General features: G+C 41.4%; 2 protein-coding genes and 1 long non-coding RNA gene across 6 annotated transcripts; 1 reads left to right on the forward strand and 2 right to left on the reverse strand.

Moving 5' to 3' along the window:
• Positions 1–36,483: 36,483 nt before the first annotated feature.
• On the reverse strand, positions 36,484–46,587 carry LOC143377868 (uncharacterized). The gene is made up of 2 exons (XM_076829653.1): positions 45,954–46,587; positions 36,484–40,815 (listed from the first exon to the last, which is right to left on the reverse strand). The coding sequence occupies exons 1-2, from the start codon at positions 46,076–46,078 to the stop codon at positions 38,100–38,102; spliced, it is 2,841 nt and encodes a 946-aa protein (XP_076685768.1). The 5' UTR covers positions 46,079–46,587; the 3' UTR covers positions 36,484–38,099.
• A 22,509-nt stretch (positions 46,588–69,096) lies between these two features.
• LOC143377609 (uncharacterized) lies at positions 69,097–71,309 on the forward strand. Of its 4 annotated transcripts, XR_013087371.1 has the most exons (5): positions 69,097–69,250; positions 69,350–70,086; positions 70,158–70,343; positions 70,808–70,977; positions 71,057–71,309. It is a non-coding gene; the product is annotated as an uncharacterized LOC143377609 (long non-coding RNA). The 4 variants fall into 4 exon arrangements; XR_013087370.1 differs by having other exon boundaries at positions 69,350–70,343; XR_013087372.1 differs by lacking the exon at positions 70,158–70,343.
• LOC143377608 (uncharacterized) lies at positions 69,776–70,585 on the reverse strand. Its single transcript, XM_076829084.1, has 2 exons — positions 70,153–70,585; positions 69,776–70,059 (listed from the first exon to the last, which is right to left on the reverse strand). Exons 1-2 carry the CDS (start codon positions 70,352–70,354, stop codon positions 69,776–69,778), a joined length of 486 nt encoding a protein of 161 aa, XP_076685199.1. The 5' UTR covers positions 70,355–70,585.
• Positions 71,310–72,089: the final 780 nt, after the last annotated feature.

Genomic DNA, 72,089 nt, shown 5'->3' on the forward strand with positions numbered 1-72,089 from the left:
CGTATTCGAATCGTAACCTTAAATGCCCTGGAATGCTCGCGCTGCGCATCGTGCGCCTCCTTTTATACCCGAAATTTGATAGCTGGCGCATGCGCAGTGAGTCGCTTATTTATTATTTTGCTTTTTACTCGCTTAATACATTATATTTTATCTTGCGCTTTTGTCAGTATTTACATTAAATTATTCCTAACATCTCTATAACATTTGTTTCTTTAGTATTCGTTTGAATCATTAATTAATTATAATTCATGTATAGAATAATTTTGTATGGTAACGTAGGACGATTTCGCGATAATGGAGATCGGTTTACTTTACCGGCGGTCGGTAATTATCGGTTTGGATTCCGCGTGGGACGTTACACCTCCCCCCCCCCCTGGGGGATCTCTCGTCCTCGAGAGATTGGAATGGAGGTGGGGAACGCAATGGAAGATTCGTATATATATATGGTTATTTATTAATATGTACATTTTTTTTTATTTATTTTCCTTCTCTTCCTTTCTCATGGGCCTGTAGGGATGTGTGCCGCCCCGGTGCCAAACAGTCCCAAGAGACGCCAGATTCTTTTCCTTGGGTCTGTTTTTGGTAATGCCCTATACGTTTCCCAGTCAGGATCCGGAATATTAATCTTTATCAGGGCTGGCCATTTTTGTGGGGGCACCTCTGGGATTCTGAATTCCGGAGCCCTCGGGAGTTGGAAATCCGGGGTCATTGGAAACTCCGGAGTTGTCGGGAGCGTGTCCGGTGGAGTATGAGGTGGTGTCTTGAGGTTTTAATAGATTTGTTAATTTGGAAAAGGAGACGGAATGTTTATTAGTACGTTACCATTTGTCGAGGAGATCCCGGGAGTGGTGTGATTATTGGAGGGATTGGTACCATCTCCGAAAATATCTTATTTAATTATTTTTTTATTTTCAGCTCCTTGGAGTGTCGCGTACCTGATCACTTGGGCATTTTTGTAGTGTATGAAGTAAGGCGCAAGCACGAGTTTGAATGAGTGGTTACAGTTGGCGCTAGTGTCATTTATCCAAAATGATTTTCGATGATCGGTAAATTGCAGACAGAGTAGTGCCCTCTGACGGGTGTTTATAAAAATGTCTATGTTTGCAACTTCGTTCTACGCAACAATGTTCCTTATACTACTTTTATGCTATTTAGGTTATATGGTAGGTTATTAAGTTACAATTTTTCCGCATTTTTAAGAAAAAATAAATGTTTTTATTATAAAAAAGTCTTAAAGAATAGGTGTAAGTATTTATTACATCCCCTGATAGCCATCTGCCTGCAGTCTGCCGGCAGATTGACAGCAGGGTCTGCCGGCAGATCGACGGCAGATCGACGGCAGGTCCTGCTGCTCGCCTGACACATCCAACAGCGCCATCTGAAGGCCACAATTGCCAAAGAATTTCCTACGTGTGACGTCACATGGACTTATTTCAAAAAGTATTTATTCTTTCTTTAATAATATACAGGATCAGTGATTACAATTGTTACAAAATAATATAAGCGCATATAAATCCAAAGAGGGACTTTCAACATTTACATTTACAAATCCACGTCCCGTAACCACTGGTACCTAGTAGGGGCGATATCAGGAAATTTCATTCAGTATTTTCGACTTCTTTTTTGTGTAGAATCATCATGTTCCGCGTTGTGTTAGCGCTGAAAACAAATACAATATTAGCATAAAATTAAACGTAACGTATGAATAAACAGAATACATGCGATACTTACTTCAGCTCCATCTCCACACAGTACACAGTCTAGGCGATCATGCATGCTCCTGCGAACATTAAAATTTATAAGAAAATATGTCTTAAATTATTATCTACTAAACAAGACTCTGAACATTCGCACTTCGCGCATAACCCTACTTTTCTGTTTTCTAGATAATGCGAATCTCGATGTCCGCGACGTAGATAATTAGAAATTATTCAATTCCATAATTACGTTTGCCTTCTGGATACGCCGAGATGATTTGTTTGAATATTGATGGATGAGATTACTTAGAATATTCTTTGAGCGTACGTCTTCAAGCACAACGGGCAACGGGTGCCACTTCCAGTTTTCGAGGTCTGAGGTGGCAGTCACTGGCGGTGGCAGTCAGTGCCGGCAAAATCGAAGAATATTCCAAGTAATTTCATCCATCAACATCCAGACAAAGCATCTCGTCGTATCCAGAAGGCAAACGTAATTATGGAATTGAATAATTTCTAATTATCTACGTCGCGGACATCGAGATTCGCATTATCTAGAAGACAGAAAAGTAGGGTTATGCGCGAAGTGCGAATGTTCAGCGTCTTGTTTAGTAGATAATAATTTAAGATATATTTTCTTATAAATTTTAATGTTCGCAGGAGCATGTATGATCGCCTAGACTGTGTACTGTGTGGAGATGGAGCTGAAGTAAGTATCGCATGTATTCTGTTTATTCATACGTTACGTTTAATTTTATGCTAATATTGTATTTGTTTTCAGCGCTAACACAACGCGGAACATGATGATTCTACACAAAAAAGAAGTCGAAAATACTGAATGAAATTTCCTGATATCGCCCCTACTAGGTACCAGTGGTTACGGGACGTGGATTTGTAAATGTAAATGTTGAAAGTCCCTCTTTGGATTTATATGCGCTTATATTATTTTGTAACAATTGTAATCACTGATCCTGTATATTATTAAAGAAAGAATAAATACTTTTTGAAATAAGTCCATGTGACGTCACACGTAGGAAATTCTTTGGCAATTGTGGCCTTCAGATGGCGCTGTTGGATGTGTCATGTTGGCTTGGCCAAATCTCCTAGGGCTAACTGCCCCACTTATCAAACGGAGAGAAGGACGTGTTCAGGATCGGATAGTGAATAGCCAACTTATTAAACTCGATATGAAATGTATATAATTGTACTCTGCGAGAGAGCTGGAACTCCAGCCCTACTCTGGTGGATCCTTACAGACAATGGCGCCATGACACCATGGCGCCGAAACCACCGTTCTCTTCCACTCCCCACTCAACATCCCGAGGTGGGGGAACCGACTAGAGGGAGCCGCACGACGCGTTCCCCACAGCACTCCCCTCCAAGAATATTAGATAGAAAATATAAAACTTCGCGCGACGGAGATATTGTATCACAAGAAGAGAAGAAGGAAAACAAAAAATAATGCAGTAAAGCTAATGGTGCGACAAAACATTATCACTTACGCAACGCATCCATTGCAAACGCAGGTTACAAAATAATTCGCGCGCTAACATTAATCAGTCTTAAAATTACTAGTTTGGTTTGTCTTTGGCATCGGTGCAAATGTTATTCTCTTGCGCTCATACGTTCTCAGAACGGTAGGGGCACGCGAGGCAACGGACGGGCCATCGACGTTCCCGCCGTCGGGTAACCCGACATCGACAAGGTCATCGGCTATTAGATGCGCTGGTTTAAGTAACTCGACCGATACGCACTTCGCCTCACCCTTCACCTCGATTCTGAAAACCCGCTCAGAAACGCGTTGGAGAACCTTATGCGGACCGGTATACGGTCGTTCGAGGGACCTCTTCACCATATTCCGCAAAAATACGTGGGAACACGAGTGCAACTCCTTAAATACAAAGGCGCGCTTTTTGTACTTGTGCGCGACTGGTACCGGTCGTACCAGACGCATATACTCCCGAAACTCGTTAACAAATATATTAGGATCCGGAACGAAATCATCCGGCAGGAAGAATTCCCCAGGCAGTCGCAACGTCGTCCCAAACAGGAACTCGGCAGGGGACGCACCAACGTCGGATCGCACGTGAGATCGCAGTCCCAGCAGGACAGTCGGCAGCGAGCGAGGCCAGTTTGCGTCAGCATGGCACATGATTGCGGCCTTGAACACACGATGCCAGCGCTCGATCATCCCGTTAGACGCGGGGTGATAAGCCGTGGTGCGAATGCGCTCGCAACCAATCAACGACAGCAGAGCTGTAAACAGTCTCGACTCGAATTGAGCACCCTGATCCGTTGTCAGTATCTTCGGAGCACCGTATCGCGAGACCCACGAATCGAAAAATGCCTCGGCAACGGCCTGAGCAGAAATCTCTCGCAGGGGTACCGCTTCAACCCATCGCGAGAATCTGTCTATCATCGTGAGACAGTGGCTAAGCCCGTTCTGCGCCGGAAGCGGACCGACAATGTCAATGTGAACGTGGTCAAACCTACCGTCGGGTGCCACAAATCGCCCCGGAACCTGGCTCACGTGACGCGATACTTTGGATTGCTGACAGTCCGTGCAAGTCTTGCACCATTTCGCGATATCGCGATGCATCTCCGGCCAGACATAGCGCTGGCGGATCAAACGATCGGTGATCCTCGCACTCGGATGCGCCGGGCGATGAAACAACCCGAAAACCAACTCCCGCAAGCTTGCTGGAATGTAGGGACGGATTGCCTCGCCCGTGATATCGCAAAAAACCGTTGTATGGGTAGGACCCCATTGAATCGCTTTCATTTTCAACGGATAATCCTTCGCTTCACGAATCAGCTTTAGCTGCTCATCGCACTCTTGCTGCTCTGCAAGCTGAACCAGCTCGACCTCGACCGGTAAACGCAACGCATCGACGCGTGAAAGCGCGTCCGCCACCACATTGTCGGCTCCGGCAATGTGCTCAATCCGAGTGGAGAACTGGGCAATGAAGGACAATTGACGCACCTGCCTCGGAGACGCTTTATCGGACCTCTGAAGAAACGCATAAATGAGGGGCTTGTGATCCGAGACTATACCGAAATCCCGACCCTCCACGAGAGGGCGAAAATACTTCACAGCCTCGTAAATCGCCGTAAGCTCCCTGTCATAGGTGCTATAATTCACCTGCGCGGACGAAAACTTCCTCGAAAAGAACGACAACGGCTCCCACCCCGACGAAGGGGACCGCTGCTCAAGAACCGCGCCGATAGCCGAATCCGACGCGTCGGTCACCAAACGAATGTCCGCGCCGTAACGCGGATGAACAAGGAGGGCGGCGTTGGCGAGGTCAGCCTTGACCTGGTCAAACGCTTTCTCCGCCTCAGCAGTCCAAACAATCTCCCGCTTGTCATTTTTGCGCGAATCGCGAAGGTACGCGTTCAAAGGCGCCTGAGTGGACGCGCAGTGGGCCAAATTCCTACGATAAAAATTCGCCATACCAAGAAATCGGCGAAGTTGCACAATATTAGTGGGCTTAGGGAACTGCATAATCGCGGCGACCTTATCAGCAGTGGGACTAATTCCCCTGCCATCGACCGTGTGGCCCAGAAATTCTAACTCGGGGACACCGAAGACACATTTGTCCACATTCAGACGAAGGTGGAACTTCCTCAGTCTAGAAAATACTTCCCGAAGATGGGCAGCATGCTCCTCAGGAGAGGATGACGCTATTAAAATATCGTCGATATAAACGAACGCGAAGTCCAGATCGCCCAGCGCGCGGTTGATGTAGCGCTGGAATGACTGGCCAGCATTACGAAGACCGTACGTCATGACGCAAAATTCAAATAATCCGAAGGGTGTGCATACCGCGGTCTTCTGTATGTCCTCGGGCGCCATCGGTATTTGATTGTACGCCCGATGGAGGTCGAGGGAAGTGAAAATGCTTTTGCCCTGCAAATTGACGGTGCAGTCGTAGAGGTGGGGAGTCGGATAACGGTCGGGCGTGGTGACCGCGTTCAATTGGCGGTAATCGCCGCAGACTCTCCACGTCCCGTCTTTTTTTAAGACCAAATGAATGGGACTGGCCCATGGACTGCTGGATGGGCGGCAAATGCCAGCCGCGACCAAGGCTCTGAACTCGGCCTTCGCCGCTTTGAGCTTCTCGAGCGACAAGCGCCGCGGACGCTGAGCGACCGGCGGACCCGTCGTCATGATATAATGCAAAACGCCCTCATCCCCCGGGGACGCGACCCGAGAAGATCCCGTGATCTCCGGAAATTCCGCGAGCAACCCGGCGAAATCCGAGCCAGGAACGACTGAACTGACCGCCTGGAAGGGAACGACCTTAGCGACTGCCAGAGTATACAACTTTGTCTCGGAGTCAATGAGCCTACGTCTCCCCAAATCAACGAGCAGACCGTAATGCTTTAATAAGTCGGCCCCGATTATCGCGTGCGGCACTGCCGCGATACAAAAATTCCAGCGGAACGGACGTCTCAGACCCAAATTCAACTCGCGGAGGGACTCGCCGAACGTATCTATCCGCGTCTCGTTCGCAGCGAAGAGCTTACGACCCGAAGGCTTAACGTCAATCCTTGGATTCGCCGGAAGCAAGGAGATGTCGGCGCCAGTGTCAATTAAAAAAAACTGGCCTGTTACGCGGTCGCGCACATGGAGACGGTTCTGTAAATCGATTCCTTCACTGGACGCCTCCGAGCAGGAAGGAACGTCTAGTTTTTTTCCTTCCAACTCGAGAAATGCGTGCACCATTCGCGACATGATGTCGGGTTGTTCGGAAACTTCCGATGCGCGTAACAAATCCCGGACTTGTGCCGAGACTGGGAGCGCTGTCGACCTGCACCGCCTGCGCGCGACTTGGAACGAGACTGTTGACGCGACCTACTCGAGTTCGACGACTTCGACAACCGTTCCACTTTTTTTGATAATTCTGCTATACAAGATGCCAATCGCACCACCTCGTCCTCCAATGATGGGTGAGACGAAGCCTTAGAGGTAGACGCAATTTGCACGTCACCGGTGCCCGCATTATCAGCGATTTTATCTGCGATTGCAGCTAGTCTGTCCAGGTCTTCCGTGCCTGTTGCCGCGAGTATTGCCCGGTGGTTCGCAGGTAATTGTTCTATGAATATTGATTTAATCACTGCGTCGTCACACTGACCACCGTTAAGGTTTCGGAGGCGACTCAGTACCAGCGACGGCTTGCCGTCAGTAAGTACTTGGCCTTTGAGCAATTTGCGCAGGTTGCTCTCCGCGGAAGCCGCGAACGTCCCGATAATGCGAGCCTTAACTCGTTGGTAAATGTCCGTCGGCGATGGAGACATTAAAATGATGTCTTTAACACAAGCAACAACCTCAGCATCCAACGCGGCAAGCACCACGTCCGCCATGGTGCTCTCTACGTTAATCCGCGAATTACGCAACGACGCTTCTACCTGAACGAACCACAGTGCGGGATCGGATCGGAAAAAGTTCGGAATTTTCGGTACGCGATACGCATCGATGCGGGGCACCCCGAGCGATAAGCGCTCGGCGGCACGTTCAGCCTCCATCACGGCCAAACGTTGTTGCGCTTCACGTAACTGAGCCTCAACCCCGGTTATCGAATTCGCGGTATCCCGGTCAGTCATAATGGCGGAGGCGCCCGCGAAACCGCGACAAAATTCCCAACACGAGCGGAGGAAAACGCGAATCCTCTCGAAAATCCCGTCGCACAGGGGGCGCCACACGATCAAAAATGGCGGCACTTAACGAACCACGCAGTTCGAGAGACCGGAGACACGTGCTGAATATAAAATGGCGGCACCTCAGATGAAACGCAATTTAGGGCTACGCACCACGCAAATACCTCACGGAAACGCTACCGGGAGAGCACCCAATGGAAACGGCCGCACATCACGGCGCCGGACGGCGATAGCGCTGCGTCGTAGGCGGCGACGATGTCGATGTCCTCGGCGACAGAGCTCCCAGGAAATGTGAAGGCGCCGGTGTCGATGGCTTCACGCAATTCGGCAATCGAAGACCCCTTGTAGATACGGACGGGCCCCGATGTCGGTGATTGGCTCGGTGCGCTGTGTACCACACAGCGAAAGCACGTGGTTTCTTACCAGCAACGAACTTCGTGAATTGAAGCTCGACCAGGGCGCCAGAAGGTCCGTCAGAATATCCAGCGGATGTTCTAGTAAAATTCTTGCCGCAGATCGGCACCACGTCCACGAAACTCGTGGATGTCGACAGAGATACTCTCCAGAAGGTGATGAACTTATCACCAAAGTACGTAATCACGTCGGGGTCACCAATGTTGGCTTGGCCAAATCTCCTAGGGCTAACTGCCCCACTTATCAAACGGAGAGAAGGACGTGTTCAGGATCGGATAGTGAATAGCCAACTTATTAAACTCGATATGAAATGTATATAATTGTACTCTGCGAGAGAGCTGGAACTCCAGCCCTACTCTGGTGGATCCTTACAGACAATGGCGCCATGACACCATGGCGCCGAAACCACCGTTCTCTTCCACTCCCCACTCAACATCCCGAGGTGGGGGAACCGACTAGAGGGAGCCGCACGACGCGTTCCCCACAGTCAGGCGAGCAGCAGGACCTGCCGTCGATCTGCCGTCGATCTGCCGTCGATCTGCCGGCAGACCCTACCGGCAGAACCGTAGCTGAATGCGGACGTAGGCTGCATCGCAGCTGCCGGCAGATCCTGCTGCCTGATCTGGTTATCAGGGTCGTGTGTGCGTGCGTGTGTGTGTGTGTGTGTGTGTGTGTGTGTGTAACTGTAGTGTGTAAAAGAGAAAAAAAAACTGCATCAATATGTACATGAAAGATTATTGTTTCTTAGGATATCGTTCCTCGTTAACATATGTATGCGCTTTGACTTGTTGCAGGATTGCTTTTTTTTAATAGTTTTAGAGATTTTTTAAAATTCGTTCCCGAATACCGGGATAAACGTATCCTAATTCCATATTATTTATGGATGATATTGGTGTTATTTGATATGATAGTAAAGTGCATAAAGCACAAGTAGTTGCTTGCTTTTTTATATATAGAATTCGTCGACAAATAAAACATTGTCTATCTTTTCGTGTTGTGGCTAATGTAAGAAGATGCTCGGATGCTGGGTGTCCGTAGTCTCTCCCTATTCTTTGCGCACAGTATTCGCAAAGAATGTGGTTTTCTTCATAATAATATATATATTTTTTTTTAATTTTTTTCAGACATATAAATTTGTCCATTTTGTTGCGCTTGCTTATTCGTTTGAATACGTTGTTGCACGTATGGATGCGTGTGCTAGAGTGAAGGAATCTTGCGTCTGCTCCTCTTTTATATTGACTCCCACGCAGGGTTGCCACTTTTTTTTTTATTTATTATTATTTTTTTTTTTTAAGGTAAATAAGCTTTTTTTATTCTGTTCATATGAACGTTTCGCATTTGTTTAGGGTTTATTGCTATTTTCAGGTTGCTGTTCTCCATGACTTCGGTAATCCGGTAGGGTCCGCTATATTCCGGTCCTAATTTTTCTCTTCGTGGATTTAGTAACCATACCCAATCTCCTATTTTATACGTTTGAGATTGAATCTTCCGGTCGTAATAATGTTTCTGTCGAATTTTTTATTCTTCTAGATTTTTTCGCGCCATTTGTCGAATGTGGTATAGTTTGTCCATTAATTTATCGACGTAGTCCGGATATGTTTTAATATGGTCAGTTGGAGGAATGCTTGACGGAAGACGTGCTTTTCTACCAAAAACAAGTTCGTGAGGCGTAAATTTCGTGCCTTCGTGAGTACTTGTTAATACAATGAAAACATTGCTTGAGGTAACCATTGATCCCATTGTTTTTCTTTTGATACGTAATGTCGTAGGTACTCAACAAGGACGTGGTGGCTTCTCTCTAAGGATCCATTGGATTGAGGATGAAATGCAGAGGTTCGGTATTGTTTAATGTGAAACGCTCTTGCGAATTTTTTCATAAGGGAACTAATGAAGTTTGGTCCCTGATCAGTGAGGATTGCTTTAGGACTTGCAGCAAATTTACAGATGAAGTGTTCTGTGAATGCCTCGGCTATGTCCTCTGAAGTAATGTTTGCCAATGGTATAGCGAGAGAATATTTTGTTAAATTGTCCTGAATAGTGAGTATATAACTATTCCCAGTATTTGTGAAGGGTAGTGGTCCTACTATATCCATAGAAATCTTATCAAAAGCGTCAACAGGTGTATCTGTCAGTATCATGGGTTCCTTATTTTTTACTCGTACTAATTTAGTTTTTTGACAATCTAAGCAAGTTTTAATAAATTGTGTTATTTCATATTTCATATTCTTCCAATAATATTTGCTTCTTATGCGATGGTATGTCTTTGTAATTCCTTTGTGTCCGCCTATAGGTGATTGGTGATTCTCCTGGATGATCTGCTGTCTATCTTGTACAGGAGGAGTTAGAAGAGTGCCCTTGCAGAATACAAATTGGATGTCTTCTTGTAGGAATATTATATTTATTAATTCTTGTAATTTATATAATGAGATTTTATTTCTTTCTGCTGATATGTATATTTTTGTTGTATTTTTAGGTATTTGTGCGTGGAGTGTTTTAAGTGCTTTATATAAGTCTTCTTCTGATGGATGGTTCGTTGTGATGAGTCCAATTATTGTATGTTTTCCTTCTTTGAGCTTTACGAACTCCCCAACTTCTAATGGCTGGTAAAGTTTGTGAGGTTTTATATTTTTTTCTTTATATAATTTTTCTCCTGCTGGTCCTATTGGACTGCCTTGTGTGTTTATGAATGTTGCTACATATCCTTTTCCCATCCATAGGTGATCTTTTACCTCTGTGTGTTGTTGTCTGATTGGAATATTTGAAACTATTCTTGGCTTGGTTGATGTTTGTTTATGCCGTGGAGAGAGAGAGAAGATGATGGAGGAGGAGTAAGTATTTTCTTCTTCCTTATTTTTATAGGAGTTATAGGAGTTATAGGAGTTATAGGAGTTATATGGATTTTAATTTTTGCTTTTTCTTTTTAGGTGTATGGTGAGTGCTTTTGTCTGAACTTGTTTCTGCACTAATTTTGGGAGGATCTTTATAATTGTGTTTTGGTACTATGGTTGCTTCGTCTATTTCTTCTATTAGGTCTTCTTGAGGTTTCTTGATGTGAGGTGCTTTCCTTGTGGTGTCTTGTATTATGTCTTGAGCGGGTGTATGTATTGTTAGGGGTTCTGTGACTTGAGGGGGCGCATGTACTTCAACGGGTACCGAGATTTGGGGGCGTGTATATATTTCCGTTTTTTGGGAGGGTATGAATATTTCCGCACGGCGAGGTGGTGTATGTGTTTCCGATGGTTCAATATTTGGTTTTTTAGCTTCCGGATGAGAGGAGGAGGTGTTCGATTTTTGTTTTTTTTTCGCTTTATATTTATCGAGTCGCTTTCGTCGTACGATGAAGAATCAGAATCCGAAGAGCTAATTCTGGGTTGTTTGTATGGAGCTGGGTTTTCTGACGTTGAGGCAGTAGTCTCCCGTTGCCGCGTTTTGAATTGATGAAATTGTTTGTGTTTTTTATTTTCATGAGAACTTGTTTCCGAATGTGCTCGTTTCGCGTTTAACGGTAATGAAATTGGATTTCCAGATAAGACATCCGCGTTCGTATTGTAGTTTCCTGGTTTATATAGTATTTTATAATCGTACTCTGCGAGTTTAATTTTCCATCGTACTAAACGTGAGGTCGGATTAGATAGATTTTGATGCCATTCTAAAGGTTTATGATCTGTTATGAGATAAAATTTTCTGCCATAAATATAAGGTCGAAAATGGAATACCGCGTATATTATTGCTAGTAATTCTCTTTCCGTAGGTGAATATCGCGTCTCTGCATCGTTTAAAACACGGGATGCGTAAGCTACTGGTAAATCTTTCCCTATTTCCCCTTGACTAAGAACTGCGCCAACAGCAATGCCTGAAGCGTCTGTCGTAATGTTAAATGTTTTTTCGAAATCTGGAAATTGCAGAATAGGTTCTTTGCAGAGTGCTTCTCGTAGAGTTTCGAATGCTTTTTGTTGTTTATACGTCCATTCGAATTGATAATCCTTTTTAGTGAGATTTGATAGTGGTCTTGCAATTCTTGAAAAATCCTTTATAAATCTTCTATAATATCCACTCAGTCCTAAGAACTGTTTTACATTCTTGACTGTTGTAGGAGTTGGGAATTCTTTTACAGCTATTATTTTCTTTGGGTCTGGCTTAACTCCTTCTTCTCCTATTATATGTCCTAGGTACGATACTTCTTTCTTTAAAAATTCACATTTATCCGGTTGAAGGTAGAGATTTGCGTCTCTTAATCTATTCATTAGTCTTTTAAATTTTGTTGCATGTTCTTTCATTGAGCTGGCATATATCACGATGTCATCTAAATATACAAAAAGTTCTATCCCCTGAAGTCCTGTCAAGACTTGATCCATGAGTCTCTGGAACGTAGCTGGTGCATTCTTAAGTCCAAATGGCATTCTATTAAATTCATAGTGTCCGTATATTGTAGAGAAAGCTGTCTTGTGTCGATGATCTGGATGCATAGGAATTTGGTGAAAGCCAGATGCAAGATCAAAGACAGAGAAATATTTCGCACTTCCTAACTGATCTAGTATGTCAGTTATATTTGGTAGGGGGTAGGCGTCTCCAATTATTTTCTCATTTAATTTCCTGAAGTCTATTACAATCCTGGCTCTTCCTTTTTAGGTACAATCCATATGGGTGAATTGTATGGCGATGATGAGGGCTGTATGATTCCTTTTTCAAGTAATTCTTTAGTTTGTCTTTTTACTTCTTCTTTATATGCTTGAGGGTATCTATATTGTTTTGTGAAAACAGGAACGTCGTTTTCCGTTATTATTTTATGATAGGCTTTATTTGTTGCTTCTAGTTTTTCTCCTGGAAGGTAGAATCTATCCGCGTGTTCTTTAATTAATTCTTCAACACTGGCTCGTTCTTCTGAATTTAAATGTTCTAATCGTAATTGTTGTAGTAGTTGGTGTATTCTGTTAGTTTTTCTGTATTTGTCTGACGTTTCATCTTTTATAGGTACTTCGTCGAAAGGTTCTAATTCGACTGATGGTACGGGGATTTTAATGTCTTTTGAAGATGTGTTTATTGCGAAGAGATATGCTATGCCGTTATTATTTGAAACTACTGCATTTCCCATATGTATATTTGGGTGAATTTTAATTCTTGGAATATATCCTGTGGTAGATCGTGTGTTAAGGACCCGTACATATATTTGACTTCTTGTTCTGGCTGGTATTGTGACCATTTCTGGATCAATGAATGGAATAGTTTCCATTCCAATAGTTATCGCTGATTTCATGTAGTCGATGGTTGCGCCGTTAGTTTGAAAGAATTCTGTTCCCAATATTCCATCCTGTTTGATAGGGAGGTCTTCTACAACATGGATGATGATTTCTGTATTTAATGTTCTGATCTTGATGTATCCTATGGTGCTGAGTAGGCCGTCCGTAATACCATTAAGGTCGAACAAGGTGTCCGTGAAGATTGGTATATTGGGTGAAACAGCACTCCTTTTAATTACATTCAAATCGGATCCGGTATCAATCATTAACGTTGCTTCTTCTCCATTGAATCCTAGATCAGAGAGAAGGATGCTAGGGGGTTTCCTAATTTGCTCTGTTTTTAATCCGAGTATAGCCTGCCTACGTACCATACGAGGTTGTTCTTCTCTTTCTTTCCTGTCGAAGTACATCTTCTTTCTACATTGCTCTACTGTATGGCCTCTGAATTTGCAATATTCGCAGAATATTTCTGGTTTCTGCATCCGATTTGCATAATTTTTACTTCTACATTCCTGTATTGTGTGACCTGGTCGTCGACAATGATCACAATATGAGTTGGATTGAGGAGCTTTGGTCGTGTAATTTTGGCTTCTGCAATCTTGTGTCATGTGACCTGTTCTTCGACGTTACGTTACCTTACAGTATACGTTAGATTGAGGGGCTCTGCTCGTGTAACTCCGGCTTGTACAATCTTGCGTCATGTGACCTGATCTTCGGCAAAAATCACAGAATGTGTTGTTTGTTGGTACCAACTGGTTCGTGAAATTTGACTGCTGCAGGCGGTGGCAATATGGCCGTATCCAAGGCAGTTTGTACATCGATTAGTTTGTGTTATTCCTGCTGCTTCCCTTGCTCGTATCTGATTTTCATTACATTCTGCTTCTGCTTTAATGGCGATATTGATAGCGCGATCAAGGCTGCTGAAGGCGTGTTGTTAGAAAGGCTTTAATGGCGTTTTGTTCCGCGGTTATATTAAATTGCACTACGTGTGTAGGTACTTCTATCGCATTGCAATGTTTAATCTGAAGAAGGAGATTGGATACACGACTGCTATAATCTACCGTTGTTTCGTTAGGTAATTGTGCAATTTTTGATAATTCCCCATATAATTGTATGGAAGTATGTAATGGTGCAAATCGTGATTCTAGTACTGAAATGAGGTCATCGATTGAATTATAATCCCCGTTCAAAACTACTCTAGAAGCTTGTCCGAAAAGCTTATTTTTAATGAGTTGAACTAATCCATACTCTGCATTCGGATTAACCATGCGTCGTGCGTGTCGACAACTTTTAATAAATTGATGTATTGGTATATTTCTACCATCGAAAGAGGGGACTAATGTGTGGTAAGTGAGGATATACATTCGTAGCTGTATTCATATTAACTTGTGGATTTGAAGTTCCTGGAGTGTTTGTATCTCCTGAAATAATTTCTGGAGTTTCTGTAGTCCCCTGTGTTTCTGTATTGATTGCTAGGTTAGCCATTGCTTCTCCCAGTGTGTCAGGTTCATGTTGTGAAGTTTTTTTTTTTTTTTAAGCCTCTGTAGAATTTAGAGAAGAAAAAATTTCTGGAAAATGCTCACTTCTGGAGTGGTTTCACTTTAAGAGAAATATCCCCTTTAATCGAAATTATCCTACTAAACGAAATTATCCCACCGCTGTCACCAAAAAATATCCGACCTGTAACGTTCGGCTGTCCGAAAACAACTGAAGCTAGTAGGTCCTCGAGAGGAGAGCGGCGTCCCCTCGAGTATAGGATAGGTGGGAGTTCGTTATTACAACTAAGGATTAAAATCCACGACTTAAAAACTTAACAATGACTTTATTTGACAATACTTATTCTAATATTGCTTACAGTCTACGATTATATATTCTGTTTTTTGGGTTTTCTATAGTTTTTTATATTTATGCTAATTAATGTTACGTGAATATTTATTAAATATTCGGCCGCTACCGTTTCCGGAGCGAGCTCGATGACTCTTGGCAATGTCTGTAGTAAGAACGGCCGCTACCGTCTTCGGAGCGAGCTCGTTTCTTTTGACAGAGTTTTTATTTTATGCTCTTCGAGGCCTTGCTTTTACCAAGAACATCGGCCGCTAAAGCGAGGTTCTATAACTTCAAAATACAAAGACCAAAAAGGAGCACCAGTAACTTTTATACACTGGAGATCCGCCACTGGTTGAAACTTAAGCTGCCTCTAGGTTTAAGTATTCGTCAGTTGAGAGAGCGTATTCGAATCGTAACCTTAAATGCCCTGGAATGCTCGCGCTGCGCATCGTGCGCCTCCTTTTATACCCGAAATTTGATAGCTGGCGCATGCGCAGTGAGTCGCTTATTTATTATTTTGCTTTTAATCACTTTGGTATCCTAGGAAAAATCGGCTCTAAACCTAGCAGGTCACTTTGGTGGGGTCTTAAATCTAAATTTGGATCTACTTAAATCTAACCTACGCTAATTTAAACTAAATATATTTACATGACTATTTACAAAGGTCTTAGGCCTATCTCTTTTTAAGTACGCCGTAGTTATCTGTTAACATCCTGTCTATGCACCTGACTGAGGATTCTATTTTTTAACTCCATTATATAAGTACAGTTTGTGTTTAGCCTCCAATATTTGTTGCTAAGTCTTGCAGGGTTGAAATAGTCAATTGGAGATAATCTAATAGAATATTTAAAGTCCTCTGGCGTGTTAGAAGGGTTCGTGAGAGGATCGTACATAATGTTTTTGTTCGCTTCCAATCGTCGCGGCCAATGATAAATTGTCGGGATGTTTAATTCGTTTTGGATATAACCTTTCTTATCTAAATAGGTGAATACTTGGGGAGGGGGGGTATACATCCGGAAGTCAGGGAATCCCTGGCATAAACATCGTTTATCTTTAAAATGTCCTTAATAATTTCGTTATCGTCAATGGACACGGATGTCACATAATAATCTCTAACCAACTGTAAAACGAAATTGTCTATTCGAGTAATATTAGACTCCTTATATAGGACAATATTGCTAACATATTTGGTGTAGTTTGAAGAAGCCGATCGGTGTTTAAAAATACAGTGTCTGAGTATTTGTCGTTCCAACTTTCTAAGCTTCTCCATTGTTGCTGCGTTAACATTAAACCAAGTGGGGGCTGCGTATGTCATAATTGGTCTGATTAAAAGCATATAGCAGATTATCTTCGCCCTATCGCTCAAATTTCTGGAGTAGAATAGCCTGCCACAGCTATAAAATGCCTTGCGGGCCTTGTTTAGCTGAATGTCCCCATGCTTGGACATCCTCGCCAGATTATCCATCTGTATGCCTAGATATCTGACTAATACCTTGTGCGGAATTTTTATTCTTTCATTAGACGGGCTATCTGCGATATCAATACTGAATAGTCTTAAATCCCTTTTCTGAAATTTGCTGAAGAATCTAGTCGGCTTTCTAGACAGAATTGTCTCACATGTTAACGGGTTTATTCTTAATTTCCAGGTTTTGTAGTAAGTATCTATATGGTTTACAGTAGTTTGGAGATCTGCTTGAATCAGTGATGGCTTTTTCCCTTCCACGCATATATAATCAGATCGTCTGCATACGCGCAGGCTCAGCATAAGTTGAAGTCCACTTCAGGGCCTATTGGGAATGTAGCTCTATTGTCTTCAGTGAATTGTATGATATGTTTTTGATGTATTCTAAAATGATTTAGCTCATCTTTACCCCTTGTGCTCTCCGCCTCTATTAAGTTATGTAGCCGATTACTGATGTCACTAGGTGAGGGGGTATTAACGGCTTAGTAGTGTTTGCCCAAGACATTCGCTATATTTACAGGTCCTGCTACTGTGAATAAGTTTCCATCATGTATGATGTGATCATCAGGGATGTTAAGTTCGGCAATCCAACCGTGTTTCCCTACATCAAGTTGTATTTTTTTCTATCGAATTGTGAGGTTTGCTGCGGAATAATCTTTAATTTTGGGAAAGAAATTGTCCGTTCTCTGATGATCTATTTCTTTCTCCTTGTTCTCCCAGTAACTGATGATATTTCTCTTCATTTCCACCTCTATGGAGCTTCTAATGGATTTTGAAAGCTCTTTAAGGAAGGTGGTTTGCTGAGTTGTATATCCACGTTTGTATGTTCTATGTATTTGCGAGACGACATATGATATATATTTAATAAGTTTCTTTATTTTGTTATTGGTGTATATGTTGGTATAATCCCTTCTTTTAACTTTTGGTGTGGACAAGGTTAGAGCTGAACGGATGCTGAGTTCCAGGGTTGTAAGATTCTCATCAATTTCGAGGTTCGTAAGATTTCTGTCCTCCGGGATTGGGGTTGGATTGCTTCTATTGATCTTCTGTCTGAATTATTTCCAGTTGCATTTCTTGTATGCAAAATGTGTCTTGGGGTCGGTGTTGTTGATAGGTATCTCCAAGTCATTAACTAATGAGATTTCTGCTATTATTGCTCTGTGGTCGCTGTCGTAGTGATGTGTTTTTAACTTATCGTTCATTGTATTTTTGAAGGTGAGTCGAATGTCTGCGATGCAAATGTCCAGGAATGAATTTGCTGAAGGAAAGGTAGGTTCTGCAGGTGTTATTATTTTAAATTTATATCTGATTGAATGAGAAATTTCCCAGTTCTTTATGTATCCTCCTCTGGTATTAGAAGCTGAGTCCCCCCACTCTCTTCTGCGGGCGTTCAGGTCCCCCACTATGATAAAGTAGTTACTTTGGTCCGTCGCATTGATCCGATCTAGAAGATCATTAAACTCATCTATGATAGATACATCTGATCTATTGGTAGCATATACAGGGTGTCCCACTAAGGAATGGACAGCGCGATATCTCTTAAAGTATTGTCGATAAAAATATAAAAAAAATAGGGAATTGCATGGTTCGAGGGGGCCCATTTATTAGCGCGAACGAATTTTGTTTTCGATTACTATTTTAAAAGATACGATGGTCAAGTTCGGTTTTTCAAATGGAACTATTTTTTTTTTTTTTTTGAAGACCTGTGTTGATAGTGCGTTCCAAGACAAATTCAATGTTTAAGGGTTTAAGTATTCAACGGTTTAAGTATTCGTCAGTTGAGAGAGCGTATTCGAATCGTAACCTTAAATGCCCTGGAATGCTCGCGCTGCGCATCGTGCGCCTCCTTTTATACCCGAAATTTGATAGCTGGCGCATGCGCAGTGAGTCGCTTATTTATTATTTTGCTTTTTACTCGCTTAATACATTATATTTTATCTTGCGCTTTTGTCAGTATTTACATTAAATTATTCCTAACATCTCTATAACATTTGTTTCTTTAGTATTCGTTTGAATCATTAATTAATTATAATTCATGTATAGAATAATTTTGTATGGTAACGTAGGACGATTTCGCGATAATGGAGATCGGTTTACTTTACCGGCGGTCGGTAATTATCGGTTTGGATTCCGCGTGGGACGTTACACCTCCCCCCCCCCCTGGGGGATCTCTCGTCCTCGAGAGATTGGAATGGAGGTGGGGAACGCAATGGAAGATTCGTATATATATATGGTTATTTATTAATATGTACATTTTTTTTTATTTATTTTCCTTCTCTTCCTTTCTCATGGGCCTGTAGGGATGTGTGCCGCCCCGGTGCCAAACAGTCCCAAGAGACGCCAGATTCTTTTCCTTGGGTCTGTTTTTGGTAATGCCCTATACGTTTCCCAGTCAGGATCCGGAATATTAATCTTTATCAGGGCTGGCCATTTTTGTGGGGGCACCTCTGGGATTCTGAATTCCGGAGCCCTCGGGAGTTGGAAATCCGGGGTCATTGGAAACTCCGGAGTTGTCGGGAGCGTGTCCGGTGGAGTATGAGGTGGTGTCTTGAGGTTTTAATAGATTTGTTAATTTGGAAAAGGAGACGGAATGTTTATTAGTACGTTACCATTTGTCGAGGAGATCCCGGGAGTGGTGTGGTTATTGGAGGGATTGGTACCATCTCCGAAAATATCTTATTTAATTATTTTTTTATTTTCAGCTCCTTGGAGTGTCGCGTACCTGATCACTTGGGCATTTTTGTAGTGTATGAAGTAAGGCGCAAGCACGAGTTTGAATGAGTGGTTACAGTTGGCGCTAGTGTCATTTATCCAAAATGATTTTCGATGATCGGTAAATTGCAGACAGAGTAGTGCCCTCTGACGGGTGTTTATAAAAATGTCTATGTTTGCAACTTCGTTCTACGCAACAATGTTCCTTATACTACTTTTATGCTATTTAGGTTATATGGTAGGTTATTAAGTTACAATTTTTCCGCATTTTTAAGAAAAAATAAATGTTTTTATTATAAAAAAGTCTTAAAGAATAGGTGTAAGTATTTATTACATCCCCTGATAGCCATCTGCCTGCAGTCTGCCGGCAGATTGACAGCAGGGTCTGCCAGGAGAGTGCAGGATCTGCCGGCAGCTGCGATGCAGCCTACGTCCGCATTCAGCTACGGTTCTGCCGGCAGGGTCTGCCGGCAGATCGACGGCAGATCGACGGCAGGTCCTGCCGGCAGATCGACGGCAGGTCCTGCTGCTCGCCTGACACATCCAACAGCGCCATCTGAAGGCCACAATTGCCAAAGAATTTCCTACGTGTGACGTCACATGGACTTATTTCAAAAAGTATTTATTCTTTCTTTAATAATATACAGGATCAGTGATTACAATTGTTACAAAATAATATAAGCGCATATAAATCCAAAGAGGGACTTTCAACATTTACATTTACAAATCCACGTCCCGTAACCACTGGTACCTAGTAGGGGCGATATCAGGAAATTTCATTCAGTATTTTCGACTTCTTTTTTGTGTAGAATCATCATGTTCCGCGTTGTGTTAGCGCTGAAAACAAATACAATATTAGCATAAAATTAAACGTAACGTATGAATAAACAGAATACATGCGATACTTACTTCAGCTCCATCTCCACACAGTACACAGTCTAGGCGATCATGCATGCTCCTGCGAACATTAAAATTTATAAGAAAATATGTCTTAAATTATTATCTACTAAACAAGACTCTGAACATTCGCACTTCGCGCATAACCCTACTTTTCTGTCTTCTAGATAATGCGAATCTCGATGTCCGCGACGTAGATAATTAGAAATTATTCAATTCCATAATTACGTTTGCCTTCTGGATACGCCGAGATGATTTGTTTGAATATTGATGGATGAGATTACTTAGAATATTCTTTGAGCGTACGTCTTCAAGCACAACGGGCAACGGGTGCCACTTCCAGTTTTCGAGGTCTGAGGTGGCAGTCACTGGCGGTGGCAGTCAGTGCCGGCAAAATCGAAGAATATTCCAAGTAATTTCATCCATCAACATCCAGACAAAGCATCTCGTCGTATCCAGAAGGCAAACGTAATTATGGAATTGAATAATTTCTAATTATCTACGTCGCGGACATCGAGATTCGCATTATCTAGAAGACAGAAAAGTAGGGTTATGCGCGAAGTGCGAATGTTCAGCGTCTTGTTTAGTAGATAATAATTTAAGACATATTTTCTTATAAATTTTAATGTTCGCAGGAGCATGTATGATCGCCTAGACTGTGTACTGTGTGGAGATGGAGCTGAAGTAAGTATCGCATGTATTCTGTTTATTCATACGTTACGTTTAATTTTATGCTAATATTGTATTTGTTTTCAGCGCTAACACAACGCGGAACATGATGATTCTACACAAAAAAGAAGTCGAAAATACTGAATGAAATTTCCTGATATCGCCCCTACTAGGTACCAGTGGTTACGGGACGTGGATTTGTAAATGTAAATGTTGAAAGTCCCTCTTTGGATTTATATGCGCTTATATTATTTTGTAACAATTGTAATCACTGATCCTGTATATTATTAAAGAAAGAATAAATACTTTTTGAAATAAGTCCATGTGACGTCACACGTAGGAAATTCTTTGGCAATTGTGGCCTTCAGATGGCGCTGTTGGATGTGTCAGTGTGGGGAACGCGTCGTGCGGCTCCCTCTAGTCGGTTCCTCCACCTCGGGATGTGGAGTGGGGAGTGGAAGAGAACGGTGGTTTCGGCGCCATGGTGTCATGGCGCCATTGTCTGTAAGGATCCACCAGAGTAGGGCTGGAGTTCCAGCTCTCTCGCAGAGTACAATTATATACATTTCATATCGAGTTTAATAAGTTGGCTATTCACTATCCGATCCTGAACACGTCCTTCTCTCCGTTTGATAAGTGGGGCAGTTAGCCCTAGGAGATTTGGCCAAGCCAACATTGGTGACCCCGACGTGATCACGTACTTTGGTGATAAGTTCATCACCTTCTGGAGAGTATCTCTGTCGACATCCACGAGTTTCGTGGACGTGGTGCCGATCTGCGGCAAGAATTTTACTAGAACATCCGCTGGATATTCTGACGGACCTTCTGGCGCCCTGGTCGAGCTTCAATTCACGAAGTTCGTTGCTGGTAAGAAACCACGTGCTTTCGCTGTGTGGTACACAGCGCACCGAGCCAATCACCGACATCGGGGCCCGTCCGTATCTACAAGGGGTCTTCGATTGCCGAATTGCGTGAAGCCATCGACACCGGCGCCTTCACATTTCCTGGGAGCTCTGTCGCCGAGGACATCGACATCGTCGCCGCCTACGACGCAGCGCTATCGCCGTCCGGCGCCGTGATGTGCGGCCGTTTCTATTGGGTGCTCTCCCGGTAGCGTTTCCGTGAGGTATTTGCGTGGTGCGTAGCCCCAAATTGCGTTTCATCTGAGGTGCCGCCATTTTATATTCAGCACGTGTCTCCGGTCTCTCGAACTGCGTGGTTCGTTAAGTGCCGCCATTTTTGATCGTGTGGCGCCCCCTGTGCGACGGGATTTTCGAGAGGATTCGCGTTTTCCTCCGCTCGTGTTGGGAATTTTGTCGCGGTTTCGCGGGCGCCTCCGCCATTATGACTGACCGGGATACCGCGAATTCGATAACCGGGGTTGAGGCTCAATTACGTGAAGCGCAACAACGTTTGGCCGTGATGGAGGCTGAACGTGCCGCCGAGCGCTTATCGCTCGGGGTGCCCCGCATCGATGCGTATCGCGTACCGAAAATTCCGAACTTTTTCCGATCCGATCCCGCACTGTGGTTCGTTCAGGTAGAAGCGTCGTTGCGTAATTCGCGGATTAACGTAGAGAGCACCATGGCGGACGTGGTGCTTGCCGCGTTGGATGCTGAGGTTGTGGCTTGTGTTAAAGACATCATTTTAATGTCTCCATCGCCGACGGACATTTACCAACGAGTTAAGGCTCGCATTATCGGGACGTTCGCGGCTTCTGCAGAGAGCAACCTGCGCAAATTGCTCAAAGGCCAAGTACTTACTGACGGCAAGCCGTCGCTGGTACTGAGTCGCCTCCGAAACCTTAACGGTGGTCAGTGTGACGACGCAGTGATTAAATCAATATTCATAGAACAATTACCTGCGAACCACCGGGCAATACTCGCGGCAACAGGCACGGAAGACCTGGACAGACTAGCTGCAATCGCAGATAAAATCGCTGATAATGCGGGCACCGGTGACGTGCAAATTGCGTCTACCTCTAAGGCTTCGTCTCACCCATCATTGGAGGACGAGGTGGTGCGATTGGCATCTTGTATAGCAGAATTATCAAAAAAAGTGGAACAGTTGTCGAAGTCGTCGAACTCGAGTAGGTCGCATCAACAGTCTCGTTCCAAGTCGCGCGCAGGCGGTGCAGGTCGACAGCGCTCCCAGTCTCGGCACAAGTCCGGGATTTGTTACGCGCATCGGAAGTTTCCGAACAACCCGACATCATGTCGCGAATGGTGCACGCATTTCTCGAGTTGGAAGGAAAAAAACTAGACGTTCCTTCCTGCTCGGAGGCGTCCAGTGAAGGAATCGATTTACAGAACCGTCTCCATGTGCGCGACCGCGTAACAGGCCAGTTTTTTTTAATTGACACTGGCGCCGACATCTCCTTGCTTCCGGCGAATCCAAGGATTGACGTTAAGCCTTCGGGTCGTAAGCTCTTCGCTGCGAACGAGACGCGGATAGATACGTTCGGCGAGTCCCTCCGCGAGTTGAATTTGGGTCTGAGACGTCCGTTCCGCTGGAATTTTTGTATCGCGGCAGTGCCGCACGCGATATTCGGGGCCGACTTATTAAAGCATTACGGTCTGCTCGTTGATTTGGGGAGACGTAGGCTCATTGACTCCGAGACAAAGTTGTATACTCTGGCAGTCGCTAGGGTCGTTCCCTTCCAGGCGGTCAGTTCAGTCGTTCCTGGCTCGGATTTCGCCGGGTTGCTCGCGGAATTTCCGGAGATCACGGGATCTTCTCGGGTCGCGTCCCCGGGGGATGAGGGCGTTTTGCATTATATCATGACGACGGGTCCGCCGGTCGCTCAGCGTCCGCGGCGCTTGTCGCTCGAGAAGCTCAAAGCGGCGAAGGCCGAGTTCAGAGCCTTGGTCGCGGCTGGCATTTGCCGCCCATCCAGCAGTCCATGGGCCAGTCCCATTCATTTGGTCTTAAAAAAAGACGGGACGTGGAGAGTCTGCGGCGATTACCGCCAATTGAACGCGGTCACCACGCCCGACCGTTATCCGACTCCTCACCTCTACGACTGCACCGTCAATTTGCAGGGCAAAAGCATTTTCACTTCCCTCGACCTCCATCGGGCGTACAATCAAATACCGATGGCGCCCGAGGACATACAGAAGACCGCGGTATGCACACCCTTCGGATTATTTGAATTTTGCGTCATGACGTACGGTCTTCGTAATGCTGCCCAGTCATTCCAGCGCTACATCAACCGCGCGCTGGGCGATCTGGACTTCGCGTTCGTTTATATCGACGATATTTTAATAGCGTCATCCTCTCCTGAGGAGCATGCTGCCCATCTTCGGGAAGTATTTTCTAGACTGAGGAAGTTCCACCTTCGTCTGAATGTGGACAAATGTGTCTTCGGTGTCCCCGAGTTAGAATTTCTGGGCCACACGGTCGATGGCAGGGGAATTAGTCCCACTGCTGATAAGGTCGCCGCGATTATGCAGTTCCCTAGGCCCACTAATATTGTGCAACTTCGCCGATTTCTTGGTATGGCGAATTTTTATCGTAGGAATTTGGCCCACTGCGCGTCCACTCAGGCGCCTTTGAACGCGTACCTTCGCGATTCGCGCAAAAATGACAAGCGGGAGATCGTTTGGACTGCTGAGGCGGAGAAAGCGTTTGACCAGGTCAAGGCTGACCTCGCCAACGCCGCCCTCCTTGTTCATCCGCGTTACGGCGCGGACATTCGTTTGGTGACCGACGCGTCGGATTCGGCTATCGGCGCGGTTCTTGAGCAGCGGTCCCCTTCGTCGGTGTGGGAGCCGTTGTCGTTCTTTTCGAGGAAGTTTTCGTCCGCGCAGGTGAATTATAGCACCTATGACAGGGAGCTTACGGCAATTTACGAGGCTGTGAAGTATTTTCGCCCTCTCGTGGAGGGTCGGGATTTCGGTATAGTCTCGGATCACAAGCCCCTCATTTATGCGTTTCTTCAGAAGTCCGATAGAGCGTCTCCGAGGCAGGTGCGTCAATTGTCCTTCATTGCCCAGTTCTCCACTCGGATTGAGCACATTGCCGGAACCGACAATGTGGTGGCGGACGCGCTTTCACGCGTCGATGCGTTGCGTTTACCGGTCGAGGTCGAGCTGGTTCAGCTTGCAGAGCAGCAAGAGCGCGATGAGCAGCTAAAGCTGATTCGTGAGGCGAAGGATTATCCGTTGAAAATGAAAGCGATTCAATGGGGTCCTACCCATACAACGGTTTTTTGCGATATCACGGGCGAGGCAATCCGTCCCTACATTCCAGCAAGCTTGCGGGAGTTGGTTTTCGGATTGTTTCATCGCCCGGCGCATCCGAGTGCGAGGATCACCGATCGTTTGATCCGCCAGCGCTATGTCTGGCCGGAGATGCATCGCGATATCGCGAAATGGTGCAAGACTTGCACGGACTGTCAGCAATCCAAAGTATCGCGTCACGTGAGCCAGGTTCCGGGGCGATTTGTGGCACCCGACGGTAGGTTTGACCACGTTCACATTGACATTGTCGGTCCGCTGCCGGCGCAGAACGGGCTTAGCCACTGTCTCACGATGATAGACAGATTCTCGCGATGGGTTGAAGCGCGTACCCCTGCGAGAGATTTCTGCTCAGGCCGTTGCCGAGGCATTTTTCGATTCGTGGGTCTCGCGATACGGTGCTCCGAAGATACTGACAACGGATCAGGGTGCTCAATTCGAGTCGAGACTGTTTACAGCTCTGCTGTCGTTGATTGGTTGCGAGCGCATTCGCACCACAGCTTATCACCCCGCGTCTAACGGGATGATCGAGCGCTGGCATCGTGTGTTCAAGGCCGCAATCATGTGCCATGCTGACGCAAACTGGCCTCGCTCGCTGCCGACTGTCCTGCTGGGACTGCGATCTCACGTGCGATCCGACGTTGGTGCGTCCCCTGCCGAGTTCCTGTTTGGGACGACGTTGCGACTGCCTGGGGAATTCTTCCTGCCGGATGATTTCGTTCCGGATCCTAATATATTTGTTAACGAGTTTCGGGAGTATATGCGTCTGGTACGACCGGTACCAGTCGCGCACAAGTACAAAAAGCGCGCCTTTGTATTTAAGGAGTTGCACTCGTGTTCCCACGTATTTTTGCGGAATATGGTGAAGAGGTCCCTCGAACGACCGTATACCGGTCCGCATAAGGTTCTCCAACGCGTTTCTGAGCGGGTTTTCAGAATCGAGGTGAAGGGTGAGGCGAAGTGCGTATCGGTCGAGTTACTTAAACCAGCGCATCTAATAGCCGATGACCTTGTCGATGTCGGGTTACCCGACGGCGGGAACGTCGATGGCCCGTCCGTTGCCTCGCGTGCCCCTACCGTTCTGAGAACGTATGAGCGCAAGAGAATAACATTTGCACCGATGCCAAAGACAAACCAAACTAGTAATTTTAAGACTGATTAATGTTAGCGCGCGAATTATTTTGTAACCTGCGTTTGCAATGGATGCGTTGCGTAAGTGATAATGTTTTGTCGCACCATTAGCTTTACTGCATTATTTTTTGTTTTCCTTCTTCTCTTCTTGTGATACAATATCTCCGTCGCGCGAAGTTTTATATTTTCTATCTAATATTCTTGGAGGGGAGTGCTGTGGGGAACGCGTCGTGCGGCTCCCTCTAGTCGGTTCCCCCACCTCGGGATGTGGAGTGGGGAGTGGAAGAGAACGGTGGTTTCGGCGCCATGGTGTCATGGCGCCATTGTCTGTAAGGATCCACCAGAGTAGGGCTGGAGTTCCAGCTCTCTCGCAGAGTACAATTATATACATTTCATATCGAGTTTAATAAGTTGGCTATTCACTATCCGATCCTGAACACGTCCTTCTCTCCGTTTGATAAGTGGGGCAGTTAGCCCTAGGAGATTTGGCCAAGCCAACATCAGGCGAGCAGCAGGACCTGCCGTCGATCTGCCGTCGATCTGCCGTCGATCTGCCGGCAGACCCTGCCGGCAGAACCGTAGCTGAATGCGGACGTAGGCTGCATCGCAGCTGCCGGCAGATCCTGCTGCCTGATCTGGTTATCAGGGTCGTGTGTGCGTGCGTGCGTGCGTGCGTGTGTGTGTGTGTGTGTGTGTGTGTGTGTGTGTGTGTGTAACTGTAGTGTGTAAAAGAGAAAAAAAACTGCATCAATATGTACATGAAAGATTATTGTTTCTTAGGATATCGTTCCTCGTTAACATATGTATGCGCTTTGACTTGTTGCAGGATTGCTTTTTTTTAATAGTTTTAGAGATTTTTTAAAATTCGTTCCCGAATACCGGGATAAACGTATCCTAATTCCATATTATTTATGGATATTGGTGTTATTTGATATGATAGTAAAGTGCATAAAGCACAAGTAGTTGCTTGCTTTTTTATATATAGAATTCGTCGACAAATAAAACATTGTCTATCTTTTCGTGTTGTGGCTAATGTAAGAAGATGCTCGGATGCTGGGTGTCCGTAGTCTCTCCCTATTCTTTGCGCACAGTATTCGCAAAGAATGTGGTTTTCTTCATAATAATATATATATTTTTTTTTAATTTTTTTCAGACATATAAATTTGTCCATTTTGTTGCGCTTGCTTATTCGTTTGAATACGTTGTTGCACGTATGGATGCGTGTGCTAGAGTGAAGGAATCTTGCGTCTGCTCCTCTTTTATATTGACTCCCACGCAGGGTTGCCACTTTTTTTTTTATTTATTATTATTTTTTTTTTTTAAGGTAAATAAGCTTTTTTTATTCTGTTCATATGAACGTTTCGCATTTGTTTAGGGTTTATTGCTATTTTCAGGTTGCTGTTCTCCATGACTTCGGTAATCCGGTAGGGTCCGCTATATTCCGGTCCTAATTTTTCTCTTCGTGGATTTAGTAACCATACCCAATCTCCTATTTTATACGTTTGAGATTGAATCTTCCGGTCGTAATAATGTTTCTGTCGAATTTTTTATTCTTCTAGATTTTTTCGCGCCATTTGTCGAATGTGGTATAGTTTGTCCATTAATTTATCGACGTAGTCCGGATATGTTTTAATATGGTCAGTTGGAGGAATGCTTGACGGAAGACGTGCTTTTCTACCAAAAACAAGTTCGTGAGGCGTAAATTTCGTGCCTTCGTGAGTACTTGTTAATACAATGAAAACATTGCTTGAGGTAACCATTGATCCCATTGTTTTTCTTTTGATACGTAATGTCGTAGGTACTCAACAAGGACGTGGTGGCTTCTCTCTAAGGATCCATTGGATTGAGGATGAAATGCAGAGGTTCGGTATTGTTTAATGTGAAACGCTCTTGCGAATTTTTTCATAAGGGAACTAATGAAGTTTGGTCCCTGATCAGTGAGGATTGCTTTAGGACTTGCAGCAAATTTACAGATGAAGTGTTCTGTGAATGCCTCGGCTATGTCCTCTGAAGTAATGTTTGCCAATGGTATAGCGAGAGAATATTTTGTTAAATTGTCCTGAATAGTGAGTATATAACTATTCCCAGTATTTGTGAAGGGTAGTGGTCCTACTATATCCATAGAAATCTTATCAAAAGCGTCAACAGGTGTATCTGTCAGTATCATGGGTTCCTTATTTTTTACTCGTACTAATTTAGTTTTTTGACAATCTAAGCAAGTTTTAATAAATTGTGTTATTTCATATTTCATATTCTTCCAATAATATTTGCTTCTTATGCGATGGTATGTCTTTGTAATTCCTTTGTGTCCGCCTATAGGTGATTGGTGATTCTCCTGGATGATCTGCTGTCTATCTTGTACAGGAGGAGTTAGAAGAGTGCCCTTGCAGAATACAAATTGGATGTCTTCTTGTAGGAATATTATATTTATTAATTCTTGTAATTTATATAATGAGATTTTATTTCTTTCTGCTGATATGTATATTTTTGTTGTATTTTTAGGTATTTGTGCGTGGAGTGTTTTAAGTGCTTTATATAAGTCTTCTTCTGATGGATGGTTCGTTGTGATGAGTCCAATTATTGTATGTTTTCCTTCTTTGAGCTTTACGAACTCCCCAACTTCTAATGGCTGGTAAAGTTTGTGAGGTTTTATATTTTTTTCTTTATATAATTTTTCTCCTGCTGGTCCTATTGGACTGCCTTGTGTGTTTATGAATGTTGCTACATATCCTTTTCCCATCCATAGGTGATCTTTTACCTCTGTGTGTTGTTGTCTGATTGGAATATTTGAAACTATTCTTGGCTTGGTTGATGTTTGTTTATGCCGTGGAGAGAGAGAGAAGATGATGGAGGAGGAGTAAGTATTTTCTTCTTCCTTATTTTTATAGGAGTTATAGGAGTTATAGGAGTTATATGGATTTTAATTTTTGCTTTTTCTTTTTAGGTGTATGGTGAGTGCTTTTGTCTGAACTTGTTTCTGCACTAATTTTGGGAGGATCTTTATAATTGTGTTTTGGTACTATGGTTGCTTCGTCTATTTCTTCTATTAGGTCTTCTTGAGGTTTCTTGATGTGAGGTGCTTTCCTTGTGGTGTCTTGTATTATGTCTTGAGCGGGTGTATGTATTGTTAGGGGTTCTGTGACTTGAGGGGGCGCATGTACTTCAACGGGTACCGAGATTTGGGGGCGTGTATATATTTCCGTTTTTTGGGAGGGTATGAATATTTCCGCACGGCGAGGTGGTGTATGTGTTTCCGATGGTTCAATATTTGGTTTTTTAGCTTCCGGATGAGAGGAGGAGGTGTTCGATTTTTGTTTTTTTTTCGCTTTATATTTATCGAGTCGCTTTCGTCGTACGATGAAGAATCAGAATCCGAAGAGCTAATTCTGGGTTGTTTGTATGGAGCTGGGTTTTCTGACGTTGAGGCAGTAGTCTCCCGTTGCCGCGTTTTGAATTGATGAAATTGTTTGTGTTTTTTATTTTCATGAGAACTTGTTTCCGAATGTGCTCGTTTCGCGTTTAACGGTAATGAAATTGGATTTCCAGATAAGACATCCGCGTTCGTATTGTAGTTTCCTGGTTTATATAGTATTTTATAATCGTACTCTGCGAGTTTAATTTTCCATCGTACTAAACGTGAGGTCGGATTAGATAGATTTTGATGCCATTCTAAAGGTTTATGATCTGTTATGAGATAAAATTTTCTGCCATAAATATAAGGTCGAAAATGGAATACCGCGTATATTATTGCTAGTAATTCTCTTTCCGTAGGTGAATATCGCGTCTCTGCATCGTTTAAAACACGGGATGCGTAAGCTACTGGTAAATCTTTCCCTATTTCCCCTTGACTAAGAACTGCGCCAACAGCAATGCCTGAAGCGTCTGTCGTAATGTTAAATGTTTTTTCGAAATCTGGAAATTGCAGAATAGGTTCTTTGCAGAGTGCTTCTCGTAGAGTTTCGAATGCTTTTTGTTGTTTATACGTCCATTCGAATTGATAATCCTTTTTAGTGAGATTTGATAGTGGTCTTGCAATTCTTGAAAAATCCTTTATAAATCTTCTATAATATCCACTCAGTCCTAAGAACTGTTTTACATTCTTGACTGTTGTAGGAGTTGGGAATTCTTTTACAGCTATTATTTTCTTTGGGTCTGGCTTAACTCCTTCTTCTCCTATTATATGTCCTAGGTACGATACTTCTTTCTTTAAAAATTCACATTTATCCGGTTGAAGGTAGAGATTTGCGTCTCTTAATCTATTCATTAGTCTTTTAAATTTTGTTGCATGTTCTTTCATTGAGCTGGCATATATCACGATGTCATCTAAATATACAAAAAGTTCTATCCCCTGAAGTCCTGTCAAGACTTGATCCATGAGTCTCTGGAACGTAGCTGGTGCATTCTTAAGTCCAAATGGCATTCTATTAAATTCATAGTGTCCGTATGTTGTAGAGAAAGCTGTCTTGTGTCGATGATCTGGATGCATAGGAATTTGGTGAAAGCCAGATGCAAGATCAAAGACAGAGAAATATTTCGCACTTCCTAACTGATCTAGTATGTCAGTTATATTTGGTAGGGGGTAGGCGTCTCCAATTATTTTCTCATTTAATTTCCTGAAGTCTATTACAATCCTGGCTCTTCCTTTTTAGGTACAATCCATATGGGTGAATTGTATGGCGATGATGAGGGCTGTATGATTCCTTTTTCAAGTAATTCTTTAGTTTGTCTTTTTACTTCTTCTTTATATGCTTGAGGGTATCTATATTGTTTTGTGAAAACAGGAACGTCGTTTTCCGTTATTATTTTATGATAGGCTTTATTTGTTGCTTCTAGTTTTTCTCCTGGAAGGTAGAATCTATCCGCGTGTTCTTTAATTAATTCTTCAACACTGGCTCGTTCTTCTGAATTTAAATGTTCTAATCGTAATTGTTGTAGTAGTTGGTGTATTCTGTTAGTTTTTCTGTATTTGTCTGACGTTTCATCTTTTATAGGTACTTCGTCGAAAGGTTCTAATTCGACTGATGGTACGGGGATTTTAATGTCTTTTGAAGATGTGTTTATTGCGAAGAGATATGCTATGCCGTTATTATTTGAAACTACTGCATTTCCCATATGTATATTTGGGTGAATTTTAATTCTTGGAATATATCCTGTGGTAGATCGTGTGTTAAGGACCCGTACATATATTTGACTTCTTGTTCTGGCTGGTATTGTGACCATTTCTGGATCAATGAATGGAATAGTTTCCATTCCAATAGTTATCGCTGATTTCATGTAGTCGATGGTTGCGCCGTTAGTTTGAAAGAATTCTGTTCCCAATATTCCATCCTGTTTGATAGGGAGGTCTTCTACAACATGGATGATGATTTCTGTATTTAATGTTCTGATCTTGATGTATCCTATGGTGCTGAGTAGGCCGTCCGTAATACCATTAAGGTCGAACAAGGTGTCCGTGAAGATTGGTATATTGGGTGAAACAGCACTCCTTTTAATTACATTCAAATCGGATCCGGTATCAATCATTAACGTTGCTTCTTCTCCATTGAATCCTAGATCAGAGAGAAGGATGCTAGGGGGTTTCCTAATTTGCTCTGTTTTTAATCCGAGTATAGCCTGCCTACGTACCATACGAGGTTGTTCTTCTCTTTCTTTCCTGTCGAAGTACATCTTCTTTCTACATTGCTCTACTGTATGGCCTCTGAATTTGCAATATTCGCAGAATATTTCTGGTTTCTGCATCCGATTTGCATAATTTTTACTTCTACATTCCTGTATTGTGTGACCTGGTCGTCGACAATGATCACAATATGAGTTGGATTGAGGAGCTTTGGTCGTGTAATTTTGGCTTCTGCAATCTTGTGTCATGTGACCTGTTCTTCGACGTTACGTTACCTTACAGTATACGTTAGATTGAGGGGCTCTGCTCGTGTAACTCCGGCTTGTACAATCTTGCGTCATGTGACCTGATCTTCGGCAAAAATCACAGAATGTGTTGTTTGTTGGTACCAACTGGTTCGTGAAATTTGACTGCTGCAGGCGGTGGCAATATGGCCGTATCCAAGGCAGTTTGTACATCGATTAGTTTGTGTTATTCCTGCTGCTTCCCTTGCTCGTATCTGATTTTCATTACATTCTGCTTCTGCTTTAATGGCGATATTGATAGCGCGATCAAGGCTGCTGAAGGCGTGTTGTTAGAAAGGCTTTAATGGCGTTTTGTTCCGCGGTTATATTAAATTGCACTACGTGTGTAGGTACTTCTATCGCATTGCAATGTTTAATCTGAAGAAGGAGATTGGATACACGACTGCTATAATCTACCGTTGTTTCGTTAGGTAATTGTGCAATTTTTGATAATTCCCCATATAATTGTATGGAAGTATGTAATGGTGCAAATCGTGATTCTAGTACTGAAATGAGGTCATCGATTGAATTATAATCCCCGTTCAAAACTACTCTAGAAGCTTGTCCGAAAAGCTTATTTTTAATGAGTTGAACTAATCCATACTCTGCATTCGGATTAACCATGCGTCGTGCGTGTCGACAACTTTTAATAAATTGATGTATTGGTATATTTCTACCATCGAAAGAGGGGACTAATGTGTGGTAAGTGAGGATATACATTCGTAGCTGTATTCATATTAACTTGTGGATTTGAAGTTCCTGGAGTGTTTGTATCTCCTGAAATAATTTCTGGAGTTTCTGTAGTCCCCTGTGTTTCTGTATTGATTGCTAGGTTAGCCATTGCTTCTCCCAGTGTGTCAGGTTCATGTTGTGAAGTTTTTTTTTTTTTTTTTAAGCCTCTGTAGAATTTAGAGAAGAAAAAATTTCTGGAAAATGCTCACTTCTGGAGTGGTTTCACTTTAAGAGAAATATCCCCTTTAATCGAAATTATCCTACTAAACGAAATTATCCCACCGCTGTCACCAAAAAATATCCGACCTGTAACGTTCGGCTGTCCGAAAACAACTGAAGCTAGTAGGTCCTCGAGAGGAGAGCGGCGTCCCCTCGAGTATAGGATAGGTGGGAGTTCGTTATTACAACTAAGGATTAAAATCCACGACTTAAAAACTTAACAATGACTTTATTTGACAATACTTATTCTAATATTGCTTACAGTCTACGATTATATATTCTGTTTTTTGGGTTTTCTATAGTTTTTTATATTTATGCTAATTAATGTTACGTGAATATTTATTAAATATTCGGCCGCTACCGTTTCCGGAGCGAGCTCGATGACTCTTGGCAATGTCTGTAGTAAGAACGGCCGCTACCGTCTTCGGAGCGAGCTCGTTTCTTTTGACAGAGTTTTTATTTTATGCTCTTCGAGGCCTTGCTTTTACCAAGAACATCGGCCGCTAAAGCGAGGTTCTATAACTTCAAAATACAAAGACCAAAAAGGAGCACCAGTAACTTTTATACACTGGAGATCCGCCACTGGTTGAAACTTAAGCTGCCTCTAGGTTTAAGTATTCGTCAGTTGAGAGAGCGTATTCGAATCGTAACCTTAAATGCCCTGGAATGCTCGCGCTGCGCATCGTGCGCCTCCTTTTGTACCCGAAATTTGATAGCTGGCGAATGCGCAGTGAGTCGCTTATTTATTATTTTGCTTTTAATCACTTTGGTATCCTAGGAAAAATCGGCTCTAAACCTAGCAGGTCACTTTGGTGGGGTCTTAAATCTAAATTTGGATCTACTTAAATCTAACCTACGCTAATTTAAACTAAATATATTTACATGACTATTTACAAAGGTCTTAGGCCTATCTCTTTTTAAGTACGCCGTAGTTATCTGTTAACATCCTGTCTATGCACCTGACTGAGGATTCTATTTTTTAACTCCATTATATAAGTACAGTTTGTGTTTAGCCTCCAATATTTGTTGCTAAGTCTTGCAGGGTTGAAATAGTCAATTGGAGATAATCTAATAGAATATTTAAAGTCCTCTGGCGTGTTAGAAGGGTTCGTGAGAGGATCGTACATAATGTTTTTGTTCGCTTCCAATCGTCGCGGCCAATGATAAATTGTCGGGATGTTTAAGGGGGTAGACACGTCACGTGACCTGGCCGATTCGGCAGGTCGGTATTACAGCATTTTTTTCTGCACAGAAATGGTAATACCGATAGATCGACGATTACCCGGTGAACGCGAGAGGGAGCTGTTTGCTATTTCTGTATTCTATTCTGAATAAGGAAAGAAATTCTCAGCTGTTCCGTTATACTTATAAAAATTTAAACGGAAAGTCGGCTGGTACTGTAAACGTAGAAAATTCAGTGTACATTTTAATTACTTGAAATGTGCTTATGCTACAATATTCTACGTTAGCAGTAAGGAATTCTAAGTGGAAAGGGAAAATAGATCAGGGAATGTCCCCAGAAAATGAAATTTGTTAGGTTAGACATTTTTTTATTAGCAAAGCACCGAAACAGAACATGAAATACACTTATTACACGTCCTCTGCAGAAAGCAGTTATCAACAAACATTATATATACAAAATTGTATTGAATGTTGAATTGGGCTAGTGAAAATGCGCAGACTGGATGCGCGTGATTATTATGTGGTCGGCTCCTCGAAGTGACAGAAAATATAACCTAAATGTATGCTATCTGACAACAAATGTTTAGCGGCTATTTCGTTCTTTTACGAAACGTTTGTGAACTTTTTAGCATCCTTTCAAAACATTATTATTCCGCCACAACAGCATCTTTAGGAAATCGAGTATAGCATATAGGTTATATTTTCCGTCACTTCGATGACAGAAAATCCGTTCGTGAAATCCGCTACTGAAAATGCGCAGGCTGGATGCGCGTGATTATTATGTGGTCGGCTCCTCGAAGTGACAGAAAATATAACCTAATTGTTATACCCGATTTCCTAAAGATACTGTTGTGACGTAATAATAATAGTTTGAAAGTATGATAAAAAGTTCACAAACGTTTCGTAAAAGAACGAAATAGCCACTAAACATTTGTTGTCAGATAGCATACATTTAGGTTATATTTTCTGTCACTTCGAGGAGCCGACCACATAATAATCACGCGCATCCAGCTTGCGCATTTTCAGAAGCGGATTTCACGAACGGATTTTCTGTCATCGAAGTGACAGAAAATATAACCTATATGCTATACCCGATTTCCTACAGATACTGTTGGAGCGTAATAATAATGTTTTGAAAGGATGCTAAAAAGTTCACAAACGTTTCGTAAAAGAACGAAATAGCCGCTAAACATTTGTTGTCATATAGCATATATTTAGGTTATATTTTCTGTCACTTCGAGGAGCCGATCACATAATAATCACGCGCATCCAGCCTGCGCATTTTCACTAGCGGATTTCATGAACGAATTCTGAACTGGAATAATTATGAAACACAATGTTTACGGAGTTTATTACTATTTTATGATGCTTCAATTCCTTTAATGTTCCTGTCCATATAACCGTTGGCTATTAACAAATAATATAAAAAAAGGAATCAAAAATATTGGGAAACACCGAAGTTATGATTTTTTTTCCGCGAATCCTATGTTACGTGCCCCACTGTCGGACGTTAGCATCGCAGGCCACCCCGACGCAAAGGATAGAATAATGATTACACGGGTGTACATACGACTGAACTATATTGTTACATAGAGCAATATCGGTTACAACTATGGCGTTCGGTACAAGATAGTCTTCTGGTCGTCGTCCCGATCGTCGTCTCGAAGGTGGCCGACCTTCTTCTATATTCAGCTACGAGCACCAGCAGGCTATGCACCGGCCTAAACCCGGTGCTCGCAACACTGTTCTTCCCTCTGAATGAGCGGACGTCTCGGTCGCATTGAATCCTCTTCGGAATCTTCGTACCCCTGCCTGAAGAAGTGGTCGTGCAGTCCCGTGGCTTCTTCAGACATCCGCCTCGGCATTTGCCTTCTCGCTCAGGGGAAAACCACGGAAAAACCCTGAGCAAAGCGTGGGTAAAACGGGACTTCTCGATCTGCCACGACGAAACGCTCCAACTTCTGGTCCCACGATGTCTCTGGAACTCTGCAGCTTCCTGTCCCACGACGTCTCGAGAACTCCGCAGCTACTTGTCCCGCGACGTCCCTGAAACTCCACTCTGGAACGTTCCACGTTGACTCCAACGCTCCGACGCTGCATTCTCCTTCGTGCAGACTCCAGCGCTGCCTCCAGGCAGCCTCCTCCAGAAGGACGTCCGACGACGTCTCCACTGCTTCGGCGGCGTTCCCTCCTCCTCGTCGAATCCTTGGTCGCGGTCGACCTCTCCTCCAGGGACTCGTCCTCGATGTCCTTCAGGTGTCCGTGCGAGCTTGACACTTCAATCTCTTCCCGGCTCCGGATTCCATGCAAAAGGGACGGAGAATTATATTATTATTAATTTACTTTATAATTAACATTTACTTTAATTTGAGAAAATCGGTTGGGGCTGAAAGAACCGGGAAGACGGAAAGGCGATACGGAACCGATAACAGGGGATCACGGCTCATGAGCATGTTATCGGACCGTTTTCCGATCAATCTGCCCAGCATTCCAGCTCGTCTGCGTTGTCTTCTGGACTTCTTGTCCTCTTCTCCCTCTCTCAGGCCTTGGCTTTCAGATGGCCCCTTTCCTCTTCGTGGCTTCTGGTGCTGACCCAGGGGACCGTCCTGTGCGTCCTGTTAACGCTCCCGTCTCCGCGACATCTCCTCCAGCCGATCCAAGCAGTCGCACCGCTTGTCCGACTGGTGGTTGGAGATGCCATTTCCCGGCTGCTGTCCACCCTGTTGAGGCGGACCTCTTGGTTTACACAAACCGGGGAGAAGCCAAGATCCACGCCAACAGGGCTAGAGAAGCGGTTCCACGTATGTCCGCGCTCCACTGCGGACTGCTACTCTGTCGTAGCACAGACGGGGAATTCGGGAACGCGTATCCAGGCCGCGGTGGCAGTCCCCCGACACCTTGTCCCTCGTCGTGGGGTTTCGTGCTCTCTGAAACATTTTAAAGAAACAGAGGCCTGGGCTACGAAGGTAGTCTCCGCAGCCCAGTCCAGTAGATTAGCTTAGACTAATCTTCAGACTCTTCGTTCAGAACTTCAAACTCTCTCCTCGAGCGAGAGACTTCCTGGATCTTTGGTCGGCGAACGACCCATCCTGTCTAAATAACTACACTCTTCGGGGCTCTCTCTCATGGGGAATTAGTGACTTTGGATTGCAATTGCTTATTTCACAGCTCTTCATATGCGCTGGATGCACTCGCCGGTGCACTAGTGACTTTGGATTGCAATTGCTTATTTCACAGCTCTTCATATGCGCTGGATGCACTCGCCGGTGCACTAGTGACTTTGGATTGCAATTGCTTATTTCACAGCTCTTCATATGCGCTGGATGCACTCGCCGGTGCACTAGTGACTTTGGATTGCAATTGCTTATTTCACAGCTCTTCATATGCGCTGGATGCACTCGCCGGTGCACTAGTCACTTTGGATTGCAATTGCTTATTTCACAGCTCTTCATATGCGCTGGATGCACTCGCCGGTGCACTAGTGACTTTGGATTGCAATTGCTTATTTCACAGCTCTTCATATGCGCTGGATGCACTCGCCGGTGCACTAGTGACTTTGGATTGCAATTGCTTATTTCACAGCTCTTCATATGCGCTGGATGCACTCGCCGGTGCACTAGTGACTTTGGATTGCAATTGCTTATTTCACAGCTCTTCATATGCGCTGGATGCACTCGCCGGTGCACTAGTGACTTTGGATTGCAATTGCTTATTTCACAGCTCTTCATATGCGCTGGATGCACTCGCCGGTGCACTAGTGACTTTGGATTGCAATTGCTTATTTCACAGCTCTTCATATGCGCTGGATGCACTCGCCGGTGCACTAGTGACTTTGGATTGCAATTGCTTATTTCACAGCTCTTCATATGCGCTGGATGCACTCGCCGGTGCACTAGTCACTTTGGATTGCAATTGCTTATTTCACAGCTCTTCATATGCGCTGGATGCACTCGCCGGTGCACTAGTCACTTTGGATTGCAATTGCTTATTTCACAGCTCTTCATATGCGCTGGATGCACTCGCCGGTGCACTAGTCACTTTGGATTGCAATTGCTTATTTCACAGCTCTTCATTTGCGCTGGATGCACTCGCCGGTGCTATCGCGATGTTTTCATCCATCGTTTTATGTACTTTCTTGTGTACACGTAGCTGTTCCTCCTTTTTGTGTGTACGGAGGTTCTCTAATCGGCTGTTGTCGATTGTATCTGCTATCTATAATTTCTGGCAACATGCAGTCCTCATAGAACTTGCTCAGTTTGTCTTCCATTTCTGTTGCCCAGAATCGATCATCTCTCGTTACTGTTGTAACCTTCATTCCTTTCGGCGTCCATAAACAAAAATAGGCCCGTTGCCTTTTCGTTATGTGCAATTGTCCTTGCACTTGATAATAGTAATGATGATTTTGATTCATGTCATTACCCTTGAAAATACGCCGTATATTACCAAGTTGCTTTATTGCTTCAGCAGGTGTTAAATCCTTGGCCGATTCAGGACACTTTACTTCCACGATTTTATCATGGTCCACGAGGCCGTCAGGAGTTGCACCTAAGTGAGGCACAGTGTCATCGATGAAGAGGCCACATGGTAGAATATGGATTCCTAATTCTTCTTCCATTTGTCTCAAGGCGTTTGCCTCGTTTTCCCTTCCGTATTGGAGAGCAGACAAATTTGGAAGTTGCGGGTACATTATACTCTTCACAGTATTTGCCCGTGGTGTAGTGTTTCGTAATCGGCATACCTTGCCGAAATTGGATGCAGTTAGTATTTTTTTTCTATAACTAATCCACTTTTCACTATTCGCCTGATTGCGAGTTTCCTCTTCGATCTCGCATCGCATTCTTTGCCAGTCATGGAGTACTGCCGCGTGCCTTTTACATTCGGAAGAGTATACTGTCTCTTCCATATCTGGTTTTTCTGCGTTAGGGCCGTAATCCTGGTCGCACGATTGTTTTTTATTTCGGAAGGAGGATGCTTTCGCTTCTTTTTTATATTCCCTTGCTTTTTCTGCTGCACGCTTCCGACGTCCTTCCAGCTTTCTTACCATAGTTGACGGCTCTTTATCCATTGCCGTACTCAATCTGCTAAACGCCTCTTTTGTATTATATTGGACGACTGCAGCGGAGACTCTGCCCTGATACGAGCCCCCTCGTCCAAAGTTTATCCTTTTGCCTCCGATGAATTTGGCAATGATATTATTAAAACTTTCAACAGCATTGTTATTTAAACCGTGCAGCAAACTGTCAGCTTTAGGGAAAAGTGGCTGCATCGCTTCTTCGATACTCTGATAAATACCAGCTTCTCTCAACCTTGGTACGTAGTCCTCTCTGTTTGGATCAGAGTATTTCTTACAGAAGTATGCTAACTTCTGACACTCCTTGTGTTCACCGAAAACGTGACTCGGTACATTCCTCAAGTCTTCCTTCAAATTTCTTACTCGTTCCTCGAGTGTTATTTCTTCTTGCAACCGGTATTCTGCAGCTTTCTTTATACCAGTACGCAAGCGGAGAGCATTATTCTTTACGACAGCTCTTAGGTCTTTATCGCGGCCTTTTGTTGCGATTTCGTTTATTTTTTTACTGAAATTGCGTAGCAGGTGATTGGTGCATTCTATTTTTCGTACCTGCACCAGGTAGTTTTTATATGGATCACTGTCCAATATCTTTTTGTACACACTGCTATCGCCATCGGCAACTAATATAGTGTATATTAGGCCGTGCATATCTATGCTGCAATTGAAGCCTTCGACAATAGCAACACTCTCCATGCCAGTTGAACTCTGATTACGGCCCCAGTTCTTGAAGCAACGATGCTCGCGCGGTTCTTCCTTCTTCGTACCTGCTATTTGGCAAGTCATGCAGAATTTATTCTTCACGCTGATGTACAGCACTTTCTTCGTGTAGTATCCCACGATGGCTCCTACGCCAGAGAGAGAATTGTAATCTCCTCCGCGGTAGGACCTTTTCATCCAGCTGCCATCCGCGACAACTGGAATAAACGGTAGATTGGATTCTGCATGTACGTCGCCTCTTGATATAGCTAATTCTTTCTCCTCTTTTCCTGCATCTTCCATTTCGCGTTGTGCGGCCACTTCGAGGGCATCGATTAGGTCATTCTGACATTTCTCGTAGATCCTTTTCGTCATACAGGATACGTTCACGGCAGTCAGTATGTCCTCCAGTTGATTATATCCGCCGCCCGTCATCATTGTTGCGGAAACAGCGGCGCGGTTGATATCCATAGTGGCATCACTCTTCCGAAGACAGGATATGTGCTCTGTGTATTTGCACATTTTGCACTCTACATAATACACATTTTCTAGTCCATTCCGTTGACATCTAATTATTTCAAAATGTTCGATGCCACAGCCAATAGTGGAATGTTTTCCAAGATTTTGTATTTGTTCGAAAACATACGGAAAATCAACGAAGTCTACTCCTTCTGAAATTGGATTTTCCGGCTGTTCTGGTTCTGTATTTTCTACCACCCAGTAATCAGCATCGCTTCCAACATCTTGAGTCGTTTCGTCGTTGATGTCTCTTACGGATTGTATCTCATCGCTGTCTCTGTCGAAATCTATTTCTTGCACAATTCTTTCTTCGTTCGACTCGAAATGCACATCTTCTACAATTTCCTCTTCGTCCGCATTGAAATTTATTTCTTCAATAATATCTTCTGCGTCCGTATCGAAATGTACTTCTTCTACAATTCCTTCGATAATTGGAGAATCTTCAAAATTTTCATCCGCAGCAGATGTGCTTGGATGTGTTCCGTATGAGATACCTGCTTCCGCCACGGTATCCTGAATTACAGTGAGGCACGCTGTGTTCTTCAATCGTTGCCTGCACGTAAAGAGTCAATAATCAGTGACACGTGGCACATATATAGAAATAAGAAAAACATACAGCAGAAAAGAAAATCAAGCATAGTAAAAGAAGATATACAGTAAAATCTCGATGTAAGCGAAAGCCTCGGAACGATACCCCTGTACGTGTGAGACAATACTAACGCAATCAAAATTTAAAATTTGTATTTTTGGTTTCATTTTCATGAAACTTCTACCAACATGTTTGTTACAATCTCCTAATTAAAATGATACCAAATACAACATAAATCGGACAACTTTTACTTATCGTGAATACGAATCGTTTATATTTATATAATTATCCAAACCATATCGTGTTTGGTGTCATTTTAATCAGAAAGTCCTCACAAATATGTTGGTAAACAATTTATAAAGAGAGCCAAAAATAAAATACTTTTAATTGTGAACCTCGTTTGTATCGGTGTTGTCTCTCACCGATTTTCAATTTCGGATCGGGTTATACGATCGGCCCCCGAGCCATATTACACGCTTCACTGGTTCCAAGAGGGAACACTCCAACTAAGGGTGATATAAATTAACACCAATCATACATAGTCATGATTTTAAACCCTAATCGAGATGTTACTGTGGTTCCTATATTTTTAGAAGTTTGTCGATAAAAGCCTCGAACGTAGGAGAAGAGAGCGAGTGGAAAAAAGGACTGCCGATTGTCTTCAACTTTTTCATTCGCTATACTTCTCTGCGGCCGAAACATATTACCACTAAATATGTGTTATTCAAATTATACCGTGTTTGGTGTCATTTATCATTAGAGAAACATCACAAATGTTACGATGCTATGTTCATGAAAATATTGTTATTGCATTACTGTGAATATCATTCTAATTTATCTTCGCGATACGAAGAAGGACGTGATACAAATGTTCTTCTTAGACAACGTGATCCCCTCGCTACGCAAACCGAAGGACATGCACTTTTGGCCCGTTTTCTTTTCACACGCACACATCTGCACAACCGTCTCTGCTACTCGCAAGCGGAGGCAGCCACAAGCAGACATGCTGTGCTGCGATACGCGGCTGTGTGTGTGCGGAGGCACGCGTGCACTTGACCGCGTGTGAAAAAGAATACTTTTCGCATTTCAATCCTGGGTAATTCAACGCAAAATCGGACATTTTTCGGAGTACCATTTGGGATTTTTGTGAAACTTGCATATGTTGTAGTCTTTAGTGATACATAAATGTATTTCAAAGCATATTTTAAATTTTCAACATTGTGGAAATTGACTTTGTTTCCATTCAATTATAACTGTTGAACTAAGAGAAAGGTAAGAATGACCCGATATGAAAGTGTATAACTGTCAAGACAAATTCAACCATATGGTGTGCTATGACTTTCAAGGCCACCGAAGATTATGAATGAAAGAAATAGATAGTTGTATATTGTAGCACGCACGGCTGAGTCTGTCGAGCCGGTGCTGGACGGCGCAGCGTCACATTCAATTAATTTTCATGCCACCAATTCTAAAGTGTTCGCGTTTCTGAAAACGTGACCATAAAGAGCACAAGTACGGCTGTATCCTCATTTTTTTCAAATTTTTAAATAGTGCCTTGCTAGTATAAAATTGCATTTGTTTAAAACAATTTCAGAAGGAATGGTCTAAAATTTTTTTTTTTTTAAGAGACATCATTTTTATTGGGTACTTTTCCCCAGTGTAAGCACTCAAAAGCACATTCTTACCTGTCTCTTTGTTCAACAGTTATAATTGAAAACAGTCAATTTCCACAATCTTGAAAATTTTTAAACTCGCGTGGAATGACCCTCCTTGAATGTCTAGAATACTGTAGAGAGAGAGAGAGAGAGAGAGAGAGAGAGGGGAGAGAGAGAGAGAGAGAGAGAGAGAGAGAGAGAGAGAGAGAGAGAGAGAGAGAGAGAGAGTTGGTAATAATACAATTGAAATGGTACAGCATTGTACATGACACACAGGACCATATTTCTAATAAATTATACCCTGAAGAAATAAAAATATTGCCAAAAAAACATTTTGTCCTTTTGCGCATTCAGACAATACTCCGCAGAGAGGATAGACCGGAAATCCAAATCATTGTCATATTTTTAACGTTGTACCTCAATTCAACGAGGGGCTGCAGGGTGGTCTTTCGTTTTATGGAACGTTGTAAAATAACGAAGAAACGAAGGGTCCGAGAAACACGTGTCGTTTGCCTTTCGCGAAATAAACCCTACTTGACCGCGCCGATGTTGTAGATCCGTCTGGTTCTCGTCCACGAGCACGCTTTCCAGCACATCACCCTGTCTGTTTAGATAGCTTTTCGAAAGCGTGGTACTGACCTCGACTTTCGTTACCCTCGCACAAGGCGAGTCGATGGGGGCGCGCGAAGAATTGTTTTCGATTTTTCGGCAAGGGCTGCCTGCCTGTAGCACAGATGGGCAAAATTTTTGCCTGTACGGCCCTTGGGGTCAGTTGGATTTTAGCTTGAGTCAGAACAAATATAATTAGTTTTCTTACGTCCGGATAGATGTTTGTGGTACTCAGGAATGCATGAAAAATTTCACGATCGATATTGCCAGGAAACGGGACCGTTACGTTTGTTTATTGTAGATTAAGTCAACCCTACACATCGGTGGGGATACCGATTACATATTACCCGGACGAAATCCCAACATAGATACATAGCGAGAAATCGAAATACCATCCTGTGACACGTCAATAAAAGAATATACTGTTCTATTACAAAAACTAACTGGACCTTGACATCGCTTCCAGTACTTCATTCTTTAAAAAAAAGTTTGTACCATTATGTCGGATGGGACTGATACTAAACAGGAATGTATTAAACAATTTTCACTTATTGGAGTAATTTGTAAGTAAGAAAACATTAAAAAGGGGACAGTGTTACACGTATTCAATAAATTCTGTCTCATCGTCCCTCTAGGTATAGGTATTCAACGAACGGTATTCTCCGATGCTCGCGGTTACTTCGTCGCTGTCAATGGGTCGTAAAAGAGAAGGATAGAATGAAGGTCGTAGCAGTCGAGAAATAAAGCCAGCGCCTCGGCTGCTAACACAGATACACAGTGTTGCCAGTGCAACGTTATGCGGGACCACTTATTTAGCGGAGGGGGAACACCTAAACGAGTGGTGGTAACGTGTGCGTCAGTGACGTCATCACGCACACGTTACAACCACTCCTGTAGATGTTCCTCTCCGCTAAATAAACGGTCCTGCGTAATGTTGCTGGCAACCCTGCAGATACACAACAATCTTTCAATAGCAATAACGGCTCAACTTTTTTACGTTTAATTTTTTCTGCATATACATTTCTTTCAAATATTCATAACATTTTCCTGGTTATGGAGTCATTCCACGTGAACTCGGACACTTTTCGGAGTAACATTTCGGATTTTGGTGCAACTTGGATATGTTGTAGTTTATTAACATATCTCGAAGGATTTTTGAAAATTTAAAAAATTGTGGATGTTGCAGCTCTTTGAAATGTAGTGTTTACTTTTTTCCAAAAATTGTAACTTTTGCACTAAGAAACTGATAAAAATGACCTTTGGGTGCTTACACTGGAGATATAAGAGTACCTAATAAAAATTATTTTACTTCGAATTTGTGACCATTTATTTTGCAATTCTTGTAAACAAATGCAGTTTTACAATTGAAGGCACCCTTTTAAAAATTTGAAAAAATAGGAGGATATAGCCCTGTTTGTCCTCTTTACGGACATGTTTTAAAAAACGTGGGCATTTAAAAATTGGCCAAATGAAAATTAATTGAATGTAATGCTGCGTCAAATCGCACCGGCTCGACTGACTGAGCCGTGCGATACTCGCAGCGGCCAAGCGGCTATATCTGCTATTCTTATACAGTGTTCTATAATATGATAAGTATTTGTAAAAAACTGAAGAAGGAAAATTTTCTTCTGTTTTTTATACACAACATAATACGGTCTATCATCTTTTGGTGTTCGCGATATTTTCCGTGAATCGAAGGTGACCTTCCTAATAATTTTTATTAGGTACTCTTATATCTCCAGTGTAAGCACCCAAAGGTCATTTTTATCGGTTTCTTAGTTCAAAAGTTACAATTTTTGGAAAAAAGTAAACACTACATTTCAAAGAGCTGCAACATCCACAATTTTTTAAATTTTCAAAAATTCTTCGAGATATGTTAATAAACTACAACATATCCAAGTTGTACCAAAATCCGAAATGTTACTCCGAAAAGTGTCCGAGTTCACGTGGAATGATCCTATGATGAGAGCAAATATGATATAATGTCGACCATTTTTGGTCGAAACCGATATTACATCGTGTAACGTGTACGAGAAAATCTGTGTGAAAATATCTTGCTACGAAATAGAATTCGCTTTCAGCGTAGTAGTATCCACAAGTGGAGGGTACTTTAGAAGTCATAAACATTGCCCGGAGTGGGCCAAAGGTTTCCAGTGAGGCCTGGAGAATGTTTCGAAGAATGCGCTTTTCAATGAAAGAATTTTGCTGAAGATACACATGGACGTATATATTGCGGACAAAATTCAACAAAAGAAAAAGCACTGTGTATTTCGTATTCCACGAGTAACTACATATGCTGAACATCGAATCGCAAATCATTGATGACTGTCGCTAATTTTAAACATTATCTTCTACGTCACATAAATAGAATTTAAAGTGCATGTTTCATCCATTCGAAGCTACGTACAACGATTGAAATAGTCGCAACTGCATTATAAAGGAAGCATACCTAACGAAACGCGGATAGTTTGAAAGTTTTATGCTAATAAAACGCATATAGTTTCTATAACATATATAACGAAATTTAAAATTTCTACATTTCGTCTCATCGGCATGAAAGTTGCAGGAACGTGCTGTTGACATTTTTTCACATCAAAATGAGTCCAAACACGATATAAATCGGATTATTAATTAATTAAATAATGATGAACATGCGTTGCGGTGCGCATAGCATAGAATATGCGTACGTAAAGCGTGAAAGATAGCTGTGTTGATATACATACATATTTCAAGAATATGAATAATACTATATTATATACAATAAAATACCGTGCTACTACTACTACTACATCTCAAACTATGACTTCATACAAATCTGTACCATAAAACGTAACTTACCTTTCTAGACGTTTTTTATTTTTTCTGGACAAACGCTTTACAGATAGCATAGGGCGCTTCCTTTTTATATCACCCTTCGAATTGCGCTGGTTTCTGGCATCTGCGGCTTCATTCTTTGATTCCATGGCAATGGAATGATCACACACACTTATCAACACTACAGTGACGAACCACGCGGAAATGGAACAATTCACAAATTATGAATATTCCATATATCAATATCCGCGCATCAAATAAAAGCCCGATTGCTTTCTCCGTCTTCACCGTAGTGCAAACGACAAGAAACTGATCAGCTAGCGTTGTCGGTGCATTGGTTACAGATGCTGAGAGGCTAAACAGAAAATGGTGGGAAAGGGACGGATATACGCGTCCTGTTCCTCTCTTTCTCATTAGGATTGGTGGTATGCTGATACATTTACGTAGATTGTATATCTATTTCCGGGAATACTGTCTGGTGCTCAGAAATGTGCACAGGAAAGAATTTTTGATTATCCTGTGCATACTCTTTTGACGTATCACCGACTTTATTAGCGAGGAATTCATATTTCGTTCTACCATTATCCTTTCCCATTTGCCTGACGGTGATGAAGGAACACCCGCAAGTATGCGCGAGCACGCGCCGCGTTTTCAAACCTTTGCGCATTCGAACTTTTACGCGGGCCGATTACGCTCTGCTCGGTCCTTGGTGCGAGTGAAATACAAAATCTTGAGGGAGTGAGAAAGGCAATTTGGGCCCTGTCCACCCTTGAGGGTAGCCAAGCAGTAAAGATCGTAAGTACCTTCGCGCTTGCTATCCCTGTCTTTTTCACTATATGTGCCGGTTATTCTGAAAGTGGGCCACGTCCAAATTTTTCGTTTGTTACATTTCACTTATTTCTTATGTATTCTATCAACGTGATATATGATAAACGTAAAGTTCAATTTCTTTCCTTTTTAAATTTCGACCGACGCCACTTTCATAATAACTGACATACTTTTACATTTTATTTCCAAACCAAGACTGTATTTAGACATATTCCGGGTAAAGTTTCCGATTACCGTCATAGTATTGTTGTAATTTTTTGTGCAAAATCTATCGTGTGAACTGTGATTGTTTGAGTGTCCGCGTGTTTCTCAAGCTGCGTATCGCCATTGCGAGGCTGCCTCGCATGGCACACCTCGCGGAGTGGACAGTCTGGAGACTACCTCGACCATGTTTATTTTACGAGGCATCAGCAGTCGATTTTTCGACGTGCTCAAAGGTGCCTCGCAGCCCCATGATCAAAAATCGCATGGCTCGGGCGACGCAAATATCCTGCTGGAGGTAGCGCGAGACTGTCGCACGCGCCTCCCTCGCAAAGTGATCATGATCGAGGTAGTCTCCAGACTCTCCACTCCGCGAAGCGTGCCTCGCGCGGCAGCCTCGCAATGTCGATATGCAGCTTCACGCTCAGAGATTCGTGTATTCATTCTCATGTAGACCAGAGATGGGCAAAAATAATATCTAGATATACTCGAATAAAAGATACTTTACGTTTATTCGTTATTCGCAGCTTTGAATAACACGATTTATCTCCATTCGAAACATCACGGATAAATAAATTTATTCGAAGTGAATTTAGTCGAAAGATAATTTCTGTTTTCGAGGATCTTTTATTCGAACTGTCGAATAAAGTTTTCATCTTTGTCCGCAGTTTGTTCGACTTTTCGGTCGCGACCGCGTGATCCGCGTTCTTTTGTCACGCGACTTCTACGAAAACGCAATGCCGCACGTCCAACAATGCCGTGTCGTACGGACCCGTCGGTGATCACCACGCGGCGATGCCGCGTCTCTTACATAATACAAATTATTTCAGTTAAAGAAGACAAATTTTTTACCATTGATTTTGCAATTGTTCTGAACAACTACAATTTCATAGTAGCACGGCGTTACTGAAAATTTTGAAAAAAATGTGGATATAGTCCTGTTGGTCTTATTTACGGACAAGTTTTCAGAAATACGGACACTATAAAATTGGCCACATCAAATTTAATTGAATGTAACGGTATACGTACAGTATACAGTCAGTCACGAAAGTCTTCGTACACTTGCAAAATTTAAAACATTTAAAGCAAAAACGCAAAAAGAAGCAAGGGTTTCGAGTATATTTCAGATATTAACTGATTTATTAGTTAAAATTAAACAAATTATGTAAAGATGACGATGTATTTTACACTTGTTTCCACGAAAATATAAATAGACCGATAGTACGATTTTACATTTACGAAAATCCGCATACAGTTAGCATGGGTAATTTGGGTATATTAAACTGAATAGAATTTGCTATGATAATAATTACAAGAATAATAATCAAATTTTGTTTTGCAAAAGATATTGTGATTTTGTGTTCCGGTTTATTTGCATTTTCTAGTAAACAAATGTAAGAAACATCGTCAGTTTTTCACAATCTATCTAAAGTTAACCAATAAATAAATTAATGTCCATCAAACTTCCAAAACCCTAGCTTTTTTATAGTATTCGAAATTTTTCCGACGAAGACTTTTCCGACTTTTAGAATTTATGGATTGTTAATAAACTTGCGAGATCCATTCGATTGAAAAGAGTTCAAACACGGTATAAATTGGATTATTTCTAGAACTATAAATAATTAAATATGAATGTAACATTTCTAATGTAAAAGAAATAGTTTTTTCACTGTTTCTTCGACTCTGTTTTAGATGTCAGATAAAGGAAAGGATAAGATGGCTGAGGAGAAAGAAATGACTCCGTCGCGAAGGCGGAGTCGAACGAGTGACCAGACTCCGCCGCGGAGAGAGCCGACTCCGTCCTCGCGACGGAGGCCGCGAAGAGAGCCGACTCCGTCCTCGCGACGGAGTCCGCGAAGAGAGCCGACTCCGTCCTCGCGACGGAGTCCGCGAAGAGAGCCGACTCCGTCCTCGCGACGGAGTCCGCGAAGAGAGCCGACTCCGTCAATATCCAGGTGGTTGGAGGTGACATTACAATGTCAAAAGCAGGTATGTAGATACGTAGACGATCTCGCGCAAACATTTCTTACATTCTCATGAAAGTTTTTAGATTTATGTTTATTTTTCATATTACAGAACAGCGAGCTCAAAAAGGAGCTAAGAAAATTAAAATATGGAGGGGGAAGAGGAGGAAGAGGACGAAGAGGAAGTGGAGGAAGAGGAGGAAGCGGTAGGAGAGGAGGAAACGGTAGGAGAGGAGGAAGAGGAGGCAGAGGAGGAAGAGGAGGAGGAGGATGTAATATATACAATTTTTATAATTAAATTTTAAAACAAATAATTTTTTCTCATATTTTTAGTCGAAAGCCTTTCATCCGTCGACCATGAATAATTTTCTCGTATTTATTAGTACTTTAGTTGCGAATCATATATTTAGTCGAGAAAGTACGAATAAACACGAGAAAATTATTCATGGCCGACAATTGAATTCCCCACGTTTCAAATAAAAATTGGCTCGGGTTATAATGCTCATCTCTGGTATTTTGCCATATAATTGAGGCAGTGAGAGCAATAACGGACTAACCCACATTTTTTTCAAAAGTGAGTTAGTAGCAATAACGTATTCCAATAGGCTCTAGTAATCATATCGATGGCTTAGTGCACACATATTGTATTTCCACTTTTTATGAAATTTGAGTTTTTATATGCAAGAAATAGTGCTTGACTCTTTCTTTATGCTGCATAAAAATTACATTTTTATCTTTTTTATAAATTCATCAAAAATGATATTTTTGTTTATTGTATGTCCCTGAATTTATTATGCTGAGTGCACACATGTTGTGTGTCCATGCCAGAGGATGAAAATAGTTTTGGAAAAATGTGACAATAAATAAAAAAATTTTAAAGTCTTCCTATATCTACCGCGAATTACTTTTTTATTCCTGTTACTTTAAAAATAAATATAATATTGAAGTGAGATTATTTCCAGTATTATTCCTTTTATTCATTTTTATATAATATCATTCAGTATAGTATGTCCTGCTCTGTACTTGGTTACAATAGCATGTCCAACTTCCAAGCATTATTGTCGAGTTATTATTATAATTTTGCAGATTCTAACTTATACTACTAATTACATACTTTCAGTGATACCTATATTACAATAATGCAAAAAGTATTTATGTAATTATAAAGTACCATTGAATGTTTGACCCTGTTTTTCTCAAAAACGCTAAAAGTGGACATACAATATGTGTGCACTAATTGTAAGCCATCGATGTACAGTAGGAAATTTTTTTTAATGTAGGTTAGTCCGTTGTTGTTCTAACTGCCTAAATTACTATGACATAAATACGACAGCGATTTCAAGTGATGTATATGTAACGGTAAAAGCGTTAATTTAGTAAATGTATACAATCCCCAGCAGTTCCTATGTCAATGTATGCTTAAAATGAATATAACCTAACCTACAATCGTCCGAAAATGCATACATTGACTCCATCATGCTTTTATTGCGGCTCGTATATTCAGCTATCGCTTCAGTTTTGCTATGAATCCACGTTGGCAGTCCTCCCGAGTAGGCGCCATCTCGTATCTACTACCTCAACTAAATTTGTCACGTGACTTGCTCTGTATTATCGCCAATATGGCGGAACTCTGATTTGGGAATGCAGTCACGATTTTTCGTTTTTCGTTCTTATATGAGCAGATTTTGGCCTAGGAGAGGTCTCATTCGAAAGAAGAAGATTCAATGCGGAGCGCTCTGCTCACCGTTTGAGTCACAAAACTCTTTTAGTGACCTAAAAATGCTTGGATTCTGCGGGGATATTTTGTCGACGTTTGCTTTACTTTGGACACTGATATTATTACATATCAACACAATCTCGTTGAACCATGAGCAGAGCGCTCCGCATTGAACCTTCCTCTTTCGAATGAGACCTCGCCCAGCCCCAAATCTGCTTATATAAGGACGAAAAACGAAAAATCCCGAACCCATGTTTCGGGCCAGATTGTGTCGGTATACAGCGCGCTGCATTACCCGTGTCTACCCCCTTAATTCGTTTTGGATATAACCTTTCTTATCTAAATAGGTGAATACTTGGGGAGGGGGGGTATACATCCGGAAGTCAGGGAATCCCTGGCATAAACATCGTTTATCTTTAAAATGTCCTTAATAATTTCGTTATCGTCAATGGACACGGATGTCACATAATAATCTCTAACCAACTGTAAAACGAAATTGTCTATTCGAGTAATATTAGACTCCTTATATAGGACAATATTGCTAACATATTTGGTGTAGTTTGAAGAAGCCGATCGGTGTTTAAAAATACAGTGTCTGAGTATTTGTCGTTCCAACTTTCTAAGCTTCTCCATTGTTGCTGCGTTAACATTAAACCAAGTGGGGGCTGCGTATGTCATAATTGGTCTGATTAAAAGCATATAGCAGATTATCTTCGCCCTATCGCTCAAATTTCTGGAGTAGAATAGCCTGCCACAGCTATAAAATGCCTTGCGGGCCTTGTTTAGCTGAATGTCCCCATGCTTGGACATCCTCGCCAGATTATCCATCTGTATGCCTAGATATCTGACTAATACCTTGTGCGGAATTTTTATTCTTTCATTAGACGGGCTATCTGCGATATCAATACTGAATAGTCTTAAATCCCTTTTCTGAAATTTGCTGAAGAATCTAGTCGGCTTTCTAGACAGAATTGTCTCACATGTTAACGGGTTTATTCTTAATTTCCAGGTTTTGTAGTAAGTATCTATATGGTTTACAGTAGTTTGGAGATCTGCTTGAATCAGTGATGGCTTTTTCCCTTCCACGCATATATAATCAGATCGTCTGCATACGCGCAGGCTCAGCATAAGTTGAAGTCCACTTCAGGGCCTATTGGGAATGTAGCTCTATTGTCTTCAGTGAATTGTATGATATGTTTTTGATGTATTCTAAAATGATTTAGCTCATCTTTACCCCTTGTGCTCTCCGCCTCTATTAAGTTATGTAGCCGATTACTGATGTCACTAGGTGAGGGGGTATTAACGGCTTAGTAGTGTTTGCCCAAGACATTCGCTATATTTACAGGTCCTGCTACTGTGAATAAGTTTCCATCATGTATGATGTGATCATCAGGGATGTTAAGTTCGGCAATCCAACCGTGTTTCCCTACATCAAGTTGTATTTTTTTCTATCGAATTGTGAGGTTTGCTGCGGAATAATCTTTAATTTTGGGAAAGAAATTGTCCGTTCTCTGATGATCTATTTCTTTCTCCTTGTTCTCCCAGTAACTGATGATATTTCTCTTCATTTCCACCTCTATGGAGCTTCTAATGGATTTTAAAAGCTCTTTAAGGAAGGTGGTTTGCTGAGTTGTATATCCACGTTTGTATGTTCTATGTATTTGCGAGACGACATATGATATATATTTAATAAGTTTCTTTATTTTGTTATTGGTGTATATGTTGGTATAATCCCTTCTTTTAACTTTTGGTGTGGACAAGGTTAGAGCTGAACGGATGCTGAGTTCCAGGGTTGTAAGATTCTCATCAATTTCGAGGTTCGTAAGATTTCTGTCCTCCGGGATTGGGGTTGGATTGCTTCTATTGATCTTCTGTCTGAATTATTTCCAGTTGCATTTCTTGTATGCAAAATGTGTCTTGGGGTCGGTGTTGTTGATAGGTATCTCCAAGTCATTAACTAATGAGATTTCTGCTATTATTGCTCTGTGGTCGCTGTCGTAGTGATGTGTTTTTAACTTATCGTTCATTGTATTTTTGAAGGTGAGTCGAATGTCTGCGATGCAAATGTCCAGGAATGAATTTGCTGAAGGAAAGGTAGGTTCTGCAGGTGTTATTATTTTAAATTTATATCTGATTGAATGAGAAATTTCCCAGTTCTTTATGTATCCTCCTCTGGTATTAGAAGCTGAGTCCCCCCACTCTCTTCTGCGGGCGTTCAGGTCCCCCACTATGATAAAGTAGTTACTTTGGTCCGTCGCATTGATCCGATCTAGAAGATCATTAAACTCATCTATGATAGATACATCTGATCTATTGGTAGCATATACAGGGTGTCCCACTAAGGAATGGACAGCGCGATATCTCTTAAAGTATTGTCGATAAAAATATAAAAAAAATAGGGAATTGCATGGTTCGAGGGGGCCCATTTATTAGCGCGAACGAATTTTGTTTTCGATTACTATTTTAAAAGATACGATGGTCAAGTTCGGTTTTTCAAATGGAACTATTTTTTTTTTTTTTTTGAAGACCTGAGTTGATAGTGCGTTCCAAGACAAATTCAATGTTTAAGGGTTTAAGTATTCAACGGTTTAAGTATTCGTCAGTTGAGAGAGCGTATTCGAATCGTAACCTTAAATGCCCTGGAATGCTCGCGCTGCGCATCGTGCGCCTCCTTTTATACCCGAAATTTGATAGCTGGCGCATGCGCAGTGAGTCGCTTATTTATTATTTTGCTTTTTACTCGCTTAATACATTATATTTTATCTTGCGCTTTTGTCAGTATTTACATTAAATTATTCCTAACATCTCTATAACATTTGTTTCTTTAGTATTCGTTTGAATCATTAATTAATTATAATTCATGTATAGAATAATTTTGTATGGTAACGTAGGACGATTTCGCGATAATGGAGATCAGTTTACTTTACCGGCGGTCGGTAATTATCGGTTTGGATTCCGCGTGGGACGTTACACCTCCCCCCCCCCCTGGGGGATCTCTCGTCCTCGAGAGATTGGAATGGAGGTGGGGAACGCAATGGAAGATTCGTATATATATATGGTTATTTATTAATATGTACATTTTTTTTTATTTATTTTCCTTCTCTTCCTTTCTCATGGGCCTGTAGGGATGTGTGCCGCCCCGGTGCCAAACAGTCCCAAGAGACGCCAGATTCTTTTCCTTGGGTCTGTTTTTGGTAATGCCCTATACGTTTCCCAGTCAGGATCCGGAATATTAATCTTTATCAGGGCTGGCCATTTTTGTGGGGGCACCTCTGGGATTCTGAATTCCGGAGCCCTCGGGAGTTGGAAATCCGGGGTCATTGGAAACTCCGGAGTTGTCGGGAGCGTGTCCGGTGGAGTATGAGGTGGTGTCTTGAGGTTTTAATAGATTTGTTAATTTGGAAAAGGAGACGGAATGTTTATTAGTACGTTACCATTTGTCGAGGAGATCCCGAGAGTGGTGTGATTATTGGAGGGATTGGTACCATCTCCGAAAATATCTTATTTAATTATTTTTTTATTTTCAGCTCCTTGGAGTGTCGCGTACCTGATCACTTGGGCATTTTTGTAGTGTATGAAGTAAGGCGCAAGCACGAGTTTGAATGAGTGGTTACAGTTGGCGCTAGTGTCATTTATCCAAAATGATTTTCGATGATCGGTAAATTGCAGACAGAGTAGTGCCCTCTGACGGGTGTTTATAAAAATGTCTATGTTTGCAACTTCGTTCTACGCAACAATGTTCCTTATACTACTTTTATGCTATTTAGGTTATATGGTAGGTTATTAAGTTACAATTTTTCCGCATTTTTAAGAAAAAATAAATGTTTTTATTATAAAAAAGTCTTAAAGAATAGGTGTAAGTATTTATTACATCCCCTGATAGCCATCTGCCTGCAGTCTGCCGGCAGATTGACAGCAGGGTCTGCCGGCAGATCGACGGCAGATCGACGGCAGGTCCTGCTGCTCGCCTGACACATCCAACAGCGCCATCTGAAGGCCACAATTGCCAAAGAATTTCCTACGTGTGACGTCACATGGACTTATTTCAAAAAGTATTTATTCTTTCTTTAATAATATACAGGATCAGTGATTACAATTGTTACAAAATAATATAAGCGCATATAAATCCAAAGAGGGACTTTCAACATTTACATTTACAAATCCACGTCCCGTAACCACTGGTACCTAGTAGGGGCGATATCAGGAAATTTCATTCAGTATTTTCGACTTCTTTTTTGTGTAGAATCATCATGTTCCGCGTTGTGTTAGCGCTGAAAACAAATACAATATTAGCATAAAATTAAACGTAACGTATGAATAAACAGAATACATGCGATACTTACTTCAGCTCCATCTCCACACAGTACACAGTCTAGGCGATCATGCATGCTCCTGCGAACATTAAAATTTATAAGAAAATATGTCTTAAATTATTATCTACTAAACAAGACTCTGAACATTCGCACTTCGCGCATAACCCTACTTTTCTGTTTTCTAGATAATGCGAATCTCGATGTCCGCGACGTAGATAATTAGAAATTATTCAATTCCATAATTACGTTTGCCTTCTGGATACGCCGAGATGATTTGTTTGAATATTGATGGATGAGATTACTTAGAATATTCTTTGAGCGTACGTCTTCAAGCACAACGGGCAACGGGTGCCACTTCCAGTTTTCGAGGTCTGAGGTGGCAGTCACTGGCGGTGGCAGTCAGTGCCGGCAAAATCGAAGAATATTCCAAGTAATTTCATCCATCAACATCCAGACAAAGCATCTCGTCGTATCCAGAAGGCAAACGTAATTATGGAATTGAATAATTTCTAATTATCTACGTCGCGGACATCGAGATTCGCATTATCTAGAAGACAGAAAAGTAGGGTTATGCGCGAAGTGCGAATGTTCAGCGTCTTGTTTAGTAGATAATAATTTAAGACATATTTTCTTATAAATTTTAATGTTCGCAGGAGCATGTATGATCGCCTAGACTGTGTACTGTGTGGAGATGGAGCTGAAGTAAGTATCGCATGTATTCTGTTTATTCATACGTTACGTTTAATTTTATGCTAATATTGTATTTGTTTTCAGCGCTAACACAACGCGGAACATGATGATTCTACACAAAAAAGAAGTCGAAAATACTGAATGAAATTTCCTGATATCGCCCCTACTAGGTACCAGTGGTTACGGGACGTGGATTTGTAAATGTAAATGTTGAAAGTCCCTCTTTGGATTTATATGCGCTTATATTATTTTGTAACAATTGTAATCACTGATCCTGTATATTATTAAAGAAAGAATAAATACTTTTTGAAATAAGTCCATGTGACGTCACACGTAGGAAATTCTTTGGCAATTGTGGCCTTCAGATGGCGCTGTTGGATGTGTCAGGCGAGCAGCAGGACCTGCCGTCGATCTGCCGTCGATCTGCCGGCAGACCCTACCGGCAGAACCGTAGCTGAATGCGGACGTAGGCTGCATCGCAGCTGCCGGCAGATCCTGCTGCCTGATCTGGTTATCAGGGTCGTGTGTGCGTGCGTGCGTGCGTGTGTGTGTGTGTGTGTGTGTGTGTATGTGTGTGTGTGTAACTGTAGTGTGTAAAAGAGAAAAAAAAACTGCATCAATATGTACATGAAAGATTATTGTTTCTTAGGATATCGTTCCTCGTTAACATATGTATGCGCTTTGACTTGTTGCAGGATTGCTTTTTTTTAATAGTTTTAGAGATTTTTTAAAATTCGTTCCCGAATACCGGGATAAACGTATCCTAATTCCATATTATTTATGGATGATATTGGTGTTATTTGATATGATAGTAAAGTGCATAAAGCACAAGTAGTTGCTTGCTTTTTTATATATAGAATTCGTCGACAAATAAAACATTGTCTATCTTTTCGTGTTGTGGCTAATGTAAGAAGATGCTCGGATGCTGGGTGTCCGTAGTCTCTCCCTATTCTTTGCGCACAGTATTCGCAAAGAATGTGGTTTTCTTCATAATAATATATATATTTTTTTTTAATTTTTTTCAGACATATAAATTTGTCCATTTTGTTGCGCTTGCTTATTCGTTTGAATACGTTGTTGCACGTATGGATGCGTGTGCTAGAGTGAAGGAATCTTGCGTCTGCTCCTCTTTTATATTGACTCCCACGCAGGGTTGCCACTTTTTTTTTTATTTATTATTATTTTTTTTTTTTAAGGTAAATAAGCTTTTTTTATTCTGTTCATATGAACGTTTCGCATTTGTTTAGGGTTTATTGCTATTTTCAGGTTGCTGTTCTCCATGACTTCGGTAATCCGGTAGGGTCCGCTATATTCCGGTCCTAATTTTTCTCTTCGTGGATTTAGTAACCATACCCAATCTCCTATTTTATACGTTTGAGATTGAATCTTCCGGTCGTAATAATGTTTCTGTCGAATTTTTTATTCTTCTAGATTTTTTCGCGCCATTTGTCGAATGTGGTATAGTTTGTCCATTAATTTATCGACGTAGTCCGGATATGTTTTAATATGGTCAGTTGGAGGAATGCTTGACGGAAGACGTGCTTTTCTACCAAAAACAAGTTCGTGAGGCGTAAATTTCGTGCCTTCGTGAGTACTTGTTAATACAATGAAAACATTGCTTGAGGTAACCATTGATCCCATTGTTTTTCTTTTGATACGTAATGTCGTAGGTACTCAACAAGGACGTGGTGGCTTCTCTCTAAGGATCCATTGGATTGAGGATGAAATGCAGAGGTTCGGTATTGTTTAATGTGAAACGCTCTTGCGAATTTTTTCATAAGGGAACTAATGAAGTTTGGTCCCTGATCAGTGAGGATTGCTTTAGGACTTGCAGCAAATTTACAGATGAAGTGTTCTGTGAATGCCTCGGCTATGTCCTCTGAAGTAATGTTTGCCAATGGTATAGCGAGAGAATATTTTGTTAAATTGTCCTGAATAGTGAGTATATAACTATTCCCAGTATTTGTGAAGGGTAGTGGTCCTACTATATCCATAGAAATCTTATCAAAAGCGTCAACAGGTGTATCTGTCAGTATCATGGGTTCCTTATTTTTTACTCGTACTAATTTAGTTTTTTGACAATCTAAGCAAGTTTTAATAAATTGTGTTATTTCATATTTCATATTCTTCCAATAATATTTGCTTCTTATGCGATGGTATGTCTTTGTAATTCCTTTGTGTCCGCCTATAGGTGATTGGTGATTCTCCTGGATGATCTGCTGTCTATCTTGTACAGGAGGAGTTAGAAGAGTGCCCTTGCAGAATACAAATTGGATGTCTTCTTGTAGGAATATTATATTTATTAATTCTTGTAATTTATATAATGAGATTTTATTTCTTTCTGCTGATATGTATATTTTTGTTGTATTTTTAGGTATTTGTGCGTGGAGTGTTTTAAGTGCTTTATATAAGTCTTCTTCTGATGGATGGTTCGTTGTGATGAGTCCAATTATTGTATGTTTTCCTTCTTTGAGCTTTACGAACTCCCCAACTTCTAATGGCTGGTAAAGTTTGTGAGGTTTTATATTTTTTTCTTTATATAATTTTTCTCCTGCTGGTCCTATTGGACTGCCTTGTGTGTTTATGAATGTTGCTACATATCCTTTTCCCATCCATAGGTGATCTTTTACCTCTGTGTGTTGTTGTCTGATTGGAATATTTGAAACTATTCTTGGCTTGGTTGATGTTTGTTTATGCCGTGGAGAGAGAGAGAAGATGATGGAGGAGGAGTAAGTATTTTCTTCTTCCTTATTTTTATAGGAGTTATAGGAGTTATAGGAGTTATAGGAGTTATATGGATTTTAATTTTTGCTTTTTCTTTTTAGGTGTATGGTGAGTGCTTTTGTCTGAACTTGTTTCTGCACTAATTTTGGGAGGATCTTTATAATTGTGTTTTGGTACTATGGTTGCTTCGTCTATTTCTTCTATTAGGTCTTCTTGAGGTTTCTTGATGTGAGGTGCTTTCCTTGTGGTGTCTTGTATTATGTCTTGAGCGGGTGTATGTATTGTTAGGGGTTCTGTGACTTGAGGGGGCGCATGTACTTCAACGGGTACCGAGATTTGGGGGCGTGTATATATTTCCGTTTTTTGGGAGGGTATGAATATTTCCGCACGGCGAGGTGGTGTATGTGTTTCCGATGGTTCAATATTTGGTTTTTTAGCTTCCGGATGAGAGGAGGAGGTGTTCGATTTTTGTTTTTTTTTCGCTTTATATTTATCGAGTCGCTTTCGTCGTACGATGAAGAATCAGAATCCGAAGAGCTAATTCTGGGTTGTTTGTATGGAGCTGGGTTTTCTGACGTTGAGGCAGTAGTCTCCCGTTGCCGCGTTTTGAATTGATGAAATTGTTTGTGTTTTTTATTTTCATGAGAACTTGTTTCCGAATGTGCTCGTTTCGCGTTTAACGGTAATGAAATTGGATTTCCAGATAAGACATCCGCGTTCGTATTGTAGTTTCCTGGTTTATATAGTATTTTATAATCGTACTCTGCGAGTTTAATTTTCCATCGTACTAAACGTGAGGTCGGATTAGATAGATTTTGATGCCATTCTAAAGGTTTATGATCTGTTATGAGATAAAATTTTCTGCCATAAATATAAGGTCGAAAATGGAATACCGCGTATATTATTGCTAGTAATTCTCTTTCCGTAGGTGAATATCGCGTCTCTGCATCGTTTAAAACACGGGATGCGTAAGCTACTGGTAAATCTTTCCCTATTTCCCCTTGACTAAGAACTGCGCCAACAGCAATGCCTGAAGCGTCTGTCGTAATGTTAAATGTTTTTTCGAAATCTGGAAATTGCAGAATAGGTTCTTTGCAGAGTGCTTCTCGTAGAGTTTCGAATGCTTTTTGTTGTTTATACGTCCATTCGAATTGATAATCCTTTTTAGTGAGATTTGATAGTGGTCTTGCAATTCTTGAAAAATCCTTTATAAATCTTCTATAATATCCACTCAGTCCTAAGAACTGTTTTACATTCTTGACTGTTGTAGGAGTTGGGAATTCTTTTACAGCTATTATTTTCTTTGGGTCTGGCTTAACTCCTTCTTCTCCTATTATATGTCCTAGGTACGATACTTCTTTCTTTAAAAATTCACATTTATCCGGTTGAAGGTAGAGATTTGCGTCTCTTAATCTATTCATTAGTCTTTTAAATTTTGTTGCATGTTCTTTCATTGAGCTGGCATATATCACGATGTCATCTAAATATACAAAAAGTTCTATCCCCTGAAGTCCTGTCAAGACTTGATCCATGAGTCTCTGGAACGTAGCTGGTGCATTCTTAAGTCCAAATGGCATTCTATTAAATTCATAGTGTCCGTATATTGTAGAGAAAGCTGTCTTGTGTCGATGATCTGGATGCATAGGAATTTGGTGAAAGCCAGATGCAAGATCAAAGACAGAGAAATATTTCGCACTTCCTAACTGATCTAGTATGTCAGTTATATTTGGTAGGGGGTAGGCGTCTCCAATTATTTTCTCATTTAATTTCCTGAAGTCTATTACAATCCTGGCTCTTCCTTTTTAGGTACAATCCATATGGGTGAATTGTATGGCGATGATGAGGGCTGTATGATTCCTTTTTCAAGTAATTCTTTAGTTTGTCTTTTTACTTCTTCTTTATATGCTTGAGGGTATCTATATTGTTTTGTGAAAACAGGAACGTCGTTTTCCGTTATTATTTTATGATAGGCTTTATTTGTTGCTTCTAGTTTTTCTCCTGGAAGGTAGAATCTATCCGCGTGTTCTTTAATTAATTCTTCAACACTGGCTCGTTCTTCTGAATTTAAATGTTCTAATCGTAATTGTTGTAGTAGTTGGTGTATTCTGTTAGTTTTTCTGTATTTGTCTGACGTTTCATCTTTTATAGGTACTTCGTCGAAAGGTTCTAATTCGACTGATGGTACGGGGATTTTAATGTCTTTTGAAGATGTGTTTATTGCGAAGAGATATGCTATGCCGTTATTATTTGAAACTACTGCATTTCCCATATGTATATTTGGGTGAATTTTAATTCTTGGAATATATCCTGTGGTAGATCGTGTGTTAAGGACCCGTACATATATTTGACTTCTTGTTCTGGCTGGTATTGTGACCATTTCTGGATCAATGAATGGAATAGTTTCCATTCCAATAGTTATCGCTGATTTCATGTAGTCGATGGTTGCGCCGTTAGTTTGAAAGAATTCTGTTCCCAATATTCCATCCTGTTTGATAGGGAGGTCTTCTACAACATGGATGATGATTTCTGTATTTAATGTTCTGATCTTGACGTATCCTATGGTGCTGAGTAGGCCGTCCGTAATACCATTAAGGTCGAACAAGGTGTCCGTGAAGATTGGTATATTGGGTGAAACAGCACTCCTTTTAATTACATTCAAATCGGATCCGGTATCAATCATTAACGTTGCTTCTTCTCCATTGAATCCTAGATCAGAGAGAAGGATGCTAGGGGGTTTCCTAATTTGCTCTGTTTTTAATCCGAGTATAGCCTGCCTACGTACCATACGAGGTTGTTCTTCTCTTTCTTTCCTGTCGAAGTACATCTTCTTTCTACATTGCTCTACTGTATGGCCTCTGAATTTGCAATATTCGCAGAATATTTCTGGTTTCTGCATCCGATTTGCATAATTTTTACTTCTACATTCCTGTATTGTGTGACCTGGTCGTCGACAATGATCACAATATGAGTTGGATTGAGGAGCTTTGGTCGTGTAATTTTGGCTTCTGCAATCTTGTGTCATGTGACCTGTTCTTCGACGTTACGTTACCTTACAGTATACGTTAGATTGAGGGGCTCTGCTCGTGTAACTCCGGCTTGTACAATCTTGCGTCATGTGACCTGATCTTCGGCAAAAATCACAGAATGTGTTGTTTGTTGGTACCAACTGGTTCGTGAAATTTGACTGCTGCAGGCGGTGGCAATATGGCCGTATCCAAGGCAGTTTGTACATCGATTAGTTTGTGTTATTCCTGCTGCTTCCCTTGCTCGTATCTGATTTTCATTACATTCTGCTTCTGCTTTAATGGCGATATTGATAGCGCGATCAAGGCTGCTGAAGGCGTGTTGTTAGAAAGGCTTTAATGGCGTTTTGTTCCGCGGTTATATTAAATTGCACTACGTGTGTAGGTACTTCTATCGCATTGCAATGTTTAATCTGAAGAAGGAGATTGGATACACGACTGCTATAATCTACCGTTGTTTCGTTAGGTAATTGTGCAATTTTTGATAATTCCCCATATAATTGTATGGAAGTATGTAATGGTGCAAATCGTGATTCTAGTACTGAAATGAGGTCATCGATTGAATTATAATCCCCGTTCAAAACTACTCTAGAAGCTTGTCCGAAAAGCTTATTTTTAATGAGTTGAACTAATCCATACTCTGCATTCGGATTAACCATGCGTCGTGCGTGTCGACAACTTTTAATAAATTGATGTATTGGTATATTTCTACCATCGAAAGAGGGGACTAATGTGTGGTAAGTGAGGATATACATTCGTAGCTGTATTCATATTAACTTGTGGATTTGAAGTTCCTGGAGTGTTTGTATCTCCTGAAATAATTTCTGGAGTTTCTGTAGTCCCCTGTGTTTCTGTATTGATTGCTAGGTTAGCCATTGCTTCTCCCAGTGTGTCAGGTTCATGTTGTGAAGTTTTTTTTTTTTTTTAAGCCTCTGTAGAATTTAGAGAAGAAAAAATTTCTGGAAAATGCTCACTTCTGGAGTGGTTTCACTTTAAGAGAAATATCCCCTTTAATCGAAATTATCCTACTAAACGAAATTATCCCACCGCTGTCACCAAAAAATATCCGACCTGTAACGTTCGGCTGTCCGAAAACAACTGAAGCTAGTAGGTCCTCGAGAGGAGAGCGGCGTCCCCTCGAGTATAGGATAGGTGGGAGTTCGTTATTACAACTAAGGATTAAAATCCACGACTTAAAAACTTAACAATGACTTTATTTGACAATACTTATTCTAATATTGCTTACAGTCTACGATTATATATTCTGTTTTTTGGGTTTTCTATAGTTTTTTATATTTATGCTAATTAATGTTACGTGAATATTTATTAAATATTCGGCCGCTACCGTTTCCGGAGCGAGCTCGATGACTCTTGGCAATGTCTGTAGTAAGAACGGCCGCTACCGTCTTCGGAGCGAGCTCGTTTCTTTTGACAGAGTTTTTATTTTATGCTCTTCGAGGCCTTGCTTTTACCAAGAACATCGGCCGCTAAAGCGAGGTTCTATAACTTCAAAATACAAAGACCAAAAAGGAGCACCAGTAACTTTTATACACTGGAGATCCGCCACTGGTTGAAACTTAAGCTGCCTCTAGGTTTAAGTATTCGTCAGTTGAGAGAGCGTATTCGAATCGTAACCTTAAATGCCCTGGAATGCTCGCGCTGCGCATCGTGCGCCTCCTTTTATACCCGAAATTTGATAGCTGGCGCATGCGCAGTGAGTCGCTTATTTATTATTTTGCTTTTAATCACTTTGGTATCCTAGGAAAAATCGGCTCTAAACCTAGCAGGTCACTTTGGTGGGGTCTTAAATCTAAATTTGGATCTACTTAAATCTAACCTACGCTAATTTAAACTAAATATATTTACATGACTATTTACAAAGGTCTTAGGCCTATCTCTTTTTAAGTACGCCGTAGTTATCTGTTAACATCCTGTCTATGCACCTGACTGAGGATTCTATTTTTTAACTCCATTATATAAGTACAGTTTGTGTTTAGCCTCCAATATTTGTTGCTAAGTCTTGCAGGGTTGAAATAGTCAATTGGAGATAATCTAATAGAATATTTAAAGTCCTCTGGCGTGTTAGAAGGGTTCGTGAGAGGATCGTACATAATGTTTTTGTTCGCTTCCAATCGTCGCGGCCAATGATAAATTGTCGGGATGTTTAATTCGTTTTGGATATAACCTTTCTTATCTAAATAGGTGAATACTTGGGGAGGGGGGGTATACATCCGGAAGTCAGGGAATCCCTGGCATAAACATCGTTTATCTTTAAAATGTCCTTAATAATTTCGTTATCGTCAATGGACACGGATGTCACATAATAATCTCTAACCAACTGTAAAACGAAATTGTCTATTCGAGTAATATTAGACTCCTTATATAGGACAATATTGCTAACATATTTGGTGTAGTTTGAAGAAGCCGATCGGTGTTTAAAAATACAGTGTCTGAGTATTTGTCGTTCCAACTTTCTAAGCTTCTCCATTGTTGCTGCGTTAACATTAAACCAAGTGGGGGCTGCGTATGTCATAATTGGTCTGATTAAAAGCATATAGCAGATTATCTTCGCCCTATCGCTCAAATTTCTGGAGTAGAATAGCCTGCCACAGCTATAAAATGCCTTGCGGGCCTTGTTTAGCTGAATGTCCACATGCTTGGACATCCTCGCCAGATTATCCATCTGTATGCCTAGATATCTGACTAATACCTTGTGCGGAATTTTTATTCTTTCATTAGACGGGCTATCTGCGATATCAATACTGAATAGTCTTAAATCCCTTTTCTGGAATTTGCTTAAGAATCTAGTCGGCTTTCTAAACAGAATTGTCTCACATGTTAACGGGTTTATTCTTAATTTCCAGGTTTTGTAGTAAGTATCTATATGGTTTACAGTAGTTTGGAGATCTGCTTGAATCAGTGATGGCTTTTTCCCTTCCACGCATATATAATCAGATCGTCTGCATACGCGCAGGCTCAGCATAAGTTGAAGTCCACTTCAGGGCCTATTGGGAATGTAGCTCTATTGTCTTCAGTGAATTGTATGATATGTTTTTGATGTATTCTAAAATGATTTAGCTCATCTTTACCCCTTGTGCTCTCCGCTTCTATTAAGTTATGTAGCCGATTACTGATGTCACTAGGTGAGGGGGTATTAACGGCTTAGTAGTGTTTGCCCAAGACATTCGCTATATTTACAGGTCCTGCTACTGTGAATAAGTTTCCATCATGTATGATGTGATCATCAGGGATGTTAAGTTCGGCAATCCAACCGTGTTTCCCTACATCAAGTTGTGTTTTTTCTATTGAATTGTGAGGTTTGCTGCGGAATAATCTTTAATTTTGGGAAAGAAATTGTCCGTTCTCTGATGATCTATTTCTTTCTCCTTGTTCTCCCAGTAACTGATGATATTTCTCTTCATTTCCACCTCTATGGAGCTTCTAATGGATTTTAAAAGCTCTTTAAGGAAGGTGGTTTGCTGAGTTGTATATCCACGTTTGTATGTTCTATGTATTTGCGAGACGACATATGATATATATTTAATAAGTTTCTTTATTTTGTTATTGGTGTATATGTTGGTATAATCCCTTCTTTTAACTTTTGGTGTGGACAAGGTTAGAGCTGAACGAATGCTGAGTTCCAGGGTTGTAAGATTCTCATCAATTTCGAGGTTCGTAAGATTTCTGTCCTCCGGGATTGGGGTTGGATTGCTTCTATTGATCTTCTGTCTGAATTTTTTCCAGTTGCATTTCTTGTATGCAAAATGTGTCTTGGGGTCGGTGTTGTTGATAGGTATCTCCAAGTCATTAACTAATGAGATTTCTGCTATTATTGCTCTGTGGTCGCTGTCGTAGTGATGTGTTTTTAACTTATCGTTCATTGTATTTTTGAAGGTGAGTCGAATGTCTGCGATGCAAATGTCCAGGAATGAATTTGCTGAAGGAAAGGTAGGTTCTGCAGGTGTTATTATTTTAAATTTATATCTGATTGAATGAGAAATTTCCCAGTTCTTTATGTATCCTCCTCTGGTATTAGAAGCTGAGTCCCCCCACTCTCTTCTGCGGGCGTTCAGGTCCCCCACTATGATAAAGTAGTTACTTTGGTCCGTCGCATTGATCCGATCTAGAAGATCATTAAACTCATCTATGATAGATACATCTGATCTATTGGTAGCATATACAGGGTGTCCCACTAAGGAATGGACAGCGCGATATCTCTTAAAGTATTGTCGATAAAAATATAAAAAAAATAGGGAATTGCATGGTTCGAGGGGGCCCATTTATTAGCGCGAACGAATTTTGTTTTCGATTATTATTTTAAAAGATACGATGGTCAAGTTCGGTTTTTCAAATGGAACTATTTTTTTTTTGAAGACCTGAGTTGATAGTGCGTTCCAAGACAAATTCAATAAGCTTGAATGTATACACTTTATTTCCTCTGGTTTTTAAGATATTGCGCTTGCAAATTTACTGATTTTCACTGGAAGAAACCCCTCTGGAATGGCAAAAACCGGGGGCGGTCTTACTGGCGCCACGGGTGGCACTGCCTGTTGAAATGGATACTTACCTGCCAAAGGTCTACGCCAGAAATGGCAGGCCCAAAGGCTGGACAATTCTCTTCCGTCAGAAATGCTACTTAGGTAGGTACATCTGCGGTATCGAGAAGCGCATCGTTACTTTTATTTCGCAGTTGCGTTTACGCTCGGTTTTTTTTCCTTACTGGGACACCCTGTATACTGACAACGTATAAATTTTTTTGGCCGCATTTAATTTTAATGTTAGTTGCTTCTAAAATTGGCTTGGTCGCAGAGTTTCTATACAGAATTTCTTCGTATTTTATAGCCTCTTTTATTAATATCGCCGTGCCGCCTCCACGTCTATTGTCTGGACAGTCATTACGCGTCATATTATATCCATCGAAAGCAATTCTATATTTCTTATTTAACTTTGTCTCATTAATTAGTAAAATGTCCGGGTTGGTTTTCTTCATAAACACTTTCAAGTTAGCTCTGCGCGTGTGTCTATTAATAGAGTTAACGTTTAGCGCTATGATTTTTAAATCCTTAATTTTTAGGGCCATTGCACATTCAGTGATTTATATAGATGATCGATTTTGGAGGCATTATTATCTATCTGCCTTTTAACGTCTAATATCTGTGCGGAGATTGCACTTACAATTTCATTTTTTTAAAGTGAACAGAATGCTTTGTAAATCTGTGTTAGAAATGTGATCCATTGAAGGCTGTTGTAGATGAGTATCATTTTGTCTGGCATACCTGTGAGATGCAGAGGGAGGTGGAAAAATATGATTGTTCGTTATCGTTGTGTCAGCCTGCTGTCTTGGAATCTGTTCCAAAGGTTGCAAGGATGCAGCGTTTTGTGTGGCTTGTGAAAAGGATAGACCAGTAGTAACCCGTTTGCTGATCTTGTTAACTTTTTGAAATGTGTTAACTTTAACCTGCGTTCTCTTTGAGGTTATGATGTCTTGTGCCACTTTAAGATATCTGCAACCTCTGTAACTTGCAGGATGTCCCAGTTCGCCACAGTTAACACATGCAGTTTGCGATGAACTTGCATTTTTATCCACCGAACATTCACCTGGGCCATGTTTGTTAAGGCATTTAACGCATCTGTACCCCAATCAACAATTGGCACTTGAATGTCCAACACGTTGACAACTTCTACACTGGAAGACCTTGCTCTTTCTGTAAGGCTGCCAGTATACACGCTGGCAGGCTAATCTGTTTTGTTTGGTAAGTGTACTTGGTATGCTGTCCGGTGAGAGCTGCACCAGGAAGTGCGTAGGTGCACTACCAATCTGTCCCAGTTTAATTTTGGAGATTTTAGTTATTTTAGTGTCTTGTAGTTCTAAACAGTCAATTTCATCTTTAATGTCCTGCTCTGTAAAATCACCCTGAATGCCTTTGAGCACAAGTAACTTATTTTTAAGATGGTTAGGGGTATATGAATAGAATTTGATGTGAAGATTATCAAGCATAACATTCATCTTGTTATAATGTTCCATCATTGTAACGTTGATGGCAGTGGTGTCACTCCCAATATCCTTTAACGTGATCTCATTTCGAGGGATCTCATCCTTGACCGTTTGTAATAAGCTTTTAATTGGAATTTTAATACAGTGTATAGGAGGGGGTCTCAACTTACCCTTTAACTGGGTGGAATGAAACTCCGATGATACTTTTGATGCGTTAGAGGTAATACCCTTGTTAATGATAGGACTGATTATATTCTCTGTACCCCCTACTTACATTGCTGATTCCGCTCCTTCGGTTGCATCATCTGAGGATAATAAATCAAACTGATTTTGTGTAAGGGTTAGAGGGTGTACCCCACTGCGTTTTTCCAGAGACTGTGGGCTCAATGGATTTTTAGGCAATAGCCATGACTCCTCTCCGTGTTCTTGCAGGGAAGAGGAGGGGGTGTTTTGCGTATTACATGCTTGTCCGTTTTTAGTCTCCACCTTTTTTCTCTTGACATTTAGGTTAGGTGTGGTTAGACACTGCTTACGGGCTTCTAGTTCTTTAATTATTTTCTGAAATTCCTTTTCAGAAGAGGCAGTGAGCGGTTGAGAGCTCATCCTTTTCCTATCTTCAGCACTTATACGTTTTTGTCCTTTGCGAGTGGTTTACGACGCCGATGGGAGCGACGCCATGACGCCAGCCTAGGCGACGCTCCTGTAACACGGCGCATATTGAAAAAACTGCTACGATTTGGATGTAAGTCGGGATGTTCCGGGGGTGTATAAGGTTTCCCGGGACCCACAGAGGTACCCTTGATATCAATGGTGTTGAATAAGAAAGTATCAAAGGTGACTATAATTGCAGATACCGTTTAGAGGTTATGCGACTAACCCGCGCGCCCTCTCAGTCGCGACTCCCCTGCCAAAGGTCTCCGCCAGGGATGGCAGGCCCAAAGGCTGGACAATTCTTTTCCGTCAGAAATGCTACTTAGGTAGGTACATCTGGCGGTATCGAGAAGCGCACCGTTACTTTTATTTCGCATTTGCTTCTACGCTCTGACGGCCGGTTCTTTTGCGAGGGATGCAAATCCGATTGCTTCTGATACAATCTGCTCCCTATGGTTGAAATTTAGTCTAGCAACTTTCATACCTCCTAACCTAACCAATCGAACTTGCATCCCTTCCAAAAGAACCGGCCATCCGAGCGTAGAAGCAAGTGCGAAATAAAAGTAACGGTGCGCTTCTCGATACCGCCAAATGTACCCACCTAAGTAGCATTTCTGACGGAAAAGAATTGCCCAGCCTTTGGGCCTGCCATCCCTGGCGGAGACCTTTGGCAGGTAGGTATCCATTTCAACAGGCAGTGCCACCCGTGGCGCCAGTAAGACCGTCCCTGGTCCTTGCTATTTCAGAGGGTTTTCTTCCAGTGAAAATCAGTAATTTTGCAAGCGCTACATCTTAAAAACCAGTCGAAATAAAATGTATGCATTAAAGCTTATTGAATTTGTCTTGGAACGCACTATCAACTCTGGTCTTCAAAAAAAGTAGTTCCATTTGAAAAACCGAACTTGACCATCGTATCTTTTAAAATAATAATCGAAAAAAAATCGTCTCGGCTAATAAAGTAGCCCCATCGAACCATTTAATTACATATTTTTTAAAATTTTGTATCTCCAATAATTTAGAAGAAATCCAGCTGTTCAGTCTACGCGCGGACACCCTGTAGAATCCCTCTAAGGACAAGGTAATTGGCCGTGAAAATTACGGCAGTTCGAAATCTTTAGACCTTGCTATGCAAGCGTATTCATAAAGCGAGAACCTGTGGAGTTGCGTCGAAGGAACGGCCCAATTAGTACGAAAGCGAACATAATAATTCTCGAGGTAAGGAAGCTGAATTGCGGACACATCCAAAACGCAACTACTGCAAATAAAGCGTAAGAAAAATGTGAAAAATGTATTGTTGCTATTTCACAGGGGCAGATGCTGGCAAGCACATCGCTGCAAGATGGAATTTGTACATTATGTATTATGGAAGAAGAGGCATTTTTAACAAAGGAATCTGTGAAACAACACGATTTTTTACACAAAACACCTAGGACAAAAGGTAACTTCAACAGAAATAATCTGATGAAACTGAGCCAAATAGCGGGAATGGAATTAGAAAATTGTAAGTTCAGAGAACCAACCATGTGAAATATGTGTCAAGGTAGGCATGCGAAACACTTATTAGATTTAGTATGCACCACTATTTGCGGTCCCATGCCATAGGAATCCATTGGCGCAGACTAAAAATCAAATACTCAATACACAAGCAAAACATATTGAATATCTACCAGCACTTTGGTATAGAAAACGTGCATAATAGGAATATTAAAGTTAATCGTTTACTCACAATAACAAAAAGAATTAAATGGCTTCAGATATTATAATTTTTATGTAGCATATTTTCACACCTGATCGTATAACTGTTTTCCTCATTTTTGGAGGTGGAGGTAACAACTGCGTTCTTTGTCTACTGAAGTCCTCTATTTGTGCAAGTGGGGACATCAGTGGTGTGCGTTCAGGCCCAGACTCCTCACTGCTCGAATACCTTTTCGGTATAATTTTTCGTTTCGTTGTCTCCACATCCGACTGTAAGTCGCTCGTTTGCTCTGCTTTTCGAGCCTTCGCCCTCGCCGTGGCATAATCATCTGAATGAACACATTAATAATTAATGGGTATAATAACTAGTCACTAATTAGTACTATAATTAATAAGTAAATATAATAATAATTTCAACGTACAACAGATTCCACCGGGAAAGACTGCTACGGCGAGCTTTTCCCATGACTCGTCGCACAGTTGGCAATTCTTTATTGCCAGTGTTATACGGCTCGGTTTGTACGGTGGCCAATAACAAAATCCTCCTACCACCCAATCCGAGGGGATTTCAGACACCGATTCGTCACTAATAAATTCGACGATGACCCAACCGGTATGTGCCATTTCCAATCCTGTATACACAAGTATTCGTGAAACAAAACATGTTTAGAAATTTGCTAGCGTGTATTCTTAGCTTGAAAGGTATAGCGACATTCAGACCAGAAAAAATCGAAACCTGAATCAGTAATATTATCGTCATAAAGACATTCTAAAGACAGTACAAACATTGAATGAGCATATTTTAAGTTCACACATTTATATGCTATTTCTGTGACATTAAAAATTTGAGATGGACCCAAATTGCATTCCTCTGAAAGGGACTCCTAATTTTTCAGATTTATACGGGAATACACGAATACATTTAATAAGTTTTAAAATACTATTTTATAATCCAAAATGATGATAATTATCTGGTTTGATGCGATTATTTCTACATTTCTGGCCGTTTTGAAACCGATCTTTATAAAATGTGGAGTAAATAATTTATTGCTCGATGTGAAATTTGATGTGTTACAGCCCACTCTGCCAATGAAGAAGCTGAATCATGACTACTCAATTCACTTGAAAATTCTTCAGAAGTTTGTGAATTTTTGAAGGAGGCAAAATTCTTCAAATTTCTTCTAAATTCGGAGAAAATGCTACATTTCTTTCGGTAATATTGGAGGATGATTGCGAACTTGTACCAGGTGAAACATATAAGTGTACTGATAATGAGAAGACAAAGCCAAGATGCTGAATGTGAAAATGATTGCGGACGGATTCCAGGTTAAACTTCACTAGTGGGGTGCTAACAAAATGGATTGCAGATGTTAAATGTGAAGAAGTAGCATCTAATGATGTTGTGATGGCTTCGTGAAGGGAATCAGATCAAGTGATCTGGTGGCGCGCATATAGTACTTATTCAATTTCAAATTGCCAGTCATTATTAAAGTAATGCAGAAAATAGAAATAAGCTAACTGTAATGTAGAAAAAACAAAATGCAACACTGGTTTCAGAAATATAGAGCTATAGAACTTACCTGCCGTGTGTGTGTGTGTGTGTGTGTGTGTGTGTGTGTGTGTGTGCGCGTGTGCGCGTGTGTGTGTGTGTGTGTTCCACACCAAACACCAAGGAAACACTCTAAGTACACTAACTTTAAATACCTAGACTATTAAAAAAAAACAATAAAAACACTATAAAAAATACGACAAAAAGACGATAAAAATACGATGGAAATACGATAAAACACGATACAAATACGATAAAATACGATAAAAATTCGATAAAAATACGATAAAAACACAATAAAAATACGATAGAAATACAAGAAATATACGATAAAATACAATAAAACACGATAAAACACGATAAAACACGATAAAACACAATAAAAGTACGATAAAAATTCAAGAAAAATACGTTAAAATACACTATAAAAATACTACAACTAAGAATATATATAAAAATAAACTAGGAATAAACTACAGACTAACAATAAAATGAAAAAATATGTTAAAAACGTATGAAAATCAGCGTAAACTAGTGTGCGTCCCCGTGGATGGTTCTGCGATTACTGCCGCAGTTTTCTTACTACTATTACCCGGCCGAAAGAAGATCCCCAAGAGGCGGGCTCGAGCATTACAGTCCGTCGCTATGACGATTGATCGAATCACCTATTTGGGCACATTTTTAAAGACGCGGCACACGTATTTTGGTTATTGGCTGAAGTAGGCACATACATTGTCGCACCGCGCGACGAAGAGAGCGAACAAAACACATCGAGATCGGGTGGAATAGAGCGATCTGACCGACGAGCGC

This window comes from Andrena cerasifolii, chromosome 16 (assembly GCF_050908995.1).
Source record: "Andrena cerasifolii isolate SP2316 chromosome 16, iyAndCera1_principal, whole genome shotgun sequence".
Lineage (NCBI taxonomy): Eukaryota > Metazoa > Arthropoda > Insecta > Hymenoptera > Andrenidae > Andrena > Andrena cerasifolii.

What these genes read in the sequence shown, in the direction of transcription:
- LOC143377868 (XM_076829653.1), bottom strand. Translation starts at nt 46,078, where the DNA reads ATGGAATCAAAGAATGAAGCCGCAGATGCCAGAAACCAGCGCAATTCG. An exon ending in AATAAAAAACGTCTAGAAAG is followed by an intron (nt 40,816 to 45,953) that starts GTAAGTTACGTT and finishes CTTTACGTGCAG; the next exon opens with GCAACGATTGAAGAACACAG.
- LOC143377608 (XM_076829084.1), bottom strand. Translation starts at nt 70,354, where the DNA reads ATGGCACATACCGGTTGGGTCATCGTCGAATTTATTAGTGACGAATCG. An exon ending in CTTTCCCGGTGGAATCTGTT is followed by an intron (nt 70,060 to 70,152) that starts GTACGTTGAAAT and finishes GTGTTCATTCAG; the next exon opens with ATGATTATGCCACGGCGAGG.